The sequence below is a fragment of the Lissotriton helveticus genome, chromosome 11 (assembly GCF_964261635.1).
Source record: "Lissotriton helveticus chromosome 11, aLisHel1.1, whole genome shotgun sequence".
Taxonomy (NCBI): Eukaryota; Metazoa; Chordata; class Amphibia; order Caudata; family Salamandridae; genus Lissotriton; species Lissotriton helveticus.
Window position 1 is genome coordinate 1,139,165,146 of NC_136072.1, and position 72,089 is coordinate 1,139,237,234.

Here is a 72,089-nt window from a genome sequence, read left to right on the forward strand (position 1 = left end):
ATACCATTTGCAGGGGAAAAAAACCAGACACTTTCATTTGCAGCAGTTTTTTTCCCATTTTTCCCAAACAAAATGTAGCTGTAGTGTGTTCAATTTCTAGGTCCCCTCCAGGGGAATCCACAAACTCTGGATACCTTTACAATCCTCGTGATGTTGGAAGAAAAGGACACAAATTTGGCGGGGATACCTTATGTGGCCAAAACGTTACAGGGGCCTAAGCGCTAACTCCCCCAAATAGCCAAAAAAAAATGCTTTGCCCGGGGGCGGGGGGGGGGGGGGGGAGGGATGGCGGGGGGAAGGCCTAGCAATGCTAGCAATGAAGAGGTTAAAGTGAGTTTACTTTTGACAACATAATCTGCAAACTATGCTTGTTTCTTCGCTTGTCAAACTGCCACCCCTCATCAACGTTGAAAAGCCAGATTCATATAAACATTCCAATTGGAGGAATGAACAATACATTATGGGTAAGGAAGCAGGGGGTTCTAGGGTTGATAGAGACAAGGTTAGAACATACCATTTTGTCTTAAATTTCAACAGTAGTCTCTGAGGCACTATGATGCAAGATTTGAGTGGCGACAGAAAGCTATACCAGAACAGTCACTACCATTAGAAGACAGATGAATGCTCCACTGGGCTGACTCAATGCATAATTGAAAAAAGGCACAAGCTAAAGGCTGAGAGGCACAAGCTAAAGGCTGAGAGAGATGATCAAAGTAACCCAATTTTTTAAAGTAGTGGACCTCTATGTAATGCAAGCAAGATGTCTATTTTATAGCTGTGCTGTCAAAACCCAGACATTAGAATGTGACTTAGGTAAAACATCTTTTCTTCACTTCAATGACAGTCTCCTGCTTCCATGGGACCACATCAGGTGTTAGTGAAATACTTATTCTCAATGTAGAAGCTGTTGCCTTATACAGTCTCTGATTTGGTAGTATATTTGGTGTGTATAGGTTCTCCTGTCTCCAACAGGAGAAGACTAGGTGTGGGCTCAACTATGTAGAGTACTGATTGGTGGGGGAACACACACATCATGTAGCTAAAATTTGTACCTTAAAATAGTTACCATTCTGCCCTAGGACAATGAAAGACTGGAGAGGAAAGTAAATGACTCACCAAAACTGGGCTGTGACATATTAAAAAAACGTGATGTCTGCAAAAGTAGTGCTAAATTTTGCCGTTCACTTCCTGGAAGGGATGACAACTGAAAAAATGGAAGCGGAACATCATTACAAATAGGTAGCATAGTGCATTACCTGATTTTCTTACGCCATCATGTACAGAGGAATTGCTGCTTTAATTGCGATTAACACTTTAAGTTCGAGGTGATCCTATTACTTCCCAGTAATGCAGAGTGTATGGTGGCTCACTCTGTAATGACTACATGGGGGATGCAGCTGATACATGGGGTATCTGAGCTGCATTCCCAGGTCAGGGCAGATGTTAGAGTCTAAATCAAATTAAGAAGTTGGGTGTTGGGGGAGGAGCTACGCTAGGAATCAAGATGGCCACGTAAGCTCCCGGCTCCGCCGACCTCCGCCAGCAGCTCGAATATCCTGCTTCTAATCCTGAACTCACGCCAGATTTCCGTGTTCATGAAGTTTTTCTGCTTCTGATGGTACAATCCCGAGTCTTCTACCTCATCAATTGACGATGATACGCCGTGTTTCTACTCTCGGCCTAACAACGTGTGGAAGCCGGGGCCTCGATTTCTAGCCTATCCGGGTCGGAAGTGATCAACATCGGCCGTGAGACCTGGACTGAGCCCGGTCTCCCGAAGTGTGCCGTGCAATTGTTGATTTTTAGTACGATCCTGTGAGTGGTCTACACCGAGGACACACCAACGTGCCGCACCGGCTGCCGTGGTCGGGGTCTGGAGCCCGGAGACCTTGCTAACCTCCGGGGTCGACGGGCCGGGCCCTCGCTGACGGCGAAGGTGTGTTCTGCTAGACGAGGGGCGCCCACTGTTTGACATCGGATTTGCGTAGCCTCTTACCCCGGAGTTGCCGGCCTCCGGGGTTCAAGTCCTGCTCTGTCGCCTATTGAGAGGGGATGGTGCGGACGGAAGGCACACCATCGCTGCAGGCCGTCATGGCCGCCATCGGGGCGCTCCATTCGCATACCATCGCTGTGTTCCGGACACTGATCGTGAAAGTGGACGGTATCCTGGGACCGGAGGACTATTCCTTTTTGAGTTTCCAGCTAGCTGTGGTACCGGCGGTGCACTGCACGTCTGAGATCGAGGTCCCTGTGTTGATCCCGGATTTAATGAGCCTCGGTGATTCCCAATTAACATCAAGCCAGCCCGTGAATATCGCCATCTTCTCCTGTTCGATTCTGCTGCCGCCTATTGCAGCTATAGTCGGCTTTCTTTGTGTTAACAAGTTCCTTTGTGACTGTTGGAGATACTTGCTGCTCTCGGACATCTTTCCTGGTATCGATTGGTGGGCATTGTGAACTTTTATCCTGTTTTCGATCCTGTTGCTCTGACGTGAACTTTTATGAACGCTTTGCCTTTTCCTTCAAGATGGCGGCTCGAGTGAAAAAGACTCTTCTGAAAGACCGTACTGGCCAGGGCTGAATTTGATCGCTGGGGTTTGTTTCAATGACTTTCTGCAATGCCGGGGTTGTGCCTACAAGGTGACGGGAGTTGGGTGGTAATTGATTATACTCCCCCCGACTGGTTTTTATATTTTGCTGCATACTAGTTTTACTACGTTTTGGGGTGGTCGCTACTGGCGGGGGGCACGGGAGACCGGGAGTGTGTTTGCTTTCTCCTCCTCCACTTTCTCTCTTTTTCCCTTCTTTTAGGGTAGTTCTTGGGCGACAGGCACGCTGCTAGTGGGGTTAGGCCGTAGCCATTGCAGGGGTGCAGGGTGGGGGGTTAGGGGAGTTTTTTTTATTTTGCCTTTGTTTTGTTCTATGGCCCCTTTTTTCTTTCCTTTTTCCTTTCCACGAGAGATGGGCTGTTTGTTCTCCAATGATCCTTTATTGTCCGGGTATCTACACTGTCGTTAATTATCCTGTGTTATTGATGGCGGGGGCCTGGCGGGTGGGATTGTTTTTGGATTGTCTACTAGATTGTTTATTCTTCTTTCCCTGATATGCGTACTAGCGATTTACCGTATGTTTCTCACGATGGTTCTTTGTATGTGTATCCCTCCGCCTGTCCCTGCTCTGCATTTTATTGTTTGACACCCGATATTTGTACTGCCTACTCTTGTCTTACTGTTAAAATAAAAAATATATATAAAAAAAAAGAAGTTGGGTGTTTAAGTGTTCCTCATTAGCAGGCTACAGTAGGCACCGAAAGACTCATTCTGTGATGTGCTTTAAGACTTTATACGAGAATGGGGGAGCAAAATGAAGATTGGGTGGATATGAGCAAGGGAAAAAGCATACATGAGAGAGCAAGAAAAACACATGCACTCCGCTGGAGTGCTGGAACAAAATATAAAAAGAAGTTCCCTAAAAGAGGGAAGTGGAAGGATACAAGATAGTCGCTCAATAGTTCTTTGGCAACCAGACAACTTGAGATGTCTGGTTTGCTACACCTAAACATGACATGGGTACTCACCCAAAGCATGAATAAGTGCTCATAAAACCAATAAAGGACTCTAAAATCCACTAGCTACTGTGCCATAAAGCTAGTGTGACTGTAAAAGGCTCCACATCCTCTGGCCTAGTAAATATCCGTCTGCCAACGTTCCTTGGGTACATGGCCAACAGTACTCCTGGCAACATGGATGGACCACTGTCAGGGAATGTTAAATACTTCTGTTTCACAGAGGCAAAAACTCAAAGTAGGGGTCTGGTTCAGTGCAACAGAATAGCAACGGCCTTGACTGACTCCATGGGATATATCTGCAAGGGCATTTAGGCTACAGGGTGATTGTTTCCTGCCCATAACTGCCATGTCTCACATTGTAGACATGAGCAGTAAAAATCAGCATAGGAAGGTCACTGTTGGAGGAACATGCCACCTAGTATACTCCAGGCAGCAGCCCTTGGACTGATTGAACACTCAAAAGGTGTGTGGAGGATACTTGCTATACATCTAAACACTGGTAATCACTGGGTAGCATTCCAACCTATCATTCTTTTGCCCACCATGTCATCTCAGTTCAGACCCAGCCATATGCAAATCATTCTTGACCATGCTCCAGTAGGAACAGTCCAGTCCAAGCTGCCAGGCCAAGTCTTACCTGAACGGGAACACCAGCAACCCAACCCAGCACTTTTTTATATACTAAAATGTGTCTCCATAAGTGGAATGGGTATGCCAAAATGTGACTCCCATGCGCACTGTGCCATTGGAACTGTGATATGATTGGCTTATGTGCCCCAATGAGAGCAAAACTAGTCCTGGGTTACTTGTGATCCAGTTAATTGAGGGCCTGTCAAGACAGTACGGGCTGTAGTGTTCCTATTGGAGCTGGGTCAAGACTGATTTGCATATGGCTGCATCTAAACCAAAGTGGGATGGATATGCCCAGACATGGGTCCTGTGCACACTGTGCCAATGGAAGCAAACTATACCTGGCTGATGAACCCCAACAAGAGCAAAACTAGTCCTGGTTTGCTTGTGTTCCAAGTCAGTAAAGACCTGGTATGGCAGTTTGGGTTGGACTTTTCCCATGGGAGCAGGGTCAAGACTGATTTGCATATGGCTGGGCCCAAACTGAGCTGGCATGGTGGGCTAAAAATGATGGATTGGGATGCGGTCCGAGTAAATACCAGTTACTAATATAAATTCAAGCATTCTATCCATCACTTTTTTGTATACATTTTTGTATACTTCACTGTGACTGATGGGACATCAGTGGGCAATGTCCTGCTGAGGCACTGATAGAAACAAAACAGCTCCCCCACATCCACACTAGTTTCAAAAACTGTTCATACGTGAGAAGTGGACATCCACCGCTTGACAGTAGTTGTCCCAAATTCACCACAATCCTTGTGAAGCCTAAGTGGCACAAATATGGTTTTGCATTTTTTTAAATAAAAAAATACTTGTGTATGGTATAGTATCTGTGTAGGTTCTACATTCATCAGAAGGGGAGTTCACACCAAAACCATTGAGAACAACAATAATCTGTTAAATACCATTAACAATATTCATGTTTACAGTAGGGTGACCATCTCCTTCCAGGTCATTACGGACACTTTAACATATGCTTTTCACAAAAAAATAAATCAGATCTTCTGCCCTTGGCAACATTTTATAATAATTAGATCAGACCCTTGGCATCTGACATAGCCTTTCCCGGTGAACGAATCATGCCTAATGTCGTCATCATTAGCATTTTATTGGTGAAGTCAGGTCTACTGTATTGAGCATAAGCTTTCCCGAAAGGCAAACACTATGCACAAAGTCATGAAATCAGAAATATATATACAAAGTTCACGGGAAACATCCTTTACAACGCAACCATTACATTGCACTACACTTACAACACAGTCATTACATCGCAACATCCTTTCCAACGCATGTCACTACAAGGTAGGCATTACAACGCATGACACTACATTGCATGACACTACATCGCATGTCACTACAATGCAGGCATTAAAACGCATATCATTACAGTGGAGAAGTGTGGCTCAGGGGTTAGAGGCGGCAGACCCGGAAGCTGAGATCGGTCCTGGACCAGGGTTCAATTCCCCACTTCGGCGGGTCTTGGGCTAAAAATTCCACGGACTCGATAATTCTCGCTCCGGTGCCTCCTCGACTCACGGGTTCACACTCTGCGACTCTGGGCAATAGCTTGCTTAATCTCCACAACGGCCCCTCGCGGTGGGATGCCTGACTTTCACCTTGTGGACACCCTGCCGGGGTTTCTCACAGGGGAATACCAGGACGGGTTCCCTAAGCAAGCGCCAGGATGCCCTTTGGGTGACAGGTTTGCGCTATATAAGTACACCTACATTTACATTTACATTTACTATCCAAAACTTACCTTACTGTTGCACCTCCTGGAGTTAGATTAGTAATTTTTACCCCTACACTATCCAACACTTACCCTACTGTTGCACTTCCTGGAGTTAGAATAGTCATTTTTACCCCTATACTATCCAATACTCACCTTAAATGAATTGTAATGGTACGCATTGTAAAGGTATAATGCGATGTAATGGAATGCGTTCTGAAGGTAGTTTCTAAAAATGCAATGTAGTGTCATGCGATGTAATGGAGTGCATTGTAAAGGATGTTGCGATGTAAGAACTGTGTTGTAAAGGCATGCGTTGTAAATGTATGCGTTGTAACATCATACATTCAAAGTTCACTTGGCAATACAATAAATAACTCCTCTCAAACAGCCCAACATGGATTATCACACTGCAAATTTTCTAACCAAAGGTTTAGTCACAGGGGTTTGCTATCACCAAAACCCTTGGCTATTGTGGTAATCTGCAGCTATCACCATAGTGTAATAAAGCAGAATTTGTAAAGAGCGAATTCGTCACTCGTAGGGATCTCAAGGCACTGGGGGCCATCAGGGAGATTAAGTGAGTTATTGCACAGAGTCACATGATGCTGAGCTGATCTCCCTCTGGCGCTGGAGAGCATCAGCTATACTGGCCACTGCGCCACACCTCACCCATAAAACAACCAACCTTTAAAGGTCTATTGGTTTTAATAAAAGATTTTCACAATAAACATTAACAATAACTTTAAAAAATAAATAACTCAGGCTGGTAGCTTGGATCATTAGCTCCTCACTATAACCAATTCTGTTCTGCTACATTGAACAGAAGCTTTACCACGAGACAAAATGTGCAATGTAAGCACTCTTTTGCAGTGGGAACATAGTTCTGCCCAGTCAACTGCTGTACTCGCGGGAACTAACCTGAGAGAGATTAATCTACTGTTTTTTTTCTCATTAATGCTTCTTAAAGCTCTTTTGTTGTCCATCCCATAAGGTTAGCAGACAGCCGTGCTGCCAAGCCAGACTTAACAAGCATTTGCAATGCATAAGGTCTCGCATTAGGAAAGTTGGAGCTATTGGTATTGTAAATGACACATTTTTTATATATGTGTTGGTTTTGAAATTAGCAAAAATAATAGCTTTGTCATTTACAATGCCAATAGTTATAACTTGTGACACCTATAGCATTTGTAATGCAATATGTGTTAGATTCACGTGACTTAGATGTATTGATATTACAAATAACAATGGCTTTGAATTTTTTTAATAATTAATACTTAAATAAAAGTTATTGTAATTTATAATAGCAATAGCTTAAACTTTTGTAAATAACTTTTGTGAAGAATATGTTCAGTGTATTTTATTGTGACGAAAATCCAAGAACAGAAGTGAAATACTAACCTCTTTTTGTAACATTTGTAATAAAGCTTGAAACATTGAGAGATCATATTTGACCCAGTTGTTGTTAAATGGTTGCACAGATTGATGCTGTGGTGGCGCTGAGTGATGTTGTGGTGGCGACTAGTGATGCTGTGGCATTCAATGATCCTGTGGTAGCGCATAGTGATGTTGTTGTGCGCCTTAGTGATGCTGTGGTGGTGCTGAGTGATGCTGTGGTGATGCGATAGATAGAGTGAGTGGGATAGATAGATAGAGTGAGGGCGATAGATAGATAGAGGGAGGGCGATAGATAGGAGTGAGGGCGATAGATAGCTAGACAGATAGATAGAGTGATGGCGATCAGTATCTAAATAAATAGATAGAATGAGGGCGATAGATAGATAGAGTGAGGGCGATAGGTAGATAGATAGATAGAGTAAGGGCGATAGATAGATAGCGTGAGGGCGATAGATAGAGTGAGGGTGTTAGATAGAGTGAGGGTGTTAGATAGATAGATAGATAGATAGATAGATAGATAGAGGGAGATGGATAGAGTGAGGGAGACAGATAGAGTAAGGGCGATAGATAGAGTGAGGGCAATAGCAAGATAGAGTGAGGGCGATAGATAGAGTGAGGGCAATAGCAAGATAGAGTGAGGGTGATAGATAGAGTGAGGGCGATAGATAGAGTGAGGGCGATAGATAGAGTGAGGGCGATAGATAGAGTGAGGGCGATAGATAGAGTGAGGGCGATAGATAGAGTGAGGGCGATAGATAGAGTGAGGGCGATAGATAGAGTGAGGGCGATAGATAGAGTGAGGGTGATAGATAGAGTGAGGGCGATTATATAGATAGAGTGAGGGCGATTATATAGATAGAGTGAGGGCGATTATATAGATAGAGTGAGGGCGATAGATAGATAGAGTTAGGGCGATAGATAGATAGAGTTGGGCGATAGATAGATAGAGTTAGGGCGATAGATAGAGTTAGGGCGATACATAGATAGAGTTAGGGCGATAGATAGATAGAGTTACGGCGATAGATAGATAGAGTGAGGGCGATAGATAGATAGAGTGAGGGCGATAGATAGATAGAGTGAGGGCGATAGATAGAGTGAGGGCGATAGATAGAGTGAGGGCGATAGATAGAGTGAGGGCGATAGATAGAGTGAGGGCGATAGATAGAGTGAGGGTGTTAGATAGAGTGAGGGTGTTAGATAGAGTGAGGGTGTTAGATAGAGTGAGGGTGTTGGATAGATCGATAGATAGATAGGGAGATGGATAGAGTGAGGGCGATAGATAGAGTGAGGGCGATAGATAGAGTGAGGGTGTTAGATAGCGTGAGGGTGTTAGATAGAGTGAGGGTGTTAGATAGAGTGAGGGTGTTAGATAGATCGATAGATAGATAGGGAGATGGATAGAGTGAGGGCGATAGATAGAGTGAGGGCGATAGATAGAGTGAGGGCGATAGATAGAGTGAGGGCGATAGATAGAGTGAGGGCGATAGATAGAGTGAGGGCGATAGATAGAGTGAGGGCGATAGATAGAGTGAGGGCGATAGATAGAGTGAGGGCGATAGAGTGAAGGCGATTAGATAGATAGAGTGAGGCCGATAGATAGAGTGAGGGCGATAGATAGATAGACAGATAGAGTGAGGGCGATAGATAGATAGATAGTTGTGTGTGGTTGTGTGTGCGTGGTTGTGTGTGTGTGGTGTGTGTTATGCTTTGTTTTGCTATGTTTTGTTATGCTATGCTATGCTATGCTATGCTATGTTTTGTTGTGTTTGGTATGCTATGCTATGTTTTGCTAGGCTATGATATGTTTTGTTTTGTTATGCTATGTTTTGTTTTGTTATGCTATGTTTTGTTGTGTTTTGTTAAGCTATGCTATGCTTGGTTAGGCTATGCTATGCTTGGTTAGGCTATGATATGCTTGGTTAGGCTATGCTATGCTTGGTTAGGCTATGCTATGCTTGGTTAGGCTATGCTCTATGCTTGGTTAGGCTATGCTCTATGCTTGGTTAGGCTATGCTCTATGCTTGGTTAGGCTATGCTCTATGCTTGGTTAGGCTATGCTCTATGCTTGGTTAGGCTATGCTCTATGCTTGGTTAGGCTATGCTCTATGCTTGGTTAGGCTATGCTCTATGCTTGGTTAGGCTATGCTCTATGCTTGGTTAGGCTATGCTCTATGCTTGGTTAGGTTATGCTCTATGCTTGGTTAGGTTATGCCCCATGCTTGGTTAGGTTATGCTCCATGCTTGGTTAGGTTAGGTTATGCTCCATGCTTGGTTAGGTTATGCGCTATGCTTGGTTAGGTGCTATGCTTGGTTAGGTTAGGTTATGCGCTATGCTTGGTTAGGTTAGGTTATGCGCTATGTTATGCGCTATGCGCTATGTTATGCGCTATGTTATGCGCTATGTTATGCGCTATGCGCTATGTTATGCGATATGTTATGCGCTATGCGCTATGTTATGCGCTATGCGCTATGTTGTGCGCGATGTTATGCGCGATGTTATGCGCTATGCGCTATGTTGTGCGCTATGTTATGCGCTATGCACTATGTTATGCGCTATGCGCTATGTTATGCGCTATGCGCTATGTTATGCGCTATGCGCTATGTTATGCGCTATGCGCTATGTTATGCGCTATGCGTTGTTATGCGCTATGTTATGCGCTATGCGTTATGTTATGTGCTATGTTATGCGCTATGTTATGCGCTATGTTATGCGCTATGCGGTATGTTGTGCGCTATGTTATGCGATATGCGCTATGTTATGCGCTATGTTGTGCGCTATGTTATGCAATATGCGCTATGTTATGCGCTATGCGCTATGTTGTGCGCTATGTTATGCGATATGCGCTATGTTATGTGCTATGTTGTGCGCTATGTTATGCGCTATGTTGTGCGCTATGTTATGCGATATGCGCTATGTTATGCGCTATGCGCTATGTTGTGCGCTATGTTATGCGATATGCGCTATGTTATGTGCTATGTTGTGCGCTATGTTATGCGCTATGCTATGCGCTATGTTATGAGCTATGTTATGCGCTATGTTATGCGCTATGTTATGCGCTATGTTATGCGCTATGTTATGCGCTATGTTATGCGCTGTGCGCTATGTTATGCGCTATGCGTTATGTTATGCGCTATGCGTTATGTTATGCGCTATGCGTTATGTTATGCGCTATGCGTTATGTTATGCGCTATGTTATGCGCTATGCGCTATGTTGTGCGCTATGTTGTGCGCTATGCGCTATGTTATGCGCTATGCGCTATGTTATGCGCTATGCTATGCGCTATGTTATGCGCTATGTGTTGCGCTATGTTATGCGCTATGCGCTATGTGTTGCGCTATGTTACGCGCTATGTTGCGCTATGTTATGCGCTATGTTATGCGCTATGCGCTATGTTATGCGCTATGTTATGCGCTATGTTATGCGCTATGTTATGCGCTATGCAGTTATGCGCTATGTGCTGCGCTATGTTATGCGCTATGTTATGCGCTATGTTATGCGCTATGTTATGCGCTATGTTATGCGCTATGCTATGCGCTATGCTATGCGCTATGGGCTATGTTATGCGCTATGTTATGTGCTATGTTATGCGCTATGCTATGCTATGCGCTATGTTATGCGCTATGTTATGTGCTATGTTATGCGCTATGCTATGCGCTATGTTATGCGCTATGCTATGCGCTATGCTATGCGCTATGCGCTATGTTATGCGCTATGCGCTATGTAATGCGCTATGTAATGCGCTATGTTATGCGCTATGTTATGCGCTATGTAATACGCTATGTTATGCGCTATGCGCTGTGTTATGCGCTATGTTATGCGCTATGCGCTGTGTTATGCGCTATGTTATGCGCTATGCGCTATGTTATGCGCTATGCGCTATGTTATGCGCTATGCGCTATGTTATGCGCTATGCTATGCGCTATGTTATGCGCTATGCTATGCGCTATGTTATGCGCTATGCTATGCGCTATGTTATGCGCTATGTTATGCGCTATGCGCTATGTTCTGCGCTATGTTCTGCGCTATGTTCTGCGCTATGTTCTGCGCTATGTTCTGCGCTATGCGCTAGGTTATGCGGTATGTTCTGCGCTATGCGCTATGTTCTGCGCTATGCGCTATGTTCTGCGCTATGTTCTGCGCTATGCGCTATGTTCTGCGCTATGCGCTATGTGTTGCGCTATGTTATGCGCTATGTGTTGCGCTATGTTATGCGCTATGCGCTATGTTATGCGCTATGTTATGCGCTATGTTGCGCTATGTTATGCGCTATGTTGCGCTATGTTATGCTGTGTTTTGCTATCCTATGCTTTGCTGTGTTTTGCTATCCTATGCTTTGCTGTGTTTTGCTATCCTATGCTTTGCTGTGTTTTGCTATCCTATGCTTTGCTGTGTTTTGTTATGCTATGTTTTGTTGTTTTACTATGATATGCTATGTTTTGCTATGCTATGTTTTGTTTTGCTATCCTATGCTTTGTTTTGCTATGTTTTGTTTTGTTCTGCTGTTTTGTTCTGCTGTTTTGTTGTGTTATGTTATGCTATGCTATGTTTTGTTTTGTTATGCTATTCTATGTTTTGCTATGCTATACTATTCTATGTTTTGCTATTCTATGTTTTGTTTTAAGTTATGTTATGCTATGTTTTGCTATGCTATCCTATGCTTTGTTTTGCTATGTTTTGTTATGTTCTGCTGTTTTGTTCTGCTGTTTTATTGTGTTATGTTATGCTATGCTATGGTTTGTTTTGTTTTGCTATGCTATGTTTTGTTTTGCTATTCTTTGTTATGTTATGCTATGTTTTGTTTTGTTATGCTATTCTATGTTTTGCTGTGTTATGCTATGTTTTGTTATGTTCTGCTGTTTTGTTATGCTATGTTTTGTTATGCTATGTTTTGTTATGCTATGTTTTGTTATGCTATGCTATGTTTTGTTGTGTTATGTTATGCTATGTTTTGTTGTTTTACTATGATATGCTTTGTTTTGCTATGCTTTGTTTTGTTATGCTATGGTGTTTTGTTGTGTTTTGTTATGCTACGCTTTGTTTTGTTATGCTGTGCTTTTGCTATCCTATGCTTTTGTTTGTTATGCTATGCTATGCTGTGTTTTGTTATGCTATGCTATGTTTTGTTATGCTATGCTGGTAAGGGTATGTGAGGGTGTGTGTGTGAGTGAGGGGGGTGAGGGTGTGTGAGGGTGAGGGGGTGTGAGGGTGAGAGGGTGAGGGGGGTGAGGGTGAGGGGGTGAGGGGGGTGAGGGTGAGGGGGTGTGAGGGTGAGGGGGGGTGAGGGTGTGAGTGTGTGAGGGTGTGTGAGGGTGGGCGAGGGTATGAGGGGTGTGAGGGTGAGTATGTGAGGGTGAGTGTGTGAGGGTGAGTGTGTGAGGGTGAGAGTGTGAGGGTGAGAGTGTGTGAGGGTGAGAGTGTGTGAGGGTGAGGGGGTGTGAGGGGTGTGAGGGTGAGGGGTGTGAGGGTGAGGGGTGTGAGGGTGAGGGGTGTGAGGGTGAGGGGTGTGAGGGTGAGGGGTGTGAGGGTGAGGGGGTGTGAGGGTGAGGGGGTGAGTGAGGGTGAGGAGGTGTGAGGGTGTGAGGGGGTGTGAGGGTGAGAGGGTGTGTGAGGGTGAGAGGGTGAGTGAGGGTGAGAGGGTGAGTGAGGGTGAGGGTGAGGGTGTGTGAGTGAGGGGGTGTGAGGGTGAGGAGGTGTGTGAGGGGTCAGGGGGTGTGAGGGGGTGAGGGCGAGTGAGGGGGGTGAGGACATGAGTGTCTCCAATGAATGTCGCTGCTTCGCCTTCTTTGAAAATGTTCAGTGCTGCAAATAGAGCATGCCGCCCTAATTATCACAGCATGAGGCCCCAAAGTGATAATAATCACAGCATGCAGAGAGGCGCCCCACGCTGCTGGAGCACTCAACTGTGCATTAATTATAGTTGAGTGCTCCAGCAGCCTGAGGCACCTGTTGACATGCTGTGATAAGTGGGTCTCATGCTGTGATAATTGTTGCGGCGCCTGAGGAAGTGGAGACTCCTGCTGGGATAATTGGTCTTGTGGGCCTCGGGAAGTAGAGTTTCATGCTGGGATAATTGGTCTGGCGGTGCTTGCGGTGCCTGGCGTCCAACAAACGTGCACAAGCTGCTCAACCTTGAAGCACGTTCACAGACCTGGGTCGGCTCGTGCCCAGGTCTGTATCGGGCTCGTTCACAGCTGTTACTCCCTTGACAGGGATGAAGGCGGCTATAAGTCTCGTTGGCGGCAGCGCTTCGCGCTGCAACGCCAGCGAGACCTAAAAATGGATATCTCTGCAGCTGCTCCACGTTTCTGGAATTTTCTTCCACTAGATATTCACCCTGTTACTGGGCCTTCTGTTCTTTCATTGGGCTTTGTTGGGCTCTGGCGCCATATTATTGTGAAATATTTCTTAATGAAGTATTCTGGTTTCTTTTAAATGTACTACAAATATGATATTTTATTTTTGTCCTTACTTTTTTATATTTATTAATTTACTCTTGTTTGTTACTTCTTTTTTGTACTATAACCCATCACCCTCGGACAAGTGTGTATTTGATATGTGTCCAAATAAAGTAAGGTAAACGGGAGCTAGTACACCACTCGGTTGTACCCACCAGAAAGGACTTGAAGAGAGCAGTGAAGGGGGCATGGGTTGACTTCTACCCCTTTATTATCCAGTTCACAAAGGATCATAGCATAGGACAGTCATTGAAATTGGCTAATTCATTCTCCGCCCCCGCGCTAAATCCTCGTCAAAATCAAATTTCTTACCTTATCTGGCTATCCAGGGTGGAATTCAAAAAGCTCCATTAATTTGTATTGAAACACTACTTTTCTCATTTCTTCAGGGTTTCTCCATTATGTGACAGAAAAGAAAGGAATATGAGGAACTGTTGATACATGTTTTATTCCTAGCTTCTCAAGTTAAAGGCAGAGATAATCATCACAAGATGATTGTCTATCATAGGCGGCTGGCACAGGTAAGCGCGGTGAGGCGGAGCTGGGTGAGGGCCGATAGGTATAGTTAAATATATAAATAATACCTATTCTGTCATCTGTCGACGCCCCATCCCCGCGCCCCACCCCGCTGCCCACCTTGCTTACCTGTGCCGGCCGCTGCTGCTGTCCATTGGGAGGTCAGGCTCGCTTCAGGGGAGTTTTGTAATGAAGGAAATCAGCCACCGACTCAATTCACAAAGCTAAACTGGCACTTTTGTGTAAGTTTATGTTTGTTTGGAATTCACTGAATGTTACTTGTAAGTTTAGGAGTGCAGAGACTCCACAGTTGAGGCGATGACTTCCGCAGATAAAGAGATAAGCGTGTCATATTTATTTTGTTTGGAGCTCTCCGCCTCCACTGCGGCAATCATAAACTTATGCTTAAAATGCAGTTTTGTGAATTCCAAACAAATGTAACCTTAAACAAAAGTGTGATAAACTCACACAAAAGTGTAAGTATACCTTTGTGAATCAGGCTCTGAGTGTAATGAATACTCAACAGCTCCATCTGAACCAAACAGTAAAGTGGTGGATGGAATGCTTGAATTTTTGCAGCCAGTGTAATGACTGAGTACTACATGCATGCTCACTGTGCCACTACAGACAAGAGACAACCCTATGAAAATCAGTTTTGGCACTCCCTACTCCCAGGCTGTTCTTGTTCACTGGACTTACTGCTGCATTCCTGCCTGAGGGGACTGGCTAAGGCTGTTCCTGTTTACCGGACGTACTCCTACATTCGTGCCTGAGGGGACTGGCTAAGGCTGTTCCTGTTGACTTGACTTACTCCTGCATTCCTGCCTGAGGGGACTGGCTAAAGCTGTTCCTGGTGACAAGACTTACTCCTGCATTCCAGCCCTAATTGCTGTACTTCACACTGACCTTGTTCCAGTTCCTGGTTTATTTTCCTTTGATTCTTGGTCCTCCCAGCTTTAGAACCCTCTCCTGTCTCTGATTCTCTTTTTCCTAATTTCCACTCTTGATTGAATGTAGCTGTCCTTGAGGCTTTCCTCTGATGAATGACACTGACTTGCACTTGTGTCCGCTTACAACCATTCTTCACAGGGATCTATCTCAATTTCTGTAAAGTTGTTACTGGGGAAACAGATTACCACTAGTAGTGGATTTTATATGAGGCAGCTCTTTCCAGAAGTCTGGCATTTGGGGAGAGGATGTGAATTACCAATAGCATAGGCACAGATTGTGCTATGAGGACATTTTACTGACTCGCCTTATCTTGTTCAGCTCTCAGGGCATCAAAGTGACATACAGCTAGATTCATCAAGCTCAATTGCGCTCGCAAAGGGCCAGATTCTGAGAATCTGGCCCTTCGCGAGTGCAATATTTGCATTTGGGATTCATCATCCCAAATGCAAAATTCGCTAATGAAGAATTCGCACATTTGCGAGGAATTGCATTTAAGGAATCTCTATTTGAGATTCCTTAAATGCAATTCAATAACCATTTTTTCATTGCGAATTCGCAATTTTTGGTCGCTATTTACCACGAAGTCTGACTTCGTGGTAAATAGTGAAAAAATAGAAAAAAGCACGTTAGTGCATTTTTCTCACTTGCATGTTACACACACACATGTCCTTTGGACATGTGTGTGCGCAACACCTGTGTAAATTTGCATATCAGGGGTGCTACAGGGTGTCCTTTGGACACCCCTGGCACCCTTGAATTCGCATCCTTATTTGCGATTAGCTAATTACTAATCGCAAATAAGGAATAACTCCCCATTCATTCCTATGGGCCTGTAGGCCCATAGGAATGAATGGGAAGTTATTCCTTATTTGCGATTAGCGATTAGCTAATCGCAAATAAAGAAGCTGTAGGAAACACAATAAATATTGCGATTCCTATATGAATCCCGTTTTGCGAGTCTGTAATAGCGATTCCTTATGAATCGCTATTATAGACTCGCAAAACGGGTCTTTGATGAATCTAGCAGAATGTTTATCTATTTCTTACCAGTAGAGGGGTAGTTCTTTCTGCTCAGTCACATATTCTGCTAACTGGTGGTCCTTTGAGGGACTATCAAGCTTTGGATAAAAAAAAAGCTATATCTGCAGAATCAAAGGACACACAGTAGCCTGCACTGACCACCTTTAAGTGTCCTAAACACAAACTTCTCCCAGAATGGATCTGCCCACTCGGCGTTTCTGAAAAGTACTCCACCATTTTACTGAGAATGCCTCTAACATTCTTAGTATTTTTTTTAATGTTCTGTCTTTATTTAGCAGAGTTCTAAAACTCTTCATATGAAGTGTATTCTCTCTGCTTTAAGATTATACTTCATATAATGAAAACCTGATCATGACACAGCCTCTTACTTTAAAAATATAATAACCTTTGTGACGTTCCTTTCTTTATATTAAAAAATATTAATTGATATCTGTAGCAAGGTTGCACAAGTCATCTCTTTCATGATCCCTTGCAGAGCACCGTCCAATATTTACAGGATAAGGAACCACTTGTCATACATGATAACACAGTGGCTTAACAATAGCCCCCACCCCAGCCCCAAAGGGTGAAAGGGTGCAGGGGTGAGCATGAGCTCCAGGCTCCCCTGCCTCCGGCACTATGCACGGTGGGGGCCCCTGGCCTGAGAGCTTCTGACTGGTTCTGGAGCACGGGGGACCATGGGGGCCCCTCCATTTACTTTGCAATTTTAAACCTCGCTGATGAGTTCTTTGACCATGTAGATCTAAGGATGAGTGCTTTGACCATGTAGATCTAAGGATGAGTGCTTTGACCATGTAGATCTAAGGATGAGTGCTTTGTAATGTTACAGAACTGTGGAAAAGTAAATTTTGCCATGTTCTGTGTCCCTACGCGTCCTCCATCATATGTTATATGTGCATGATTAATATGCATATGTTATTCCCCATGTTCGATTAAAGACGCAATTATAGTTGTGTCCACCTTTAGTATGTCAGTTTCCAGTTCTCGTGAATACTACGAATATCAGGCCTATGTAAAGCTACGTTGCCACGTTTCTCAGTGTGCACGTTATTCCATTGTAAAGTCTCCGTTTCTAGGCCTCAAAAGGGCCCGGACACCAGATTCAGCTCCTGTCTCCTGAAGCCTCGCTGAGGAGCGATACAGCCCCCACCTGTATCCTCGACCCTTCACTTACTTCCTGCCTCGCAGTGCCCGGTTCAGCCTGGCTCTGCCTCTGAGTCTGCCAAGAGTATGTTATGATTCCAGTTATCAGTTCAGCCCTCCTCCTCTGCATTCCTAAAGCTACTGAATCGCATCAATAGTTTCCGTCATTGTCTAGCCTTTACGTCTCCATGTAAGAGAAATACTGCATTTAATGGTCATTTAATATTCTTCATCACGCACTACATGTAGAATAATGCATGCTCCAGTCTTAGAGTCTGTTCGCCTTTACCCCGATAACTTTTGGATTCCATCAACATGTTCTCTAAACATCAGATACTAGATACTGCTTAGGTACATGTCGCCCTGACTCTCCAGACTTCAGTCTCTGCTCCTAGCACAGAGTTCATAGCCCCCAGCTTCTCCTAGTAACACGTCATCGCTAGTTTGCGCGCACCATCAGGTTAGAGGTCCCGGCTCCTTAGGTAGCCCCCTCCATGGTTTCCACCCCATTCATGACATATTCTGTTACGTTTGCATCACATGTCTATGTATATGCCCTGTTACACCTCTTTTCACCCTTATCTTTCGCGACTGCTACGCGTCACGCCTATTGCTCCACCCACTGCTACGCCTATTGCAATGTAATGCTATGTGTTTGCGTTATGTATATATGCTCATGTATCTGTTATTAAATACCACGCTAGCCATTCCAGATCCTGACCCCGGCAGCGCTGCCAGGGCTTGCCATCCTATTCCTGTGCAGGTTGTCCTGTCCCTGTCCTTATACTGTATTAAACCTGCAAAACTCCTACTACCTCGAATCTTGACTCTTATTTATTGAGCTATCTGTTATTCATTTATGCATTCAAAAAGAGAGGTATTATTTATTTATTTACCACATAATGGCGCCCGAATAGGGACTTGCCCTTTCCCCACGCGCCGGTGAAGCCACGCCGGCCCCCTGACCCTCTGCAGCCGTGACGGAACCATACCGTGCACGTGCAGATATTTCTGCTTCAAGTATCCCTCAGGCCCACGGAGGAGACGGAGGAGGCGGTCCAGCATCCAGACGAGGCGGTGGAGGAACGCGGCGAGTCCCGACCAGAGCCCAAGCCGAGAGTCCAAGGTCCGAGGTATCCGGAGGTCCACCCGTAACTGAAGTCCGAAGTTCGTCGTCCGTCGTCGTAGCAGTCCAGTCCAGTCCGAGGCCTTCCGTTCTTGCTGCCCGGTGAGTACCGTTACTGGGGTAGTATCTAGACAGGGTCAATTTAATTGACTCTGGTCCGTGGGTTGGTGGTACACAGACCCACAAACGAAGTGTCCACTTCGGTGGATGCGGGTCCTGACGTGTCTCTTTATGAGACCGGTAAGTTTCGTACTGTTTCGGCAGTGCATCTAGTTTCTGTTCTAGTCAGTTCTGTTCTCGAGAAAATTCATGTATTCTGTGTTCCGTATTCCAGGTTGTATTCTGTTCGAACTGTTATTCTAAATGTTCTTCATGTATTTTGATGTTGTGGTATGAGTGTGAAGTAATTATCGTGTTTATTGTGTAATTACGTATTGTGTCTCAGTTACAGTTCAGTCATGCCCTTGTTTTCTAAGTTACGTCAGTTAAAAACTAGAAAGGGTCTGCTGGAAGCAGCAGTTCCTGTCCCGCCTAGGGACAGTCCAGGTCATTTTATGTATCAGAAGCATGGCATAAGTGCCATATTATATCTAGATTTATGGGTAGAGTATACCAAAGAGTTAGAGGAAAAGTATAGATGGCCTGTGTCAGGCACATGGGATGCCGAGTGCATCATGAGAGTAGAAGAAGCATTATGGAAAAAGAAAGCCAGACAGTCACAGAAAGATGCCATCGAGTTATGGCGCAAAGAATCTCATAAAAGAACCGAAAAAGAAATCAGAAAGTCAGAATTAAGTAGAGAATCCTTGGAACGAGCCCAAGAAAGGGAATTAATTGAGATTGGTGAACGAGTTAAAACCGAACAGTCAGACAGACAGAGGCATGCTCTTATTAAGGGGATGTATCCTCTTCTTGCCGAGGGCCTGCCAAAAGCGACCCCGGAGGCATCCAGTAACTTTCCGCCACCATTAGTTCCGACCAAGCTACGTCACAAACCGACCGCAGCTGATATTTTCATTTCGTCCTATTTGGACGACACAGTCCCAGAATATGCAAATCCTGTTCGCGCTCCGCCAGTCCCTGTAAATCAGGCACTCCCCGTTTCTCCAGACACCGGGGTACCCCTTGCAGTACCTGCTACGGTCCCCCAGGTCCAGCCCGCCACACAAGTTCAGTCCGCATTTCAATTTCCCGCCACCCTAGTACGAAGAGTATCAGTTGACGATTCTAGTTTAGGGGCCGCAGGAGGAGGTCCTCCTCAGACCCCGCCGCCACACAAGCGTTTAACGTTAGTCGAATTACATGCTCAGGCGTCACAGCGTACGCCCAGATATCAGTCTGTAGCAGAAATAAGAAAAGCCCTCAATGAATGCGGCTATGATCCAGTCCCAGGCGAGGATAATATGGTTTTATATTCATTACGCGTAAGAAAGGTGGCCGAGTATCTAGTCACCCTACCGAATATGAAAGAAGATCTAGACAGAATATATCGTTTCATCCGTACAGGGGATGATCCAGAAAGCATTGGCGAAGTCATGTCTCAAAGGAAAGCCGAGATCCAGCTCATGATACTAAAGTTTTTGATTAATTGTTTAATAAGAGAACAAGATTACCCGTCCAAAGATCAAGCCGAAATGAGAACCCTGACAAAGTGGAGTGATAATATAGCCGAGGGTAAGCACAAGACCATCAGTGCTATGGAAAGTATGTACAAGAAAATCCGTAAAGAAATAATAAAGTTACACGAACAGCGTAAAGCAGCACAAGTAAGCGAGAAAGAAAGTAACTCTGATACTGAAGAGGTAGACGACGAGAATCCCGCCAGAATAGCGTATGTAGGAAAATCTAGATTTCCAGATCGCCATTTACGCCTAGAACACAAGTCAACTTTCCATCATCCAGCACCAGAACAAGGTTCTCTAGAACGAGTGTTTCAAGCTACCGATCACATTCTGAAATCACGAATCGGTTACAGTGAGTTAAGTACTATGCATGAACAAGAACTAGCCCGATCAGCAGTCCGATGGACTACTGATTCTACCACTTTTCCAGACGAAATAGTGGCACAAATGTTTCTGAAAATGCCCCCAGCCGAGCAACGACTGGCGGGTATGTATATGATCCAGCACCTCATTACATTGTATGAGGGTCAGCACTCTGATCCAGGCCCGTTACATGATATCCTGAACGAGTTACTCCAGTATAGATGGAAAGGTCTAGGTACCGATTTAATTAGTGTCATTCTAGAACAGCGTCACAAATATAGAACGTTTTTGAACCCGCATTTTGTTCATGTCTCACCCCCAGAAAGTAAACCATTTTACATGGAGAGACAGAATCCGTTACGAGAAGTCCACCCAGTTAGAGGAACGGGTGGCGAACTAGAACGAGTGTTTGTTTACACCCCGATCACAAAGATGGAACTCTTAGAGATGAAAAAATTAATTCCCTGTCACGATAAAGATCCAGCAGGGTTCCATCGAGAATTAAAAGACATGCTCCGTATGGGAGAATACACGTATCCAGATATAATTAAAATGTTAAAGGTTCTGCTGCCCGCAGGGGTGTATGAAAAGCTCAAGGAAAAAGAATGGGAGGTGGGAGAGAAAAAGATAGATTGGGCAGTTCTAGAAGCTGAAGACAAGGCACGAGTACCAGGTACCGGTCTTGGAGCGAAATGTAAAGAATTACCTGAATTATTGATTCAAGTTTTACCCAGATTGTTAACAACGAAAAAGGAAGACTGGGATGCAATCTCAGCCTGTAAACAGAAACAAGACGAAGACATTAGTGATTTTTATTCTAGATTTGAGAAATGTTTTAGCATCAACAGTGGCCTCAAGACAAGTAGTGAGTCATACCCTCACCTTTTTGTTACTAAATTAGTCGAGAATTCAAGTCCACCAATTAAAAATCGAGTTTTGAAAGTCGAAAGTACCTGGCAAGCTAATACCCCGTCCCAGATGTTACAGATGCTCCAATACCACCAGAATAGAATCAGGGAAGAACAAGAACACGAGAGAAAGCGTATGAAAGACACGAAAATGAAAGTACTAGTTGCACAATCTATTCCACAAGACAGTCAGAAGAGGGGTCCGAATCAAGCCAGTCATCCTGCAGCTCCCGTTAAAGGGAACTGCAATTATTGTAAACAGCCAGGTCATTTTATAAACGAGTGTGCAGTTCTGAAACACAACATAGCTACTGGTAAGACTAAAGAAAGACCACGTCCGCCTAGACAAGAACAAGTTTCACAGACTCCTCAGCCACAGAATGCACCACAGACAGTTACAGCACCGCAGCCCATCGCTGCAACACAGCATGTTACACAGCAGATGTACCAGTATGCACAGTCTGAGTATCCAGAGTATCAGCCATATTCATGAAACAGCCTAGAGAGGGAGGTAGGCTTGCCTCTCATCGAGATACCTGTAGATCAAGAAGGTCCCTATGTTCACAGTCAAGTATTAGGGAAAGACAGAAAGTTTTTGATTGATACAGGGGCAAGTAGGACCACTATAAGTCACGCCGAAGTTCCAGGGGCTCCGCTCTCAGGCTCAAGAAATGTTTCCCTTGGATTTTCAGGAAAACCCATTGTAAATGAAATATCAAAGCCAGTTACTCTAGAAGTAGGTCCATTGTCCCGCACTACTGATCTGTTACTTACTAAGTCATGTCCAGAAAATCTATTAGGCATTAAAACACTGAAAGAATTAGGTGCAGTTATATGCTGTTCCCCAGAGGGAATACGTCTGTTCCTACGTGACTTCAAGGGTCACTATGTATTACGAGATTTTGATCCCAGATTGTCCAATGTCCCGCAGCATCTATGGGCGCAAGGTCCAACTGATGTAGGTTACATGCAAATCACACCCCATCGTGTGACTCTCAAGCCAGGTGTAGTGTTACCACGAATCAGGCAGTACAGATTGCCACCTGAGGCTGTAGCAGCCTTATCCAAAATTATTGACGAGCTCATCGCTCAAGGAGTGGTTGTAGAAACTGACTCCAATGTATGCAACTCTCCGATCATTCCAGTCATGAAACGTACTGATCCAAATGCACCTCCAGTATATCGATTAGTGATTGACCTACGAGAACTTAATAAATGTATTATTCCTCAGTACCCAGTGGTCCCAGATATCTCTTCCCTATTAACAGCCATTGATTCCGAAGCCATGTTCTTTACTGTAATCGACCTCAAGAACGCGTTTTTCAGTGTTCCCATTCATCCAGACAGCCAGTTTCTTTTCGGATTCTGTTTAAATGGAAGGAGCTACATGTTCACACGAGCTCCTCAAGGTTTCACAGAAAGCCCTAGTATTTACAGTCAAGCACTTAAGAGACAACTTGATAATGTTCACATGCCAACTGACACTGCCCTGCTCCAGTATGTCGATGATCTATTGATCACAGCCCGTTCTGAACGTGCTTGCGAGCGAGCATCCCTCACAGTTCTGTATTTCCTAGCCGAGATGGGGCACAAGGTGTCCCCTTCGAAGCTTCAATTCTGTGTCCAGCAAGTGGTCTACTTAGGACACTTACTGTCCAAGAGGGGTAGGCAGTTGACACCTGACCGTATCCAGTTAATAGCGAGTCTTCCTCAGCCCAAGACCCAGAAGGAGGTACGTGCTTTTATGGGCCTTACTTCTTACTGCCGACAATGGATTCCGCAGTATGCATTTCTAGCCAAGCCACTGATACAGTTAACGACACAGGAGGCAGCCGTGTCGACTGTCCTCCCTTGGACATCTGAACATACACTTGGCTTCAATGAGTTAAAGAAAGCTTTATGCCAAGCTCCAGTTCTAGCTACACCAAACTACAGTAAGCCTTTTACACTTTTCGTCACAGAACGCGAAGGTACAGCATTATCTGTCCTCACACAAGATCAAGTAGGACAGTACAAGCCCTGTGCTTATTTTTCGAGCACATTAGATCCTGTAGCCCAAGCTCTGCCTGCGTGCCTCAAGTCAGTTGCAGCCACAGCACTTGCTATCAGACAAAGTGATTCCATAGTATTAGGACACTCCCTGACAGTACAAGTCCCACACTCCGTGGAAGTTCTTTTAAATCGAACACAGACCCAGCACTTGACAATTGCACGTTTAACAGGTTATGAATTGACACTGTTCCAGCCACACATAGAAATCAGACGCTGCAACGTTTTAAATCCTGCTACACTGTTACCGTCAGTTACTTCGAATTCTGCCACACACGATTGTGTGGAAGTAGTTAACATCATGACAAAGCCAAGACAAGATCTGACGGATATTCCATTACCAGATCCCGACCTGACACTTTATGTGGATGGTTCATGCATGAGAACTAGTACAGGAGAACTAGTAGCCGCGTATGCAGTGACTACTGACACTGAAGTTATTGAAACACACCGTATTGACACCCTGTCTGCTCAAGCAGCAGAGCTAGTTGCTCTGACTCAAGCCTGCATACACGCCAAGAACCTGAAAGTTAATGTTTACACCGATTCACGTTACGCATTTGGAGTCGTACACGACTTTGGAGTGCTCTGGCAGGAGAGAGGTTTCATGACTTCTCATGGAACCAAGATTCAGCATGGTCTCCTTATTCAAGCTCTGTTAGATGCAATACATTTACCGACATCCATTGCTATCATGAAATGCAAAGCACATACGAAAGTTACTGACATTATTTCCCAGGGTAATGATCTAGCAGATCGCACAGCCAAGCTTACAGCTCAGACTCCAGACATTCCAGCTAACATGACACACACTCCAGATCCGACTACATGTATGACAGTTAAGGACCCTACTCAAGATGTCATAGATATCCAGTTACATGCTACTCCCGAAGAAATCAAGAAATGGTCCGAACAAGGAGGGGTCCAGACAGATCAAGGATGGGTGACGAAAGGAAAAGCCACATGGTTTCTCCCCGACTCTATGGTTCAAGTCATTATCAATACCGCACATAGTCCAGCACATTTAGGAGAAAAAGCTATGTTAGACAGTATCCAGAACCTTTGGTTCAACAAACATTTACGAGCTGCAGCCAAGCAGAAAGTCCGTACCTGTATGATATGTTGTCAGTTTAATCCAGGTAAAAGTGTCCCGGTGGAACAAGGTGGATTCCAACCTCCTGACCACCCTTTTGAAGTCCTCCAGATGGATTATATTCAGATGGAGCGATGTCGAGGTTTCAAGTATGTCCTTGTAGTTGTATGCGCTTTGTCCAGGTGGACAGAAGCATATCCAGTCCCAGATTACCCAGCCGCGACCACTGCCAAGCAGTTGGTTCGTGAGTTCTTCCCCCGTTATGGACTCCCTAGGGTCGTATATTCTGATAACGGCCAGCCATTCTCCTCAGAGTTAATGAAGCATGTTTCCCTTTTGTTAGGGTACCAGTGGAAGTTCCATTGTGTACGCCACCCTGAAGCAGCAGGTCTCGTAGAGAGACATAATCAGACCCTGAAAATCCGAATTGCAAAGGTTTGTCAAGAGAAAGGTGTGGACTGGCTAGTAGCTCTGCCAGTCGCTTTGTTCTATATGCGCATGGTCGCACATTCCAGATCAGGTCTGTCCCCGTATGAGGTCGTTTTCGGCCGCCCCCCTAACATGTGGGGTACACCCAGACCCCGAAGTATTACCGATGTTTCAAGTAATATGCTGACAGATTACCTAGCTTCCTTGATGTCTGCCCTCAACTCTTGTCGTTCACAGGTTGCCGCCGCATTTCCAGACAATACCGAGGTGGCACCGCATGAAATCGTTCCAGGATCCATGGTCCTGGTGCGAAATTTTGACCGCTCAAGTCCGCTAGAGCCTCGCTGGAAGGAGCCCCGACAGGTCCTCCTCGCCACCCGTACAGCCGTGAAGTTGGAGGGACGCAAAGGCTGGGTGCATCTTTCACATATAAAGAAGTTTTATGGACTGAAACCAGTCTCAAAGAACATTTCCCAGGATTCTAAAGACTGCCAAAGTACTATTCTTAAGGACTGTCCCGCAAAGAACAATGATACTGCACCCTCCCTGTTAGAGAAAACTCCGCAGCAGGAGTATAAGTTGAAACTCCGGTCTAGTAAAATAAGTCAGCCAGTTTGATTGTCTAAGTCCTCCCCTAGGTGAAACGGTTAGACTGTTTCTGACATGTATAAAATAGACCCCCATAGTGAGAGAGTTAGTCAAAACTCAATCCGATGTATCGTTTTTCTATGTTTCATATTATTTCTCAGCATTATGATTTCCTGCACCAGTTATGCATTTTACCTGTATTTTCTAGTTTCTCATGTAAATAAGTCTGCTAAGGTTACAGTGGAGCACACGTTTAGTGATCTGCCTCCTCATGAACTCTCTTACCGCCTCGCTATGCGAAATAATTCTTTTATCCGCATGTTACATTATTCACACCAGACCAGCAATGCCACTAACTGTTGGGTGTGTGGTCGACTCCCCCCTTTTCAGACACCGAAGAGAGTTCTGCCACTCTTTCCTTATCCTTTTTCACATAATGGTTCGTGTGGAGCATGGTCCACGTTAACGTCATCCTCAACAGATATGTCTCTTCTTAACAGTACATGTTTTCCAGACAAGCAAGGTCTCCCCCACAGAACCGGGTTAGATCTAGAAAATGAAGTGTATAATTTAGGTAATTATTCTTCGAATTTCATGGTCCTGAATGTTCAGTCTGATACTACTCCAGACTTACCTGCAATTTCAGTACTACCAGTCAAAGGCGAATTATGTGTCCGAAATAATGGTTCCGTACATGTAGGACATAGTGATTGTACTACTATTGTCAAGTATAGTGACAGTGGGAAATCTATTTTCAAAGCTTCACGTCATTCTTATTTTATTTGTGGTCAGACCGCATATGTTCGTCTGCCCCTCGATTGGGAGGGAACCTGTTACATTGCCTTCCTACTGCCACCAGTTTTTCTAGCCCCACCCGACTACCATAGGAGTTCCCACCTAGTACATACTAGACACAAGAGAAACCTCCCGATTGTCGATTATACTGAAACTACTCTAGAACAATATATAGATATCAATAAAGGTGTCTTTCCTTATTTAGGTACAGTTGTGAATAGTAAACTGATACGTAGGTTAACCAGAACCCTTGAAGCAGTAGTAATTGAGACTACTTCTGCTCTAAGTAATTTAACCGAAGAACAATCCTTTATGAGAATTGTCGTGCTCCAGAATCGTCTCGTCCTTGACGTCATATTGGCCGATAGGGGCGGGGCCTGTAGAGTCATCGGATCTAGTTGCTGCATTTTCATTCCAAATAACGCGCCGTCTGTTTATTCAGCTATAACCAGACTCCATAAAATTGCCCATCTGTTACACCAAGATCCAGGCACCTGGACATGGTCCGGTTGGTTCTGGAATATAATTTCCGCTTGGGGATGGAAAGTCTTGTCCTTTCAAGGTATTGCAGTAGCGATCATATTCAGCTGCTGCCTCTGTATACAATGTGGCCCTGCGATTTGCGGCATCTGTGCTACCTCTTGTATTCCTAGTCCCAAGCCCCGTTCTAAATCCCGTTCAAAAGGAATTCGAGACGAGCAAATGATACTGTATGAAATAATAGATGGTATCATGAATATTGATGTTTCCTGAAGGAAACGTAGTGACAAGGAGGGAATGTGGAAAAGTAAATTTTGCCATGTTCTGTGTCCCTACGCGTCCTCCATCATATGTTATATGTGCATGATTAATATGCATATGTTATTCCCCATGTTCGATTAAAGACGCAATTATAGTTGTGTCCACCTTTAGTATGTCAGTTTCCAGTTCTCGTGAATACTACGAATATCAGGCCTATGTAAAGCTACGTTGCCACGTTTCTCAGTGTGCACGTTATTCCATTGTAAAGTCTCCGTTTCTAGGCCTCAAAAGGGCCCGGACACCAGATTCAGCTCCTGTCTCCTGAAGCCTCGCTGAGGAGCGATACAGCCCCCACCTGTATCCTCGACCCTTCACTTACTTCCTGCCTCGCAGTGCCCGGTTCAGCCTGGCTCTGCCTCTGAGTCTGCCAAGAGTATGTTATGATTCCAGTTATCAGTTCAGCCCTCCTCCTCTGCATTCCTAAAGCTACTGAATCGCATCAATAGTTTCCGTCATTGTCTAGCCTTTACGTCTCCATGTAAGAGAAATACTGCATTTAATGGTCATTTAATATTCTTCATCACGCACTACATGTAGAATAATGCATGCTCCAGTCTTAGAGTCTGTTCGCCTTTACCCCGATAACTTTTGGATTCCATCAACATGTTCTCTAAACATCAGATACTAGATACTGCTTAGGTACATGTCGCCCTGACTCTCCAGACTTCAGTCTCTGCTCCTAGCACAGAGTTCATAGCCCCCAGCTTCTCCTAGTAACACGTCATCGCTAGTTTGCGCGCACCATCAGGTTAGAGGTCCCGGCTCCTTAGGTAGCCCCCTCCATGGTTTCCACCCCATTCATGACATATTCTGTTACGTTTGCATCACATGTCTATGTATACGCCCTGTTACACCTCTTTTCACCCTTATCTTTCGCGACTGCTACGCGTCACGCCTATTGCTCCACCCACTGCTACGCCTATTGCAATGTAATGCTATGTGTTTGCGTTATGTATATATGCTCATGTATCTGTTATTAAATACCACGCTAGCCATTCCAGATCCTGACCCCGGCAGCGCTGCCAGGGCTTGCCATCCTATTCCTGTGCAGGTTGTCCTGTCCCTGTCCTTATACTGTATTAAACCTGCAAAACTCCTACTACCTCGAATCTTGACTCTTATTTATTGAGCTATCTGTTATTCATTTATGCATTCAAAAAGAGAGGTATTATTTATTTATTTACCACAGAACTCGAAATCTTAAGCTGGCAGTCATTTCTAAAGGTTTGGCAGAAACCACCATCATGTGTACATTTTGTTCACCTCACACTGCATCCGTGAATTGCTTCTGGGTGTTAGTAAGAGTGTGAGATGTGAAAGGATCATTGGGCAACAGCGATTAGAATAGGTAGGCTTTAATTTGTTTTCTGGAAGCCAGGAGGTTGCTGGAGTGACATCAAGTGTTGAGTCGAGATTAAATGTTGAGTCGCGATGCTCCATAGGTGTCGTCCAGCCCATGAGAATCAGATCTCTCCTCAGAACTTCATTTTGGGGATGCAAGGAAGTTGAGCCTATAAGAGTGGAGTGGCTTGGATTGGTGCATTTCTTGAGGTTGTTTTGTAGGCATTTTGTTACTGAAAGCTTTTAAACCACAAGTAAGATATTTTGAAGGCCACCTTGTCCTGTACTGTTGCCCAGTGTAGGTTTCTGGTGTGCTGGATGATGTTTTGATTTTGTATATTTGACTGCCCACTTCTAGCCATCATTAAATGTAAGTACTGCCTGTTTACCCCAAGCTGTGGTGAGCTTGCAAGCTATGCAAAGATTTCAAGCTGTGAGCACTGCTCCCTTACACCCAGCTTCGGGAAGGTTGCAAGATGTGAGTACTGTTCATTTATATTAAGCTATGGAGAGGTTGCAAGCTATGAGTACCCCTCCCATACAACAACCTTTTGGGAGGTTGGAAGCTGCGAGTACTACTCATTTACACCAAGCTATGGAGAGGTTGCATGCTCTGAGCACTGCTCCCTTACACCAAGATATAGGGAGGTTGCAAACTGTGAGTATATCTTTCATACACCAACCTATAGGGAGGTTGCAAGCTGTGAGTACTGCTCCCATACACCAAGCTAAAGGGACGTTGCAAGCTGTAAGTACTGACTCCCATACAACACGCTATGAGGAGGCTGCAAGCAGCAAGTACTGCTCGGTTATACCAAGCTATGGGGAGGCTGAAAGATGCAAGTACTGCTCGGTTACATCAAGCTATGGGGTGGTTTCATGCTGTGAGTACTGCCCGCTTACACCAAGCTATGGAGAGGTTTCAAGCTGTGAGTACTGCTAATTTGCACCAAGCTACAGGGAGGTTTCAAGTTGAGAGTACTGTTCCCTTACACCCAGCTATGGGGAGGTTGCAAGCTGTGAGTACTGCTCAGTTACACCAAGCTTTAGCTAGGTTTCAAGTTGTGAGTACTGCTCCCATGCACCAAGCAAAGGTGATGTTGCAAGCAGCGAGTATTGCTCACTTACACGAGCTAATGATAGGTTTCAAGCTGTGAGTATTACTCCCATACACCAAGCTATGGGGAGGTTTCATGCTGTGAGTACTGCTCCCATACAGCAAGCTAAGGGGATGTTGCATGCTGTGAATACTGCTCATTTACACTAAGCTATGGATAGGTTTCAAGCTGTGAGTACTGCTCATTTACACCAAGCTATGGGAAGGTTTCAAGATGTGAGTACTGCTCATCCCAGTCGGTCCACCTTGGCACCCTGGTTGGTCCCAGGCGGCCCATCACCTGTGGAGTCCCTCAGGGCTCATCACTGTCACCCCACCTGTTCAACATATATATTCTCCCTCTAATCAAAGCTCTAAGAGAAATGCAGGTGTCTGTGTTTAATTACGCGGACGACCTGCAATTGCTCTTCACGGTTGACAATTCCACCCTCTCCATCTCCCACTTCCAGACCACCATGAAGTTCATCCAAACATGGATGAACCAAAACCATCTAAAATTAAATCCTGGAAAAACCGAGTTGGTGCTCACAGGTGACAGTGCAAAATATTGGGGCCCCCATTACTGGCCATCAGATATGGGTCAAGCTCCTACTCCTACTCCCTCTGCAAGGACACTCGGAGTGACCCTGAATAGTGACCTCTCTTTAAAAACTCAAGTGGGCTAAGTGGTCTCCAAGTGTTTTTTCCAGCTGAGAAAAATTCGAAAGGTACGACACTTCTTTACTCCAGAGGCCATTATCCAGGTGGTGATTACCACGGTACTGTCCCACCTGGACTATGCAAACTCTATATATCTAGGCCTACCTTTATATCTATTGAAGCGCCTCCAGATGGTCCAAAACTATGCGGCCAGACTGATCACCGACCAACCCAGATGGCATCCTGCAACTTCTCTGCTTAGGGACCTGCACTGGCTTCCTATTGCCCAACGCTGCTCCTTTAAAACTGGCTGCATGATTTTTAAATCTCTCCATCGCAAAAGTCCGGGATTCATTGACAATCTCATCGTCAGGCACACGCCCTCCCGTAACCTGTGCTCTGCCCACCAATTCCTCCTCCAGACACCCGCCTTCAATCGCAAACGCTCTGGTGGCTGCAGATTTGCTGTCCTTGCCCCCGCCTATGGAACACTTTTCCTCTTGAAATCAGGGCCTGCTCGGACCTCATGTCATTCAGGAAAGCTTTAAAAACATGGCTCTTTAGACAAGCTTTTCACTAACTCCCCTCTATTCACGTCCCAGGTGTCGCTCTCTGTTTTTCTTAGCGCCAGGAGACCAATCGGTGGCAGTGCGCTCAATAAATATTTTTTAACATAACATAACATTTAGACCAAGCTATGGGATGGTTTCAAGATGTGAGTACTGCTCATTTACACCAAGCTATGGATAGGTTGCAAGCTGTGAGTACTGCTCATTTACACCAAGCTATGGATAGGTTTCAAGATGTGAGTACTGCTCATTTACACCAAGCTATGGATAGGTTTCAAGATGTGAGTACTGCTCATTTACACCAAGCTATGGATAGGTTTCAAGATGTGAGCACCCCTTATTTACACCAAACTATGGATAGGTTTCAAGATTAAAGTCCTGCTCATTTACACCAAGCTATTTGGAGGTTTCAAGATATGAGTACTGCTCATTTACACCAAGCTATGGAGAGGCTGCAAACTGTGAGTACTGCTCTTTTAAACCAAGCTATAGGAAGGTTTCAAGATGGAAGTACTGCTCATTTACACCAAGCTATGGGGAGGTTTTAAGATGCGTGTACTGCTCATTTACACCAAGCTATGGATAGGTTGCAAGCTGTGAGTACTGCTCATTTACACCAAGTTATGTATAGGTTGCAGGCTGTGAATACTGCTCATTTACATCAAGCAATGGATAGGTTGCCAGCTGTGAGTTCTGCTCTTTTACACCATGCTATGGGACGGTTTCAAGATGGGAGTACTGCTCATTTACACCAAGCCATGGGGAGGTTATTAAGATGTGTGTACTGCTCATTTACACAAGCTATGGATAGGTTGCAAGCTTTGAGTACTGCTCATTTACACCAAGCTATGGATAGGTTGCAAGCTGTGAGTACTGCTCATTTACACCAAGCTATGGATAGGTTGCAAGCTGTGAGTACTGCTCATTTACACCAAGTTATGTATAGGTTGCAAGCTGTGAGTACTGCTCTTTTACACCACGGTATGGGAAGGTTTCAAGATGGGAGTACTGCTCATTTACACCAAGCTATGGATTAGTTGCAAGCTGTGAGTACTGCTCATTTACACCAAGCTATGGAGAGGCTGCAAGCTGTGAGTACAGCCCGCTTACACCAAGCTATAAATAAGCTTGGTGCAAGGGAGCGGTACTCATAAGCTATAAATAAGTTGCAAGCTGCGAGTACTGCTTGTTTACCCCAAGCTTTGGTGAGGTTGCATGCTTTGAGAGCTGCACTAATCTATGAAGAGGTTAGAAGCTGTGACTACTTATTTACAACAAGCTATGGAGCGGTTGCTGAATGCTAGATGCACCTGCATCAGAGAACATGGCGGCAGACGGCAGAGCTGCCGTGGTGCTCCGTAATCGGGTTGCCGTTTACTCCGCCTAAGCCTGGAAAGTGACAGATTTTGATGGATTCCCTTACGCATAACCTCTGCGCTACACAAAATACAATTTAGGCTGACAATATCTCACTCGGTGGTATAGAAATTGAGAACCTTTGAGTGATGATTTGTTCGGCATACTTTTTACCGAAAAGAAAAGTCTGCTTTCAATCTCCATGACGGGGCTGTTTGTCGGCGTATCTAAGGCTGAAGGAGCGAGCGGAGTAGACGGAGCTCGGAGGCCGCCTACTCTTACAGCTTCTAGCCCCCTGATAACCCCGCCAACCTTGCGGAGGTGGTCTGCAGCAGCCCTGGAGCTGCAGCGCGGGAGAAAGGCTCGCATTTTGTTGCACGCTTCATGCGCTGAGGCTGGCGTTTCGGCGGCTCGACTTACGAGACCATACACACGGCTTGAAGTGGACGCCTTAGAGACCGAGGAGTCAGACGACGCTCTCAATGAGTCTGAAGAGCAAAATATCTCTGGAGGGGTTAAAAATTCCAACGAAGGTTCGTCTTTTTGTTCACAGTACCACCAATAGCGCTATCAGCATCAGCAGTTACAGCCTAAAGGTAAGGGGAGAAAAAGAAATTACAGAAGGGGCAAGCTGTCGGCCAAAATACTACCAGCACTGGCATAAGCATTAACACTGCTGTATCGCCCTCCGTAGGTAAGAAACTCTCTTCATACCTTTCAACTGAAATTAAAGCAAAGGGCAATAGAGGGAAAGTCAGAGGGAAAGCACAAACTAAACGTAATCCCGCTGTTTCATGTGACTTAAGTTCTAAAATCACTCGGTCGCTGCGCTCATACTTCAAAGCAATACCACAAGTATTGAACCTCACTGAGTCCCAGGGTACACCAGTACTTTCAGCATCAGATATGTCATCTACTGAGAATCTTGCATTAGCCCCAAACCCTTCCGACCAGACCCCTCTGGCAGATGGTCAAGCCCCGATTACTCCAATTACTGCAGCTGGTGTAGATGAGCCCCCTGAGCCCCCTGTCCATACAGCCATGCCTCTGTCAGATTACATCTCACCCACCAAACCTCTGATCAATGCAGCTCAGGCTACTATAGACATCACTATTAACGCATTGGGGGCCGATTGGTTAAAAAACGCTGCCGGACCGCATATGGGGGTAGGAGATAGACCAAATGACCCTCTTCCTTCTCTTTTGGAGGAAACTGCAGCCGCAGCAAATGCGGGTATGGAGGCAGCAGGGGGGCCATACCCGCTAATCAGATGTTCTGATTTAGACTTAGATCAACGGCAGCTTTCAGACCTGGGCTCTGATTATGTTTTACCCCTGGAGGGAGGAGGCATCACAGCAGCCTCTTTATTACTAATGTTTTCCACCTTATCTCGTGACATTAAAAGGGGGTTTGAAGAGTCTGCATCTATACAGAGAGAGATTCGGAACTATTGTGAGTCCTTGGACAATAAAATAGATGTGTTAACCTCCAGAACTGGTGTCTTGGAAGAGACTGTTGGGGCGATGTCGTTACATCTGGATAAGGCAATGGAAGATATTGGCAAACTAAAGAAAGAGGATCAGACCCTAATAGACAGAATGGAGGTGTTGGAGAACAATGCTAGAAGGGGTAACATCCGCATTCTTAACATCCCAGAAGGAACAGATGGATCAGATATTAAGAAGTTCGTTGTTCTTCTACTAAAAGATTCTCTTTCCTTGGATCAATCTCTAGAGGTATTGGCTACTGATATCCAGAGGGTCCACAAAGGTCGAAACCTCGTAAAATTTTGGTCAATTTTCACACCTACGCTCTTAAGGAGCAGATTCTAAATCTGGCTTTAAAACAAAGGGCATTACCTGGTAAGGGCTTTACTTTTCTTATAAGGTCAGATTTATGTAGGGTCACGCTGGAAAAGCAATGGGAGTTTGGTAAGCGCTTAGACGCCTTTAAGAAACTAGGTGCAACAGCCCAGCTTATATTCCCAGCCTGATTAAGGGTTATGTACAACAATAAGAGGATGAATATCAGGTCTGTTCAAGCTGCCGATGAGCTCCTTTTGGACCTAGGAAACAAGGGATCAGATAAATAAGACCCAGATCTCCTACTGATATAGACTAATCGTCTGGTAGTAGTATCTGGTGTTTATATCTATTTTGCAATAAGTAAAAGCATGATCTTAAAAGAAAGGTGGAAAGGAAAAGAAAATATCCGAACTAAATACTAAACACTAAATACTAAATACTAAAACACTAAAAACGTACGAGGAAGAGGGAAAAAAAAAAGAAAAGAAAAATAGAAAAATGTATATAATCATATGTATAGATATAAAAATACATAAAGACAAGGAAGGAAAAAAAAGGGAAAAAGGGGGAAAAATAGAAAATAAAAAGACCAAACGGAAAAAAATTTATAATAAAAACTAGGAGTGGGAAATGTGTGGGGTAGAAGCTGGAAACAAGACAATTGGCTGTTAAGTCTTGTACCTTATTCCTCTTAAGTATCTGTTTCTCACGCACTACTCACTTTAAGATAGGGAAAAAAAATATATTTTTTTTCAAACTTTGACTTTACTGTTTTTTTCTTTCCAGGGGGATAGGGGTGACAGCAACCTGAGGTAGGGGTGCCATCCACTGGACTTGATCCGGTTAGATACAGCACGGGTTCTCCATGGGAGGGGTGGAGGGCGGAGAGGGCACAGGGTTGAGGGGGGGTTAAAAATCATTAGAAAATTCCTCATTTGCCAATATAATGATGTATTATGCTTAGTCAGTTATATACCTTTTTGTGATGTGCTGATAACTTTTGAAGGGGGGTTCAGTATAGTGCTGACTCTTATTTTCGATTGAGACGGGGAGGTCTTCGGAACAGTTATGATGACTAAACTAAAGATAATCTCATGGAACGTTAATGGCTTGCGTACTAAACCTAGAGCTAGAACACTTCTGCAGTATCTTCGTGACTCAGACGCTCAGGTTATCATCCTCCAAGAGACGCATCTGGTTCAGGTTGAAATCGACGAATTGGTCAAGGTTAATAAATGGATTGATTTTGCGATCTCTACTTCTCAGTCCTTGACCTCTAGAGGTGTATCAATTATTTTTAAGAAACATCTTAAAATTAAGATCTTAGACTCAAAAGTGGACCCTGATGGTAGATGGATTATTGCTTCTCTATCTATTTTGGGCTTCCAACTAACAATAGTGGGGTATTATGGGCCTAATCAAGATGACCCATCTGTCTTGAGAACCATCTTTTTCCATCTTTTGTCTTACCCAGAGCCAGCAATATTGGCAGGGGACTTTAACATTGTCTTGGACCCTATATTGGATAAAACTCCTAATAACAGGTCTAAAGTCCCGTCGAAGTCAAGATCCTTTTTGATAAATGCTATGAAGCTATGTGGATATCTGGAGATTAAGGGCAGGCCAACAGCAAGGTATTTCATTTAGGAACTATAAGTATCATCACCAATCAAGGATAGATTACATTTTAATTAACCAGACGTTGGTAGACACTGTTAAGATCATTAAATACCTACATCTATCAGATCATTCAGCCGTGCAACTGGAACTCACAACTCCTTTGACAGCGCCGGCAAGGATCTGGTCTTTTGACCATTCACTACTCTCTCATTTTGAGGATATACTATTTATAAAAACTGAGGTAGTGCATTTCTTGAGTACCAACGTTGGCTCTGCCAATACTGGAATTGTCTGGGACTCTCTTAAGGCATTTCTGAGAGGCCTAATTATAGCTAAAGTGGCCTATAGAAGAAGGGAGTATAGAGAGGCCGTTGCCTCGGTGGAGGCGAATATAGCCATGGTCCAGCTGGAGATTGATTCGAAGGCTAGTTCCTCGGAGGATGTATTGAAACCTTTGCGCGAAAGATTACTCTCCTTAAAGGGTCAATTGGCCTCAACTCTCAACCTGAGATTACAAGAAAGATGGGAGGCCAGCAAGCTTGCGCATTTCCAGTATGGGGAGGGTGCTGGAAAATTACTGGCATGGAAGGCCAAAACGGATCAGGCACGTAACAACATTGACCTGATTAAAGTTAATGACCTCCCCTTATCTGTGGATGCTGATATTAGAGCAGCTTTCAAAGAATACTTCCAAGCCATATACCGGGAGGATAAAACATTAGATCCTGTTACCATTAGGGATTGGCTTGGTAAAATTTCCCTCCCATGTTTATCTGTAAGCCAGAGTGAGAAGCTAGAGACCGAAATCTCAGAGGATGAAGTGAGGAGAGCCATCCAGAATGCTAAGAAAGGGAAGGCGTCTGGCCCAAATGGCCTGCCAGCAGAAATTTATTTATCATTGGAGCAGGAGCTTGCCCCCTTTTTGACAATCCTGTTTAATCAGATTCTTATGTACGGGGCGCCTCCTCCGGAGTCATGGGATAGCGCTTCTATCACTGTAATATTAAAATCTGGGAAGCCATCAACGGCAAGTGGTTCTTATAGACCAATCTCTATTTTAAACGGAGATTACAAGATATTCTCATCCATACTTGCAAATAGATTAGCCGTAGTTGCACCCTTCATTTTACATCCGGATCAGAAGGGGTTCGTCAAAGGATGTCAACTCTTCCAACTGACACACGACTTGATAGAAGCTATAGATCTGGCGCTTCTCAAATCTCTTCCACTCGCGGCTCTAACGTTGGATGCCACCAAGGCCTTCAACAGGGTCAACTGGTTGTACCTGTCGGAGGCCTTGGCAAAGTTCAATGTGGGAGGTAGATTCCGTTGTGCTATCAAACTTTTATATCGGAATCCTAAGGCCAGTGTTCTGGTAAATGGTGTATTATCTGACCCTATTGACATCTCGAGGGGAACTCGGCAGGGCTGCACACTTTCTCCACTTCTCTTTGATTTATATGCTGAACCATTTGCCCAGAGTTTGAGGGATAGTGTTGACATCAAAGAGTTCACATGCGGGGGTTGGGAGAGAAAGGTGGCCCTATATGCGGACGATATTCTCATCTTTACGTCCGCACCCCACTCGGCCCTTCCTGCAATATTCAAACTGGCATCGGAGTTTGGGGAGATGTCCGGTTACAAGATCAATACATTAAAAACTGAGATGATGACCTGGAACATTGATCAGAGCTCCTTTACTGAAGCCATTTGGCCTGGTAAGGAGATGAGGTATCTAGGCCTTGATGTTGTTGGCGACATAGATCAGATTGCTACTAAAAATTTCTCGAAAGTAGCTAAAGAATGTCGCAAGTTGCTCCAGAAATGGGCCCATCTCCCGTTGTCTTTGTTTGGTAGAATTAATTTTGTTAAGATGTCTATTCTACCGAAGATTACCTTCTTATTTAACATTATTCCTTTATACTTTGAACCTCTTCTTATTAAAAAATTACAGGCTGACATTAATACTTTCATTTGGAATAATCACCTCGTGAGAATTTCTTGGAAGAAAATCAGGAGACGCAGAGATAAGGGTGGGCTGGTAGCCCCGGACCTGCAGATCTATGCTTGGGCTTTCCAGCTATCTCACGCTAGGATTTTATTAAAGAATCCATCAGATCATGGAGTTGGTTCCATTTTTTCTACTTTATTGGTGGCAGAGGGGGTGAGCCAGTCAGGTTTTCTTTTTAAATTCGGGGATCCTAAGTTTTTAAAAAAAGTCAAACTGAAAGTTTTACGGGGTATGGCAAGAATTTGGGCCCAGTTAACTAAAGATATCAAAATAGGGTACTACGGTCGTAGAACGCCTCTGTGGGGTCTTCCGGAGTCTCTGGCGTGGCTGGGAGATACACTCGCGCAATCTATTAGAGAAGCTGGACTTCTGGTATGGGGAGATCTATTTGATAATGGCACTCTGCTACCCTGGGACTGTTTAAGAAATAAAATTGGCCCAAACTTTTCCAGATTTAAATACATGCAAATATCAAGTTGGTCCAGTGCATATAAATCTTCACCATCTCGAGGAACTAGGTTTCCACTGGGTAGACATAGTAACCTTATCACTCTTCTAGTCGACAAATCTCCCACTAAGAAGGAGATCTCATTTTGGTATAAACTAATCCTGGAAGAACTGGATGGTGAATTTTCGCTTCCAGAACAGCTTTGGACACCGCATTTAATTACCCCCAACTTGCAAGACCTTTGGATTACATCATGCGGTATGATGTGGGACATTGTCAAACCAGCATGTCTATGTAGAAACCATATCTTTACCATCCATCGAGCTTATTATTCGCCCGAACGACTTTCCAAATTTAATCAGGGAAATAGGGTGGCTTGCGCGAGATGTGGCCTGTTAGCCGCAGCTGACACACACATGTTTTTCGAGTGTCCTCTTCTTTTTCTGTTCTGGGAAGCCATAAGTAAGACCCTCTCAATATCACTGGGTACTAACATTGTTCTAGACCTCACCTCTGTAATCTTTGGCATTGTGGACAGTGTTCCAGTGATAGAGCGCGCGAGGCCACCCGACCAATAGTTTTCGCCGTTTTCCGGCTTCAGAGCCCATATACTTTCAAATCACCATACACATTGACCAGGTGACTTCACGAGCTCTACCAATTTGTGTGTGTTCCCTACTATTTGTTTTCAGCGTACCCGACTTACCATCCACTAACACGGGTACCTAATGACCACAATGAATCAGGGAGCTAGCTGAAAAGAAAGGCAGCAAAATACAAACCCAACCAATAATGTTCAAATACTGTTTAAATGACCACGGACAACTGGAAGTTTTAAAATGTTTATCTAAAGTTCGTTCTCTTCATGCATCCAGTATACAAGAATGAGACAATCAATGACCAAGATAATGTAAATTATGTAGCTATATAAAAATAATGATAGGGTAATCATTGAAATACTGATATAAAATGCAAGAGAAAAATACTATGCAATTCAGTAATATCTAAGTATGGGCAGACTATGTATGGGTAACTATAGGAGGGCCTATAATGAGTAACACGCTTCACTTAAAGTAAAAGGGCCTTTGAACAGTCTAGGTAATGAAGTTCTAGACCATATCAGAAAATTACAAACTGCAATGCAAAATATAATCTCTAACAAGTGAGAAGACAAAGGAACAAACTTATGAAAATATGTAATTGACTTTCAATAGTTGCGGAAAGGCATGGAAAATATAACATATGCAATGATGAACTTTATTAAAGCAAAAGTTAGAAATTCAGAAGATGCAAGATTTTAAGAATTTCAGAGCAATATTTACCTAGAATGGTGTGGAAACCAAACCCTGGCCACGGGTCAGTTAAGGACAGGAAACCCTCAAGGAAGGATACCCCTCAAAGGACAGCAGGTGCAGAATGGACACCCAGGACAGGACAGGATACCCTCGGAATAGGAATCAGGACAGGACCCTCAGGACAGGACAGCAAACCCTCAAGACAGGACCGCTCAGGACAGGACCGGAACCCACAGTTCGGAAGCAACGCCTGCGCTCCACCCGCTCTGCAGCTATCGATCAAGACCCCAATTGGGTCAGCGAACTCCCAGTTAAGTGCTTCGCCAGCACTTTAAGGTTCAGTAGAACCTTAGACTATGGTCAAATTCGGACAGAGTGCTCCGCAGCTCTCTGTATCTTCAGTCACCTATTGAGTGCGTTGGGTCAGTGACAGGTCAGCTAAACCAGACAAGTCGGACGGCTCCCTAGGTGAACCCAGGGTAGATATACAGTTTGGGGACAGTGTACCACCCCCCAATGTTGCAAAGTGTCAGAATCCCTCAATTTGGAATGGTCCTAAGGTAGGATTTGGGTAGCACACCAATCACAACATAGTAATTTAAGCCTACATTTGCATAGTAGGGTACCGCCTAACTAGATTGGGGTTCCCATGAGAGATTGTGCAGAAATACAATGGCAATTTTAACAATGTTGCACTGCGAGAACATGTGATTGGTTCAGCCGAGTTTTCAGGTCGTTTCTCAGGAGCATCTTGCTCATCACTGCCAACTGGCTGTGTTCCATCAGTCAAGGTCTGCTGTGCCTCGGCAAGTCGCGCAGGCGCAGAAGGGACCTCCAAGATGGTTCTCGGTACAAACAGAACCCCATTCCCCGCGGTACATGAAAAGTAAGCGAAAACAAATTAATACATAATAATGTCATTATGAAAACACATCACAGGGTTTGTACTTTTAACTCATCATCAAGAAATAAACTTATGCGTTTTAAATGTTAGCTACATTGATACGGGTACAAGAGCAGTGGCACAAGCAGTACCACATGATAAGCACAGCTATGAATTACGCATGCGCATAAATTTCCCTCCACTTCTGCAGACGCGTCAGGACACGTGAGTGTGGCTGACGCATGCGCAGTAACTAAAATACAAGCGGCAGCCATTCTAAGTGACTCGAGTAAATTATTTTAGTAAAACATATAGGCAAGCGTCTTAATCTTTATTTTAAACTAAATATAAACGTTAGTAAGACTTACACTTATTACTTTGTTACACATAAACGAGGTTCTTGACTTCGGCAAGCCGCAAAATATGCGAAGCTTTGCTTCATCAATCCCCTCTTTGATGATATTTACTATCATCACAAAAATGGAACCAGATGCCAACTTTCTTTCATACTTTATATAGCTCTATCTCTTCCAGCAATCGTTCTAACTTTTCTCTCTCAGTTTTAGTAGGGTGAGAAGTCTTCACCTTTTTGTATATCTGATCATTCACTTCCTCCAACTCAATCTCATCCACACTCCGTTTCAACCCTCTTGCATTTACCTCGTGCTTCTTGGTGCGCTTGCGGCATTTACAACAGATAAAAATGAGAAATATAATAAGACCTATAATACCAATTGGCATCAGTATCTTGAACAACAAGCTTTTACCTACACTAGCAAGCCAATGACCTACATTTGAGAGACCATCTACCAGTCTCTTCCAGGCACTATCAACCTCGAGTGGTTTGAGTTCCTTTGTCAAATTAGTAATGTTTTTCACATATCTTTTGATCTGTACACTTTTATCCGGAATATAAGTGCAACAATGTTGCGCCTTCAACATCCGGCAGACTCCGCCCTCTTTCGCTAATAAGGTGTCAAGAGCAAGTCGATTCTGTAAAACCATTGATCTGATCGCAACCATTTCGGTATTGACCAGCAGAAATCCATGAGCTGTTTCAGTAGACAGCACATCTACTATAGTAGACAATTTGCAAATTCTGTGAGTGTTCAGAACCACTCCCACTCCAGGTATCAGTGCACTGAAAATACTACCCATAATTTCACCTATACTTTCTCTTTTACTACGCACTAAGCCATTAGTATCTTCATTGCTTCCAGCTTTTCCATTCACATGGTATATTTTCGGGAAAACAATGCCAAAATAGCAGCTTCCATACCAGTGATCCGGCAATTTGAAATAAGCCTTGTCCCCACAAATATAATAAATTCCAGGAAACACAGGCTCTGACCCATTTTTGAAACCCCAACCTCCAATTACCTTGTAATTATGTTCGCATTCACTGGAACCAATGAAAACATTATTATAATAGCTAGTCTTCTCGCGGTGAAGACATAGCTTGCCTTTCTTTTCAAAATCCAGCAACAGAGCAGGTCCCGCCCCACCATTTGAGGTGCCTTCCATGTTCTCTGCCCACTTTGGCTTTTTCTGACTTTCGTCATTAGCCTTCTTTTGTATTTTAATTCTTCTTTTCTCTGCCATGTTCAGGAACATCTTTTCCTGTTCACGCAAAGAACAAGTCAAGTTATCTCTGTGTGCATCTGCTATGTCAATGTTACCTATGGTCAAGAAGTAGTCTCCCATATATCTTATGGTGTCGCTTTTGGTATGTACAGGATTCAAGTTCCCACGTATAGGAAGTTCAGAAAATATTACGTCATTATTAGAGTAATAGTACTGTAACGGTCCTCTTTTGTAAAATAAACTAGCTAAAATGCTACAGGAGATTCCATATGTTAATGGCAAGTGATGGTATGTCACGCCTTCAGCCACAGAAGTAGGTAGCTTCATGCAGACATAGCAATCTTCAATTTCCATAGTCTCTACATAGTGTATTAACAAGTTTGCAAAAACATTTAAGTGTGTCCTGTTCTTAATTCCATGATAATGTAATCCTCCCTCATCTGATGCTTCTAAGTCTCGTTTTGTTTGTCTCAGTGCTCTCTCATGTCTTGCTACACTCTGTGTTGTCAACTCCTCACTGTTGGTATTTACAATTTCAGTAGGGACAATGTTAGTATCTTTACTTACAGTGAAGGGTATAAAGATTGTTAGTCCTATCCAAATTACTATCAGTACTACTATACTACATATACACACCTTGCAGCACGTCTTGAAACGACTGCAACTAGGTCTACCATTCACAGTTGAATCAGACATTTCGGCTCAGAAGAAGTTTCTTGACCCCTCTTTGTGTCTTTACACAGCTAGCTTACTTTGTGCAAATTCACGGTGGTTCGTCTTCTTCTTCAGCAGAGTACTCAGGGACGGGCTCTCTGTCGCTTACGTCAGTTATATCAAGATCTTCAAGTTCTTCCAAAACGAGTGTCCATTCAGGAGACTTGTATTTCTTGTTTTGTCTTTTTAATCGTTCACTCCTTCTTTTGGAAGAGTTTTCTTCTTGCTCTGCTATCCGTGCACTTCTCCTTGCTTCTGCACGTTTCTCTTCCACCGTCTTTATCCTTAGCCTTAGTCTCTTTATGAACCTAGGCTCAAGGTTGTTTCTTTTCTTTAGTCTCTTAGTTGGTACTTGGACTTCACTTTCTTCTCTTATCCTCTTATTCTCTTTAGCTTGTGGCAATTCTGCTTCACTTTCTTCTTCTTCTTCCCTTATCTCGCTAGTTCCAGGGCTATCATCAATTTCTTCTGCCTGGTTACTAATCTGGCCTAGTTCAGGAATATTTTGTTTTTGGCTTTCGATTGTCTCTGTTTCTGTTTCTGTTTCTGTTTCCTGAACCCGTTCTTCTAACCCTATCTGATCCTGTTCAAGCACTTCGATCTCTTGATTTTCTTCTGCTCGAACTATCACTCTATGTCTAAGCTGTCCCTTATCCTCATCAGGAGTTAGTGGAGGTGTATTGAACACCTGTTCTGTCCCTGTCTGACCTTCTCCTTCCTCAGTTTTGATGTGAATCTCAGGCGGCTGAGGTTCTTCGCCTGTGCCTTGCTTTTCCTGACTAGTCCACTCTCTACCTTCACTAAGTCGCTCTCTTGTTCTGATAGGATCTTCGGTCAGATCAATCATCGGTATCCATTCTTCTGGCCATATGCTTGGCAGCTCGTCATCAGCTACTCCTGGCTCAGCTTCCTGGACCTCTTCAGCAGGCTGGATTCTTGGCAGTTCGTAGTCAACTACTCCTGGGCCAACGTCTGCTGTTCCTGCAGCCTGACTGGTGCTGGGCTGCTCGTTGTCAGCTACTTCTGGTCTGTCTCCTGCAGAGTCCTCTGCTGGTTGCCCTTCTTCTGCAAATCCTTTGTCTGGTAATACCTTCTGGGTGTGGCCAGCGTGGATCCACTGGGGAACACCTGCAACCTTCACTGCAGTGGTTGTTACCAGGATTACTTGGCGTTTCTTTCCCCACCTTGGTGCCAGACAGTTTGATCGAGTGTGCTTCTTTATTTTGACCCAGTCTCCTGGAACCAAGCTGTGGAGAGGAGTCGTTGGATTGAGGATGCCGTCGTCTCCAATCTGGCGAGAGATAGAACGCACTTGGTCACCCAATCTTCTGCAGTATTCAAGCACCAAATCATCAGTAATACTCAACAGTTTGCTTCCTGGCACCCATGCTTGTCTCATCACTCTTCCCATAATGATTTCATGGGGACTTAGGCCTGTCTTGCGGTCAGGAACACTTCTCAGTTCCATCAGGACCAGGGGCAGGGCCTTCACCCAGGTCATGCCAGTAGCATCTGTCAGCTTTGCTAGTCTGTTTTTGATAGTTCCATTTACTTGTTCCACTATTCCAGAAGCCTCTGGGTGGTATGCACAATGAAGTTTTTGCCTTATTCCAAAGGCCTTACAGAGTTCAGCCAGTATTTCATTCTGGAAATGTCCACCCTTATCTGATTCAATAATGAATGGCACCCCGAATCTAGGTATCAGTTCTTTTAGTAAACACTTCGCTACTGTCAGTGCGTCACTTTGGGGAGTAGGGTAAGCTTCTACCCATTTTGAAAATACGCAAACAATGACAAGGACATATCGCTTCCCTTCACAACGGGGCATGGTGATGAAATCAATCTGTATCCTTACAAAGGGACCCCCTGATCTCCCAATTTTGCTCAGTTCAACCATTGTCCTCTTGCCTGGGTTCATCTGTTGACATGACAGGCACCTCTGGCAGAGGGACTCTGCTACTTTCCTGAACTTCTTACTATACCAAGTCTGTTGAAATACCAGAATCATGGCATCCCTACCAATGTGTGATCCTTCATGTATTAATCTTGCCATTGTGCCAAGCAAGTGTCGGGGTAATACAGGCATACCAGTTGGGCCCAAGATGACACCATCCACACGTCTCGGTCTACACCCATCCTCCTTCCACTTCTCTCTTTCTTGCCAAGGAGCCGACTCCTGCCACTCTCTCACTTCATCCCAAGTAGGCACTTCCTCAAACACCTGAAGTTGGCAGCTGGTTCCTGGCCCCCCTCGTTTTGGATTTACGATATACCGATCTCTGGCGCACCATTGGGCCACTCGGTCAGCATAATCGTTTCCCAGTGATACTTTGTCCATGCTCTTCTTATGAGCACCGCATTTTACCACTGCCAGTTCCTTGGGTAACTGGATGGCCTCTAAAAGGTCATGCACCACCTTTGCATTCCGAATGGGAGTACCTGAGGAAGTCAGGAATTCCCTCTGTAGCCACAATTGGCCAAAGTCATGCACAACTCCATAACAGTACTGACTGTCAGTATACACTGTTATGCGTATGTTTTTCCCAATTTTGCAAGCTTTTATCATAGCAATCAATTCGGCCACCTGTGCAGACTTGATGTTATATAGGTAACCTGCTTCTTCGATTTTTGTTAAAGAGACTACTGCATAAGCAGCACTCAGGCCTCCTAGTTCATGTCTTAGACAGGAACCATCTACAAACAGCTCTTTATCATGCTCAGGCAATGGCGTTTCTTTTATGTCTGGGCGTGGTTTTGTGCTGAACTCTGTCAGATCAATGCAATCATGTTCATCATCATCCCCACCTTCCATTTCCAGGGAGTCGGGGAGTAAAGTGGCAGGGTTCAGAATACCGCACCTAACAATGCTTACATTTGCTGCACCCACAAGAATCCTCTCGTATTTAGTCAGCCGACTAGGGGTGAGATACTGCGTTTTAGTTCTGGTCAATAGAATTACTACTCCATGTGAAACATACACAGTCACAGGATGTCCCATGACAATGGACTCACTTTGTTCTAAACTTGCACAGGTAGCAGCTACCGCTTTCAGACAGCCTGGCAACCCAGCAGCTACTGGGTCCAAGGTGGCAGAGAAATAGGCCACAGGCCTTCTGGTCGTGCCATGTTCTTGAGTCAGGACTGACAATGCGCAATTATCGCGAGTGTCACAGAATAGGGCAAACTCTTTGGAATAATCTGGCATTCCCAGCGCAGGGGCTGTACACAGACAGTTTTTCAGTCTTGTGAAGGCCATTAGGCTTTCATCGTCCCATTCTACAATGTCTGGCATTCCTCTCGTGGTCATTTTTATCAAAGGCCTGGCTAAGACTGCAAATCCCAGAATCCACTGCCTGCAGTATCCTAGTACTCCCAGGAACATTCTGACGTCTTTTTGAGTACGGGGCAACTGCATCTTTTGAATTATTCTCACTCTTTCTGATGTGACTTTTCTGACACCCTTTTCTATCTGGTGTCCTAGATATTTCACTGATTTTGCACAGAACTGTAGTTTGTCAGGGGCCACTTTATGCCCTTTCTCACACAGATGATTTAGGAGGGCAATGGTGTCAACTACACAGTCCCTATGACTTTTAGACGCCAGTAGAAGGTCGTCTATGTACTGCACTAAGACAGAGTTCCCAGGTAAGGTCAAAGTCTCTAGACATTTCTTCAAGATCTGATTAAAGATAGAGGGGCTCTCTGTATACCCCTGAGGGACCCTGTTCCAGCAATACACGTGACCTTCGAAGGCAAATGAGAAAAGAAATTTGCTGTCGGGGTGCAGGGGTATCGAAAAGAATGCATGACATAAATCAATCACAGTGAACCACTCAGCATCCCAAGGAATCTGGTACAATATCACTGCTGGGTTCGGGACAATAGGGCAGCAAGGAACTACAATTTTGTTTACCTTTCTTAGGTCTTGCACTACCCTATACTTGCCACTAGGCTTCTTGATGCCCATAATCGGTGAGTTGCATGGGCTGCTCATCACTTCCTGTATGATGTCTCCTTCTAATAATTTTTGTATTTCCAGAGTGACACCTGCTTTCACTTCAGCATTCATTCGGTAGGGCTTAGTGTTAGGATATACTGCATTGTCCTTGATGGCTATCTGTATGGGGTCCACATCTTTCATTAATCCCACATCTTTTCCAGTGAAATCCCACACCTCTGGCTTTACCGCTTCCTGGAGTTCTTGGGGCAAATCCTGCAGGGTCAATCTTTTAATTTCTGAGTCAGGTCTAAGTAACAATAATTTATAAATGCCATCTTCATCCGGGGTCTGTATTTCAACACCTTTTGGTGTGCAAAAGATGGTACAGTTCATTTTGCACAGCAAATCACGACCCAGTAGATTCACTGGACTGGTGTCACAGACCACAAACCACAAACTATGCATTTGTTTAAAATTTCCAATTGAAATCTCCATTGGTTCGGTAACAGGAGTACTAATCAATTGATTAGATACACCCACTACTTGGATATTTTCTCCCGAGAGGGGTAGGTTTGGAACGTCCACTGTTCTTACAGTAGAACGGGTAGCGCCAGTGTCCAACAGAAAGGTGACATCATTTCCGTCAACTTTTCCTTCAATGTATGGTCCAGACTGGTCTACCGGCAAGGAAGCGCCAAGTACGCACTCCTCGTCCTCCCCTCTCAGGCCCCGTCAGTCCTGATTATTACAAAGGAAGGTATCATTTAGCAGATACTGCGAAGTTGCTGTATTTCTGTTCTCACCGCTTTCCCAAACTTCTATCTCCTCACCCTCTGCTTGCCTTCCCCTGTATACCTGCTTGGGTGCTCGAGGCACCTGAACTGTTTTTACCTGGGGTTGAGTCTTTCTTGGTCTTTCTTTCTGCGTCTGTGGAGTTAAATCAGGAGTTTTTGCATTATCATCTATTAATTGAGGACACTCGTTTCGCCAGTGTCCAATTTCGCCGCACTGATGGCAGGGAAATTTCTTCATAGCCTCTTCCCTGCTAAATTTTGGCCGGGGCTTTCCTCCACCCCCTCCCCCAGGACTTTTGTTCTCCGCATTTTTAACCATGTTACTCAATTGTTTTTCCTGCTGTTCTGCGAGCTTCACCTGAGCCCACATCACTTTTTCCTTAAGGGCCTTTTTCTTTTCTGCCATCTCGTCCTCGCAGTACTTAGCGTACCGCAGGACCTCATCCATTTTCTTTGTATGCCAGCAGATTTTATTATCTTTTATCCACTGACAAATTTCAGGTCTTAAACCATTTACAAACCTGTAAATAAAATGCGTCATGTCCTTCAAATCGATGTTATCAATACCACTGTATGTTTTAAATACCTGCAATAACCTCTCATAGAAGGAGTGCACTGTCTCGTCCCTTTCCTGTGTTGTTCTATCTATTTTTGTCCAATCAGTTTCCTTTGCGGGCACCTTTTCTTTCAAATGCTGAATCACCTGCTCATATTTTCGCATGACATCCTTTGATGGCTCCCCTGTTTCCTTATTTCTTGGGTACTCCTCACTGGGCCAGTCTATGGCTATTTTACACTGGGTCCATAAATCCACCGGAACCACAATGTCGAAAAACCCATCCAGGTCTTTCCACAGACATTTCTGTACCTTCACGAACCTTTCCACCTGCCTGTACCAGTCTACTGGTTTCTCTCGTAATTTTGGAAAATCGTTCGTAAAGGACACAATATCCTGTCTAGACCAGGGGACATGCACATATTTCCCTCCAGGTACTTCGCGCATGGGGCATAACTGTTCAGGTTTCTCCACCTCCCTTAAAGCAAATTCAAGAGTCACTTGTCGGGAGCGAGCCTCTTCCCTCTTTTTCGCCCACCTGCTTCTCCATCTTTCCACATCTCCCCATTTCTGTAGTACTCCCAATAATTCTTTAATCTGCAGCTTTTTCCCTGCCACATTCAAGTGCTCTATATCTTTGTCTGAGAAGTCTGCTCTGTACGGTTTCTGTAAGGGCTTGGATTTTGAGATATCTACCCCCATACTAACTGCTGTTTCGGTCAGTTTTTCGTGGAGCACTCTGGTGTTCCTTGTAAAGCTTTTACATATAAACGACAATTCTTCTTCAGAGTAGGTATTCAATCGATCCAACCCCACATTTCCTGCCATTAATTCTTCTATTTCTACCCTCAGCTTGTAGAGGTCTAAAGGTTTCGTTTGCGGAGTCTGTTTCTCTAATTCACGACTCCAACTCTCAATTTCATCTGGAGTTACCAGAGAGACATTCCTAGTGCCTATTGCGGATTCTAATTTAATCTCTTTCGCATTAAAAGGGTTATGCCTCTGCTGCATTCCCTTTCCGGTCGGTTTGTTGGGCAAGTCCAAGAACGCAACTTCAGACTCGCACTCACTGGACTGATCATCTATGATTATCGGTTCCTGTCTCGGGGGTGCCATGACTGGGGTCATAACTGGAGTAATCGGATTTCCCTGACCATTTCCGTATAACGGGACCACTGGTCCAATAGTTACTGGAATAGTCAATGCCTCAGGGCTGGTATTTAACTGGGAGATTTTCTGAATTATTTCTGTCCTTTGTCTAGCTAGAGCCTCTTGCTCCTTTTCCACTAGTATCCTTCTTAAAGTCGTGTCATGTAATATCTGTGGGGTCAAAGGAGGAGTAAAACTCGGGGCAGTAGGATGCGTTTCACTTGGTCCCCCACCATAATTTGGTTTCGGAAATAAAGTTCCAGTGTTAAAGGACCTGCGCTCTTCCCCATATGGAGGTTGAATAAAAGGCAGTCCTGAATTCAATGGTTTCTCTTCGCTTTCATACAAGGGTCTGGGAAACAAAACTTTCGTACGTGAATATTTTTCTTCCTGGCTTGCGGGCACTTTGGGATATATATCCCTTGTTTCCGCAGGTTCGGGTTTCTCAAAATAGGGTAACCCTTGACCACCCCCTCCCAGTCCTAGGGACCTGTCTTCTTCCTTGAGGAAGTGGCGTCGGGGAGCATCTCCTACACTGGAAGGTCGGGTTCCCTCGTTATAAGGTGGCGGACTTCTGGTACAGATGTCATCTATCAATTCATCATCTGACTCCCCAAGGGCCCCCCAGTGTTTACACTTTTCGGTACTTTTCTCACCCGCTGCAGGATTATGACATGCCGGCATCATGGGAAACAAACCCTCAACAATCATGCTCTGCCTCCACTGTTTCATCCTTTTATCCCTAGACTCCTGTTTCAGCCTGGGGTACCACTTGGTCAAACCCTTGTCCATTCGGGGTCTTTCTCTTTCAAAAGCCTCAATTTCCCATTCCTCTAATGCCTCATACTGCGTTAGTCTCGGTCTGGGATGCAATGCGTTCATCCGAGTCCTTAAATTAAATAGGATCCTACCATTGAAAGTCCCATCTAATGGAAATGCCAATACTCCATCATCTTTTGTGTACTTCACCCAATTCTCCAACCACACACAGGTATTGTACCCTCGGTCAAACATCATAAATGAGGCAGGAGTATTAGGTGGTGGGACAAGAACACCTTCCCTAGATTTAATTGGTTTGTCCGTTTTAAAATAATTTTTCACCTTACTTACAAGGGACAATTTTCTCTTTGTTCCGTACATAATATCGTATCTATTAGTTTTCCACTGATCCCTTTCAAACCCTAGGTGCCTTGGATCAGGTCGAGTTCCTGTAGTCTGCGAGTGCCACATACGACTTCTACGCTAACTTTGTTTACAAACTACCTTCAATCAGAACGCGCCTTGCAAATCGGTGCGACCAATGAGGTGCACGCGTTCAAATAGTTTCGACCAATGGGTGCGCGGCCCCTTCGTGAGACAGTTCCCACTCCTCGGCGCTTCACCCCTCCTTTACAATTTCAGCCCCGCTACCCGCCCGCTGCTTCTACCAATCCCAGCGCGGCACGGAGTGACGTCAGAGGCGCTTCGCGACTGACTCCCTCCCTTCACAAGGTAACGGAAACTTTCTTTCCTTTTAAAGTGCTCAGTGCTTGGTTATTTTACAACAAATACACATTCGCCACAGTGCTCAAGTGTCTAGATAGGATAGCTTTGATTTACTGCAAGTAAACTACTTCCATTTACTTTTCACGCACTGCGGGTAGATCTCTTCCGCCTACCCTTCACTCTAGCATCGGTGAACCTGTTATTCCCCTAAACTCATCCACTTCTTTCCGGGATATGTTCCGAGTCTAAAGTTTCTCAGCGGACCCCTCTGCTTTCACCCTAGCTCCGAGGAACCTGCTACTTTTCCGATGTGACCCTTACTAGGTTACGCCACTATGGGAATTTTGCCAATGAACCCCGTTACTGTCATTTATTCACACATGTATTCAGAAAAACCCTAGTTAGTGCTTCCCGGTTATCTTAACCTGCACCTAACTTTCCTCGAGCCTGTGACCTCAGGACAATGGATTCTATTCACCACTTGCCCTTTCAATTCCCCGGGGAGTTCGGACAACAAGAAACAATACGGTTTACAAATGCATGGATTAGTACATATAACAATATAAGAACAAGAATAATAACAATACAAAAATTCATGAGTTTCAGCAGCGTATTCACAAGAGAATGATCAGGTCTCTTAGAACAGCCGCTCTTCTAGCAGCATCAATATACTAGCAGCTTCCGACTCAACTAGTTCAACTAATCCCTGCCTTACTCTCAACTAGTCCCTAACCATCCTCTAGCTACCAGAAAAACTGATAGAGCGCGCGAGGCCACCCGACCAATAGTTTTCGCCGTTTTCCGGCTTCAGAGCCCATATACTTTCAAATCACCATACACATTGACCAGGTGACTTCACGAGCTCTACCAATTTGTGTGTGTTCCCTACTATTTGTTTTCAGCGTACCCGACTTACCATCCACTAACACGGGTACCTAATGACCACAATGAATCAGGGAGCTAGCTGAAAAGAAAGGCAGCAAAATACAAACCCAACCAATAATGTTCAAATACTGTTTAAATGACCACGGACAACTGAAAGTTTTAAAATGTTTATCTAAAGTTCGTTCTCTTCATGCATCCAGTATACAAGAATGAGACAATCGATGACCAAGATAATGTAAATTATGTAGCTATATAAAAATAATGATAGGGTAATCATTGAAATACTGATATAAAATGCAAGAGAAAAATACTATGCAATTCAGTAATATCTAAGTATGGGCAGACTATGTATGGGTAACTATAGGAGGGCCTATAATGAGTAACACGCTTCACTTAAAGTAAAAGGGCCTTTGAACAGTCTAGGTAATGAAGTTCTAGACCATATCAGAAAATTACAAACTGCAATGCAAAATATAATCTCTAACAAGTGAGAAGACATAGGAACAAACTTATGAAAATATGTAATTGACTTTCAATAGTTGCGGAAAGGCATGGAAAATATAACATATGCAATGATGAACTTTATTAAAGCAAAAGTTAGAAATTCAGAAGGTGCAAGATTTTAAGAATTTCAGAGCAATATTTACCTAGAATGGTGTGGAAACCAAACCCTGGCCACGGGTCAGTTAAGGACAGGAAACCCTCAAGGAAGGATACCCCTCAAAGGACAGCAGGTGCAGAATGGACACCCAGGACAGGACAGGATACCCTCGGAATAGGAATCAGGACAGGACCCTCAGGACAGGACAGCAAACCCTCAAGACAGGACCGCTCAGGACAGGACCGGAACCCACAGTTCGGAAGCAACGCCTGCGCTCCACCCGCTCTGCAGCTATCGATCAAGACCCCAATTGGGTCAGCGAACTCCCAGTTAAGTGCTTCGCCAGCACTTTAAGGTTCAGTAGAACCTTAGACTATGGTCAAATTCGGACAGAGTGCTCCGCAGCTCTCTGTATCTTCAGTCACCTATTGAGTGCGTTGGGTCAGTGACAGGTCAGCTAAACCAGACAAGTCGGACGGCTCCCTAGGTGAACCCAGGGTAGATATACAGTTTGGGGACAGTGTACCACCCCCCAATGTTGCAAAGTGTCAGAATCCCTCAATTTGGATTGGTCCTAAGGTAGGATTTGGGTAGCACACCAATCACAACATAGTAATTTAAGCCTACATTTGCATAGTAGGGTACCGCCTAACTAGATTGGGGTTCCCATGAGAGATTGTGCAGAAATACAATGGCAATTTTAACAATGTTGCACTGCGAGAACATGTGATTGGTTCAGCCGAGTTTTCAGGTCGTTTCTCAGGAGCATCTTGCTCATCACTGCCAACTGGCTGTGTTCCATCAGTCAAGGTCTGCTGTGCCTCGGCAAGTTGCGCAGGCGCAGAAGGGACCTCCAAGATGGTTCTCGGTACAAACAGAACCCCATTCCCCGCGTTACATGAAAAGTAAGCGAAAACAAATTAATACATAATAATGTCATTATGAAAACACATCACAGGGTTTGTACTTTTAACTCATCATCAAGAAATAAACTTATGCGTTTTAAATGTTAGCTACATTGATACGGGTACAAGAGCAGTGGCACAAGCAGTACCACATGATAAGCACAGCTATGAATTACGCATGCGCATAAATTTCCCTCCACTTCTGCAGACGCGTCAGGACACGTGAGTGTGGCTGACGCATGCGCAGTAACTAAAATACAAGCGGCAGCCATTCTAAGTGACTCGAGTAAATTATTTTAGTAAAACATATAGGCAAGCGTCTTAATCTTTATTTTAAACTAAATATAAACGTTAGTAAGACTTACACTTATTACTTTGTTACACATAAACGAGGTTCTTGACTTCGGCAAGCCGCAAAATATGCGAAGCTTTGCTTCATCACCAGCACCAGCAAGGAAGTTGATTTTCTACACTATCCTGCTTGCTAGGAGAGAGATTTGTAAGAAGTAGAAAGACTCTCTTCCTCCCTCGATTAATGATTGGTACACTTCTGTATTACAGGTCTCCAGGCTAGACTTGGCTAGAGCTGGGAACAGCGACAAAAGATCATTCTGGTATCTTCTGAGGTGGGACCATTGACAACCTGGTTTTTTTTTCCCAGGTCTAATGATTAAGCCATCAACCCCATCACTGGGCATAGCTGGACACTGATGCTATTCTAGCATCTTTTTGGCTGCACTTCTGGGATCTCCATATGGTTTTCTGTCTTTGCAAAGCCGGTTTATACACTACTGCTGTGGGATGAAGGCCCCGTTCCATTTCTATACTCCCCACCAGTTGAAATAACTGAGACAGCATGGTGTTTGTATATCGACAGGTTGCACAATCAGAACCTAGGTGGCATATGAGGACAAAAAAAAAAGCTATGGAGCGGTTGCAAGCTATGAGTTCTGCTCTCTTTCATCAAGCGATGGGGAGGTTGCAAGCTGGCTCTTCTGCTGATTAACACCAAGTTATGGAGAGGTTGCAAGCTATGAGTACCGCTCCCTTGCACCAAGCTATGTTGTACCGCTTATTTACACCACACTATAGAGAGATTGCAAGGTAGGAGTACTGCCCTCATAGAAAATGTTTGGAGAGGTTGCAAGCCGCGGGTACTACCTGCGTACACCAAGCTATGGAGAAGTTATAGGCTGTAGTTACTGGTCACTTACACTAAGCTATGGAGAGGTTGCAAGCTGCAGGTATTGCCCACTTACACCAATCTATGGAGCAGTTTAAAGCTGAATTTAATGCCTGCTTACGCTAAGCTATAGAGAGGTTGTAAGCTGTAGTTACTGCCCACTTACATCGGAGCAGTTGTAAGCTGTAGTTACTGCCCGCTTACACTAATCTATGGAGAGGTAGCAAGCTGCAGGTACTGTCCACTTACACCAAGTTATGGAGAAGTATTAAGCTGTGGTTATTGCCCGCTTCTGCTCAGATATGGAGAGGTTGTAAGCTGCAGTTACTGCCCGCTTACATTAACCTACGGAGACGTAGCAAGCTGCAGGTACTGCCCGCTTACACCAAGCTATGGAGAAGTATTAAGCTGTACTTTGGAGAGGTTGTAAGCTGTAGTTACTGCTCGCTTACACTGAGCCATGGAGAGGACGTAAGCTTTAGTTACAGCCCACTTACACTAAGCTATAGAGATGTTGCAAGATGCAGGTACTGCCCGCTTACCCCAAGCTGTGGAGAAGTTGTAAGCCGTAGTTATTGCCTGCTTACACTCAGCTATGGAGAGGTTGTAAACTGATATTACTGCCCGCTTGTGGTCAACTATGAAGAGGTTATAAGCTGTCTATAGTTCTTGGGCACATTTACGTCTGTGCCCATGGAAAGGAGTAATCCCACTGGTTCTCATCTGGACAATGTAAGCAGCACCCCAGAGCAAATGTCATCCTCGGGGTCTGAGTTAGAGTTGGGGGTGCTTTGAAAATCATCTGATAGCGCAGCGATCTGAAACTTCCAGACTAGAAGGGTAGAACAAACCAATCCCCTCAATGCAGCTTAGAAAGGCTGCCAAACTGTACAGAAAGAGTTCAAACCTCGGAAATCTGCAATCAGGAAAAGTTGTTACATAGTCATCTTAGGAACCTGAAGCTGGGTGAATACATATTGCTACTGCAAACCTCCATTTCCCTTACTTTCTCCCTTTTCATCCCATTTTTGAAGAACTGTATTGCATGGGGATATGGGCAACAAAAAAATGAAAAGCTTTCTAATGCAACATCTACACAATTTGGAATGTTGTAGTAATTTTCACTGTAAGAAATGTGTCATCTACAGTTTTTTTACCCTAGTTATCATATCTCCCCCTTTCCATCTAAAAAAGTCTTATGTGTTACTCTAAGCGATTTTCTGTGATTTTGATGAATTTATTTTTAGATAAATCCCTTACAGACAACAACTAACTAATGAACAGTGCTTCATTTGTAAAATATTAAGTGCCGGGCCTAAAGTTTTACTCAGAAGTCCATGACCTGGCTACTGAATGCCAATGTGCTGAATACCAAGGCTGCTAGCCTTGGATCCACCTCATGCCTCTTTAATCCACCACCAGACACTATGGCCCCTTTATCTCTCTCTTCCAGGCTCCTGCTGTCTCCCTTTGTTACTGTTTTTCCATCTTTCTCTTCCTTTTCTCTTTTGTGCTTTTCTATTCTCTTGCTCTGGATCAAAGTTGTTTGAGATAAAATAAGTTCTGCTCCACCAAAAAACTTGGCAAGTAGACATAATATTGAGGTTTAAATATTGCTGTGCTATAATATCAAGTTTTAAATGTTGAAGGCCAAAAATAACGGTGTTTATACTATCGATGTCAAGAATATCAATTTAGTGTGTTGTACAAAATATCATTGTTAAAAATATTTATTTTGAAAATATCGTTATTAAAAAATATTGATTTTTAAATGTTGTGAAAGTTTTATTATAGTAGATATTTGTAGATGTATTCATAATTTTTAATAAATTGGATATGTGTTATAGAAAAATTGTTTTAGTAGTGGGACAGTGGGTTTATAGGGGATAGAGGTGAGGAGTGTTTTAAAAAAAAGTAGCATTTTCAAAGTTTAAAAGTAATTTAAAGAAATTAAAAAATGTTTTTTAGAAGCTACATGTTGGGGTTATAGGGGATAAGGGTGGAGAGTGTTTTAAAGCAAAACCTAAATATAATTTTAAACTTTTGTAATTAATATTAAAGAAATTAAAATTGTGTTTTAGGAGTTATACGGGATAAGGGTAAGGAGTGTTTTAAAATGAAAAATGTGCAAATTTCAGGGGCCCATTAGGATGACGGGCGGTTCACCACCGCCGGCCCGGCGGGGCGAACCGCCCGCCATCCACACCAGAAAGACCCCCTGCCATATTATGATGGCTGGTGAGTCCGCAGCGGACGGAAAGACCATCTGCCACTTTTCCGCCCGTCGACTCGTCGACCGGGCGGAAAACACCTTCAATATGGTGGCGGTGTCTGCAAGACACCGCCATCCATATTAGGATGTAGGCGGAGAGCAGCCTTTCCATGGCGGCGTTGCCTGTTGTGGACCCCCAGGGGGTTGGGGGAGTGGGGGGGCACACGGGTGGTACTTGTGGTGCCCCCTGCATTTGCATGCACAAGGTGGCAGGCACCGCGTAGTGCCTGTTCAAGTTCAAGTTCAAGTTCAGAAATTTGTATAGCGCACTACTCACCCATAGGGTCTCAAGGGGCTTGTGGGAGGGGGTGCATTATTTATCGAATAGCCAGGTTTTAAGTTCCTTTCTGAAGGAAATGTGGTTCTGTGTGAGGCGGAGGTGAGTGTGGAGAGAGTTCCAGGTCTTGGCCGCCAGGTAGGAGAAGGATCTTCCTCCCATGGTGGATCTGTGGATGCGTGGAACTGCGGCAAGCGCTTGGTTGGAGGATCTTAGTTGGCGGGTGGGTGTGTAGAAGGACAGTCGTGTGTTGAGGCATTCGGGTCCTAGTTTGTAGAGGGCCTTGTGAGCGTGGGTGAGGAGACGGAACGTTATTCTCTTGTTGACGGGAAGCCAGTGGAGGTCTTTCAGGTGGCCGGTAATGTGAGCTTGGCGAGGGATGTCCAATATGAGTCTGGCCGATGCATTTTGGATGCGTTGGAGTTTTTTCTGTAATTTGGCTGTGGTTCCGGCGTAGAGGGTGTTTCCATAGTCCAGTCGGCTAGTGACCAGTGCGTGGGTGACTGTCTTTCTTGTTTCGGTGGGGATCCAACGGAAGATTTTTTTGAGCATACGGAGAACGTTGAAGCAAGAGGATGAAACTGCGTTAACTTGTCTGGTCATCGAGAGGGAGGAGTCTAGGATGAAGCCCAGGTTGCGTGCGTGGTCTGTGGGTATGGGTGCTGTGCCCAGGGCCGATGGCCACCAAGAGTCGTCCCAAGCAGAGGGTGAAGATCCTAGGATGAGAACTTCCGTCACCTTGTGCATGTAAATGCACAATGTGCATTTCCAGCATTGCGGCGGGCGGTGCTGTGAGCTCCGCCCACCACAATGCTGGGAATGGGGGATGTCACCGCCACCGTGGCGGTGGCATCCTAATTGCAGGTGCGGGAACGCCGCACCCCTAGCAGACGGTCCCGCATTCCGTTACGGTGGCGGGCGGACTTTGTCTGCCCGCCATCGTAATGACCCCCTTAATGTTTTTTATTTTATAATAAATACATTTCAATTTTGATTTTAGGAATGAGGTGTTGGGGCTATAGGGGATAAGGGTTGGGGAGTGTTTTAAAAAAATATTTTAATTTCAAATAAAAAATGTAAGTAAAAACAGGGCATATATAAAGGGGATGTTGGTATTGTGATACAGTCCATGGATTGTGTATAATTGTAAAATGGTTTGGGACATTTTTTAAATGTTCCATCCATCATCCATGTCTCGCAATTCTGTAGTATAAGTAAGTTTGTGGGAGTTGCATATATCATAATCCTTTTGTTGTTAGATTTATTGTCATAAAGAAGAAATTACTCCTCATTATGAGTTACAGTGAGTTCAGGTGGTATTTGAATTTGACTGAAAGTTTTTGGGGTAGGTAGGGTGGTAGCAGTTGAGTTTTTTGTTCTTGCTATTAGTCTTTTTTAATGTTGAGACAGAGGGTAATTGTCCAGTTAAATGTTCTGGAACTCGGGGGAGTATGTCTTTTACTATTTCAGTAGTAGGTTTTTGTGAGCTAGTGGTAGCTTCTTTCAATGAGTAAAGCGGCTCTCAATTCTATTTCAGCTATGTTAGGGGATGGTTATGTTCCTTAACATTTAATACAGTAGTTTATTTTGTTGTAGCCTTCCCCTAACATGCATTTGTATGATATTTGCTGCATTTCCAATTCATTTTATGGTCTGTCTGTTTTTCTTGGGTGTAGACATATCCCATATAGCATAATAAAAATGTTCCTTTTTGGGAAGTTATGCATTTTGCACCTTCAGTCATTCTGATGTTTCAATGCTAAGAGGAATGTATATATAAAATATTAAATATATTGTCGTTTTTTTATTGTAATACAGATTTCTATATACAAAAGTATACTTACATGCTTGAATATGCTGAACTTTTTTTGACACAGGTATTTCTGTTGGTGCTTGGCAATAGTGTTTCTTTTTATTTTGTGTAGAAAAATTTAATACATGTGTTTAACAGCAATTTCTGTAAGTTTGGGGTTTGTGTGGTTAGTGGGCACTTGGGTTGGGATTTTTAGTTGTTTTATTATTTTAATGTGGATTTATACTGACTTTTTTGGCAACGTGTTTTTATATGATGTTTGTAGTTAGTTGAGTGTCTTTTGGAGTTTCCATAGAGGAGATATAATTTAAAACAAAATTACATTAAATATTTAATTATTGTAAAAAGTGGTTTACTATCATTGTATGCAATTGTAACATTAAACTTATATTTTACTTACTTTGTGGAAGTCCAATTTTGTAGAAGCAATCCGGCAGAGCTTCCCTTTATTCTTGGTTTTGTTGTTGGAGTATAAACTAATGTTAATTTTTTTTTGTTCAATTGTGCTTGTGCTTATTCTTGGTTTTGTTGTTGGAGTATAAACTAATGTTAATTTCTTTTTGTTTAATTGTGCTTTCAATCTTATTGGGTTATTTAAGTTGTAGGTGTTTTTCATTGGCTGTTACTAATGTATTCAATTAATTTGGCATATGTTTCCTTATATCGGACATGCTAATTAATGTTTAGTAGCTTTTTTATAGTCTTACTTTATTTAAATAGAATTCTAGTATATAATTTGTAATTTATACTGCATTGAATGTGTAATAAAATGTATTTATTTTATATATTCTGTTTGTGAGGAGTAATTAATTTGTAAGCATGGGCGGATTTTGCGGATCCACGATTCGCGGATTTTGCGGATTTGCGGATCGTGGATCCGTAAAATCCGCGGATTTTGCGGATTTGCGGATTATGAATGAGTCACTGAATTTGCGCTTCAACTAGTTCCAGCGACCATGTATGTGTTACTATGCAATAGTCCCGAAGGGCGCAGCGGTTCCTTGGGTGAGCTGTCCATCATAGTGGGTCAATGACGGGAAGACAGTGCACACCGCAAGTGTGTGGGCGGGGCTTCCATGCGAGTGCACATGCCAGAGCAGTAGATGAAGAGACAGACCCTCCTGGTAACAGGAACAGCAAAGGGATTGCGCTCATGAAAGTCAAGGATTCTAAGGCCTCTATCCAGCATCACAGCTGATTTTCGACGGAAGATTTGGGAAGAAGGTTACGGTGTTCTGTGCTCCTCGTCACCTGTGCTTCCATCATTCCCTGGTTAGAAGTGTACAATACCCTGAGTGAGAGTTGTGACATCACTCGATTTTGTTGCTCCCGTGGTTTTGTGTCACAAGCGGTGGTTTCACCGGATTCTGAGCCTGGCCTACTTTTGAAGTAATTAAACTGCCCATAACGATTTTACATATTCAGTATCTCCGGTAGCACATATGCTATAAACAGCACAGCTCGTGAACACCAAGCGTGATTAACTCAGAGAGACACTGAACTTTTGCGTGCACTGCAGACGGTGAATGTTCTTCCTATTTGGCCATCTGGTCCCTTACTGCTGCACCTAATAAATCCCCCCATAATGCGGTCACATATTTTGTTCAGCATGGATCGATCCACATTTATTTATGAACTTCCCCCTGACAGGCCACCCTTCGTGGTTGCGAGATGAGGTTAGGTGCATGTGCACTGTAGCTGTACACCCCACTCACTTACCCATCTGCAGAAAGAAATGACTCGGGTAACCACAGGGTAGCATTGACTGAGTGAGGCCCAGCGAGGGCGGGGCCCATTACATGCCAAACTGGCCTGCCGTGCTGAGGAACGCGATATGACTTTAAGTTCGTTGCACAGATGTTTAAGGCACTTAACATATATGTCAGCAAAGGCAGCTCGTTATTGTTTAAAGGTTTAAACAGTAGGCGTCCCTTTGACAGCTATTTTTCAAAGCTTTAAGTGGTTCATTCGAAATGGATACACAATGATTTCATTGGTACAGTGGCTCAGGGAGATGCACACACTTTCTTTCCTCAATAAAAAAGGTAATGCGCCCCTCAATGTGAAAAGTCCACTCCGCCTCTGGGGAGAAAATGCTCTGGGCTCTGTGTTCATGTTGCAGGACCACAGGAAGTGACCTCACTCACCCCGAAGGGTGCAGGGGTCCCTTCAGCTCCTGGCCACAGGAACAACACGAGGATTGCGCTCGTGAAAGTCAAGGATGCAAAGGCCTCTATCCGGCTTCCATGCGAGTCTTTCTGTCTATCCATTCTTGTGTGTATAAAATGTCAGAGACCGATCAGGAAGCACTAATAGATAAAATAAAGCAGATCCTCGAGCACCTGCTTTATTTTATCTATTAGTGCTTCCTGTTGAAGCTAACTTAGCTGACTTTGTAACAATTTTAGGATGGCGCTGGCAGCTTGCCGGCGCCATCCTAAAATAGTTACAACTTCAAGCTTGAAGGCTTGAACTTTTGCCCCCAAATCCGCCGCTCGCGGATTCGCGGATTTTCGGTAAATTCGCGGGAGTTCGCGGATTGCGGATTTACCGAAAATCCGCGAAATCCGCGAGCGGAGCGGATTTTACGCCCATGCTTATTAATTTGGTGAATTTAATTATGTTAAAGTTTTTTTATTATAATGTATTTAACTTTAATTGTATTTATTTATTAATTAACATGCGTGGGTTTGTGATATTGTTTATTTTTTTGTTATATATTGTGTTATTAAAAAATATTTTTAAGGTGTCGATATTTTAGTTTTGGGAATAATTGTGTGGTCTATATTTTTGTTATTGATATATGTGTCATTTTGTATGTTTATTTAATGTTTACGATATTAGTTATAACGATAGTTTTTGCTCAATATTAGTGATATCGATGGTAATAACAATAATTTTGTGTCGATATGTGTGTATTTTTTTAAATAAGTATAGAATATTGATATTTATGTTATCGAAATTTGTGTGTCGATAATTCTGTAGGTCCATATTATGAGTGTTGATGTTATGTCAGTGATCCAAAAACCTTTTCATTTTTCTTTTTGAAATGCATTCCATTTTCATTAAAGTAAAATTGGGCTGAATTGACAAAACAATTGCTTTATTGAAAAGCAATCACATACATGGTGGTCTGCTGACCCCAGCAAGCCACCATCTCTGTGATTTTTGCAATTCCCAATGGGTCGCAAACCGAAAGCTACCTCATGAATACTAATGAGTTAGATCAATATGCAACCCACTGGGAATCATAAACGCACATTTGTACATAGCTGTCTGAGATTACCAAATAGTGAATTGCAAAGGTTTGATATTTAGTAAGCTTGCTTTTGTACATCTAGCCCATTATTCCTACTACAAAGTACATAAGTGTGAGAGGTGTGGTGCAGCAGCCAGAGAGGCTGAGTCCGAAGCGCAGGGCTCACAGTTTGATCACCGGCTGCAGCTCTGCTCAGCATCATGTGTCTCTGGGCAATAGCTCACTTAGGGGCTCATTACGATGGCGTAACGATCATGGCGGTGGCGATCGTTACGCCATCATCATGAGATTTCGCCCCCGCCACAATATGATGGGGTGAGTATCACGGTGGACAGAAAGTCCGCCTGCCGTTTTTCCACCAGTGCGAATCATCATGATTGCCTGCCGGGCGGAGCAGGGGCACTACTATGTTGGCGGTTCCCTACAGGCATCGTCCACCATATTAGCATGTATAGTTTGAAAGGGCTTTCCATGGCTGCAATGCTTACATGGAAAGGCTGGCGGAGATTGGGTCCAGGGGTCCATTGCGGGCCCCCCTTGTGTCTGGGGGAAGTGGGGTGCAATTGGGGGGTAGCTATGGTACCCCCCTACATTTCACTGTACCAAGTGGCAGGTACCGTGTGGTGCCTGCCATGTGGTGCAGTGAAATGCCTGGAATGCGATTTTAACATCGCGGTGGGTGCTGCTGTCAGCAGCACCCACCGCAATGTTAAATTGCAGAATACGACTGCCATGGTGGCGGTTGCATCCTAATTCATGGTGCGGGACCGCCGCATGTCTGGCGGCAGGTCCCAACACAGCGGGGGTGGCAGGCAGACTGAGGTCCACCCGCCATCCTAATGAGCCCCTTAACCTCCTCAACCGCCCCCCAACGCCTTGAAACCTTTGAGGGTGTTATGTTTGCGCTTTACAAATATGGATTTTTATTATTATTTGACACTGACACCGAATGCTCATCTGTCAGACCAGCTACATATCATTGCCCTATCTGGCCCCAATTTTCTACTTCACCAAGATGTCTAAGGGCATCACCAAGTCTGCAACAACAGTGTCATCTTAAGGATTTTGGGGGCCCGAGGTAAGGTATATTTTGAGGACACCTGTACGGAACAAATTTGAATGTTATTACCCATTTACTGCTAATTTAAGCCTGGGTGATGCCAAACAATTCAAAATGATATCAGGTGTTACAGATTTCACTATAAACATACACTCTTCCCACCTATCAACAACAGTGAGGCAGTCTCTTCTTAACTGCCTGCTCAGGGCAGCACATTGAAGCCAATACAGCGGTATGAAGTGCTATGCAAATTCTACCATGATATTTTTGAAAAAAGGGAGAATAGAAGCCTCTGGCGTGAGATTTTGCATCCCGTGCGCTGTGTGCCTGGTGCCATGGTCCACGCAGGCATCACTTAGAGAACAATAATATCCCAAGATGGTGGCAGGGGACTGGATAGGTTTCCGGGCTGCAGAAGGTTCCGCCAGAGGGAGTCGAGGTGCACGCGGACACAGTTAATTGCCTCATAACCGAGAGCGTATTGAAATATGAAAACAATCGTCCCTTCTCAGAACTGCCCCATGTCCACGTACTCAGATTTGATTACTTTTTTTATCACTAAATTAAATTCCCACAATTGCCTGTCACCTTGCATTACATCTCTTTAAATCTTCGCCCATGCAGCTTGGGCCGCATGTGTGGGAAAGAGCAGATAAACTCCCTTTGGGCAGGCCATTTACTGCTGGGGGAAGTGGGGGCAGCTGGCAGAAAGAGGCAGCTGCAGATTGGGTCTGGCTATCGGAGGCTGCAGTAGCTTGGCAGACAGGGCGGCTTAGGGATGGGAATTGGATGAGTTATGTTATAAAAATCAATAGCCCTGTGTGAAGGATAGCTATTTAAAGGATGGCTCAGTTGTGTTAGGAGCGGCTTTTTGGAGAATAAGTGCCCCAAAAATATAATAGGCTTTGAGTATTTAACAGGCCTTGCTTGAGGGCCCTGCTTTGCAATATTCTGGTTGATTCTATTAAGACTCTTCACTGATCACATTGGTATGCCACTGCATTGTTGGGGAAAGATCACAAAGGGATCCTGTAAGGTAGCTGAGTGGGTTAATGCAACTGCTACAGAGATCAGCAAACAGTCTGCAGGATAAAATCCAACTGAGTTGACTCCAAGAGCCTGATTATGACTGCCAGATTATGATGCATGCCTCCTGACTCCGACTGACCGCTGACATACCGCCGACTCCAACAGCCTTTCTCCGACAGCCTTTCTCCGACTGCTGAGATGGTGGTTGGAGAAAAACGGCATACATAGGGCAGTACAGGGATTTCCGACCAATGTCCAAAGGCAAGCCCGTCTGCGCCTGTCCGCAACCTGACCGGGGCCAGCGCCAGGAACCCTGGATCTTTGACCATCTATCTCTACACCACCACCCTCCTCACACTCAACTCCAGAAGACTTTAGGAATGCCAACAGGCCTCACCGAACACCACCCATGGCCAGTTCTCCTGCCTCCACTGCCACCAGACCCTCACCGCCACCCTTGCCTCCAACACAACTGACGCCAGCACTGGTGACACCCTAAAATGCATCCTCCTCAATGTATGCTCCATACACAAACACACCATGGAAATCTGGAACCTTCTCGACTCCCTCTCACCCCACATCGCCTTCTTCACAGAGACCTGGACCAACGCATCCTCCACCCCCGACATCAACACCGCCATCCCAGATGGATACAAGATCCAGAGGAAAGACCGCCCCAATCACCCAGGAGGGGGTCTCACCATCGCCCACAAAAACACCCTCAGCCCCAACTACTCCAGCAAAACCTTCGCCTCCGCTAAACACCTGCACTTGAAGATCCAGATCACCCCCAAAGCCACACTCTGAGGATCCCTCGTCTACAGAGCCCCTGTCCCCTGGACACCCTTCACCACCATTATCACAGACTTCATTGCACCCCACGCCATAACCTCAACGAACTACATACTCATTGGAGACCTGGACATCCACATCGACAACACCAGTGACCCCAACTCCACTGTCCTTCTTGACAACCTCGCCAGCATCGGACTTAAACAACTCGTCAAACCACCGACCCACTGAGCAGGACATACCTTCAACCCCATCTTCGCGGCAGGAAACAGCGTCCTTTCCAGCCACACAATGCAGCCACCATGGACCGACCACTACTGTGTACATTTAGCCATCAACAAACCCAAAGCTCCCAAACCAGCCCTACACCCACCACGAAGGAACTGGAGCAAAGTTACCAATGAAATACTTAACTCCACCCTCACACAAGACAAACACACCTGGGCATCTGACACAAATCACGCAGCCAGAAAACTCCCCACCTGGACCTCCAACTGCGCAGACGAACTCGCCCTGCTACGCAACCCCGACACACAACGCCGCAGGAAAGCCGTCTGGTTCACCACCACGTTCCAAGAAGCCAGGCGCACCTGCAGACACCTGGAGAAGAACTGGAGAAACACCAAGACAACCGAAAACCATGACAGACTACCACAACCATATCAGAGCCACCAAGAGGAACTTCATCCACAACAAAATCATGGCCAACTCCACCAACTCCACCAACTCCACGGAACTTCTCAGTGTCATTCAAGAATTCACCAACCCACGCAGCGAAGCCACAGACATCACCCCATCCCAAGACCTCTGCGACAAGCTTGGAACCGATTTCTACCTCAAGATCAAAAAACTCTACGACAACTTAATCGACCATCCACCAGGTGACACAGGTGACCCCCCGGCCCCCGGAGATGCCAGCCAGCCCATCATCTCCAGTTAGACACCGATCATGGATGAAGACACCGCCTCGACCATGAAAGGCATCCCCTCGGGGGCCCCCACCGACCATTGCCCCCCTGTCATCTACCACTGAGCCGTGGCCACCATCGCAGCTGAGCTACAACACACCATCAACACCGCCTTCAAAACAGGCACCTTCCCAGATGACTGGAAGCATGCAGAAGTCGGACCCCTGCTCAAGAAGCCCACAGCTGACCCCACTGACCTCAAGAACCCATGTCGCTCCTCCCCTAGCAGCCACAGTTGCAGAGAAATCAGTCAACAGGGAACTGACTTGATTCATCGAAGAGAACGCTGTCCTCGACTTGTCCCAATCTGGTTTCCGAAGCAACCACAGCACAGAGACTGCCCTACTTACCACCACAGCCGAAATCCGCACCCTCCTGGACCACGGCCACTCCGCAGCCCTCATCCTACTCGACCTATCAGCAGCCTTCAACACCGTCTCCCACCGCACACCAGTCACCAGACCATACGATGCAGGCATTCAAGGAACAGCCCTGGACTGGATCCGATCATTCCTCACGGAAAGAAGCCAAAGGATCAGACTGCCACCCTTCCTCTCTGACCCCACGAAAATCACTTGAGGAGTCCCACAGGGTTCATCATTGAGCCCCACCCTCTTCAACATCTACATGCCCCCCATCACAGCCATCGTCTGACAACACAGCCTCAACATCGTATCCTACGCTGACAACACCCAGCTCATCCTCCCCGTCACCAAAGACCCCACCACCGCCAAACCCAACTTCCAGAAAGGAATGCAAGACTTCACAGTCTGAATGACCAACAGCTGCCTGAAGCTCGACGCCGAGAAGACAGAAGTCCTCAGTACCACCCCTTCAGCATGGGATAGCACCTGGTGGCTGACCGCCTCGGAAAACCACCTACCCTCCTCAGACCATGCCAAGAACCTCGGCATCGTACTCGACTTATCACTCACCATGAACCGACAGGTAAACGCCAAAACATCCAGCTGCTTCAACACCCTCCACATACACCGCAAGACCTGCAAGTGGATCGCCCCTGAGTCAAGGAAGACCGTCACCTACGCACTCATCTCCAGCAGACTGGACTATGGAAACGCACTCTACGCCATCATCAACAAGTCCCTACTCTGCAAACTCCAGACAATGCAGAACACCGCCGCCAGCAGTAGCGGCTCGTGGAGGGAGTGCTGCGGGGCGGTGGGGCGTGGGAGGGGCAGGGTGGGGGGTAGTAAACTCCGGTTCATGGCCGACCAGAGTAATGTAAATAAATAAATAAATAAAACAAATGTCATTGTGCACACTAAAACACGGTTGGCGTTTCAGTGCGCGCAATGAAATTCATTTTATTTATTTATTTCATTATATTACTCCGTTTGGCTGTGAGCTGGAGTTTACTACCCCCCCATGCTGCCCCTCCCTTGCACCACCCACCGCCCCACGGCATTCCCTCTACTAGACGCTCCTGGCCGCCAGACTCATCCTTGGCAACCCCCAACACAAATACATCAGCCAACACCTACGAAGACTCCACTGGCTCCCCGTGGAGAAAAGAGTCATCTTTAAAATCCTCAATCGCGCCTACAAATGCCAACACAACAACGGACCCAAATACCTCAACAACAGAATCAACTTCCACGTGCCCAAAAGAAACCTCTGATCTTCCAACCTCGCACTGGCTGAAACCCGCGCGCCCACAGAGCCAGAGCAGGCTGAAGATCCTTCTGTCACATTGCAGCCAAGGCCTGGAACGAGCTACCGGCAGACATCAGACGTGCCCTCTTCCTGAACAACTTCAGGAAGACCCTCAAGACCTGGCTCTTTGGCTAAACAGATCTGCAGACCTCCTCAGCGCCTTGAGACCCTCACGGGTGAGTAGCGCGCTTACAATGATTGATTGATTACTATGTGTGTTATCAATGACCCAGCCATGGCAGACCAACTGCCTGTCTCGAGGCATTGCAACTGATGGATTTGGGATGCATACTCACCCAAATCAGCTATTCCCCGACAGTCACAGGCATGAATTCCTTTTCCAGGTCCCCCTTAAACCACAGCAGCTGAACCCCGAAGAATTTGACCCTGTGGGCACCGGAATTCAGGTAAGTCCATAGGTGGCATGCATCCCCCTTGACTGGACTGCGCGCAGATCGCCACACTCCAGCAATGGGGTACATGTTGCACAAGTCATATCCCCACATATGTCATGCATGTTTGCATAAATCACATGTTTCCTGTGATTTTGCATGCACTTGCAGTGACATATTCGGGGGTATGTGCACCACCGTAGATGAGACTGCCGTGGAAGCATCGGTTGCATTGTAAGGCAGTGGGGGGAACTTTCCCGGCCTCAGTGGTTGAAACTGGACTGCGGCTGCGCAAGTTGAACGGTCGGACTGGCTCTAAGTTTCATATTTTCAAGGTGGATAAGAGTTTTTAAAGGCAGGTGAATTTTAGTGATTTTGTTACAAACTTACATAATATTTACAGTATGGTAGAGTAATATTGAGTTTTAAATATTGTGCTATAAAAATACTGTAACAAAAAATAAAGGCAACTAAATTAGTAGTGCGATACCTATATATGTGAATGTGTAGGTTTACTGTACTCAACTCCACATACATGTACCTTGACATGTCTGACTTCAAAATACTTAGATGTGATGTTCAGAAGAGTCTATCTCTATTAACCACTAGATAGTTACCTCCATTTTATTTTGGTTGTCCCTATGTTTGCAACAATATTCTTGTAGTGTGCTATTTTTGTAGGCAATAATCATCCATCCATCCATGATAAAGCCATTATATGCAGCTATTACCATTGTACTAGGGTATTGTACACACTGTGATTTTGCTCATATTGCAATGGGTACTTGATTTAAATGTTGTGCCACTGGTACCCATAGAAGTTCCAGTCAGGGATTAGTAATGGTCAATGATAATCACCAAGTGTACAAGTGTGGTGCTCTGTAAACATCAATTGAGTTCCCTAGCTAGGTTTACACTAGTTTGTGTGTCTACCCGTCAGTTGTATATCTAGCTGTCTGTCTAACTCCATCTTAAGGAACCACTGAACAGACAGCCTAAAGGACATGGATCCTTGATGGTTAGAGACCACGGGAACTGGGAGCCTTGTGGGAAGGAAACATCAGAGACAGCAATACAGTGGAATAAGGAAAACAAGAGGGGTGGTAGATGCAAATACAGAAGACAAGAGGACAAATAAAGTTATCAGGCTGTTAAATACCAGACATAAGTGTGTAGGAACAGTAGAATTGAGAACCACAGAAACAGACCCAAGTAGGAGCAGATTTGCCCCAACATGGGGTACTCAGGGCAACACTGCATTCATTAAACCCAAATCAGTAACAACATACCCCAGACAGGAAAAATAAGAGTCACAAACACAGCCCCACAACAGCTCTGACACACAGCTACTCAGATTCATGAGATGGGCATAATGCCCATCACCAATGCAGGACAACAGTACCACAGAAGAGAAGGAAGACACAAGACCCAGGCTAGCCCACACAGTGTTAGGGCATATGAGGTTTAGTTAGCAAGACTAGACCTCGGCCAACTTATATTGACATCCAATCATATTTTCAAAAACAAATGTGCACTTTTATGTGCACAAGATTTTGCATGCATCTCTGCTCTCTGCTTTTCCGTTTCAGAAAATAAGTGGAATAGAAGATTAGCCCATGGTCTCTGCATTATTAATTGCATTAATTTGTGTTCCTCTCAAGTAAGCCATGTTTAGGATGTTCTTGGCTTTGTTACTTTCAAGGTCCTTTGCTCTAGCCTTTCATAAGGACCATTAATTAGTTGAACTACCTATTGCCTTTCTGTATTACATAAACATCATGCCATTGCCTTCATTTCCTATTGATCCCTTGTTTATTAATATGCAGTAAAGTAGGTGTTTCTAGATGGAGGGGCGTGGCCTGCCTGACTCCAAAATGGCTTCATTGTATGCGAGCTCCGATCTCCGTCTTACTGGAGGAGTGGGTTAACGCCAGATATCTGGGGAGACCTCCATCTGGTGATTTCATGAGCGCTGCATTGAAAGTGAGCAAAGCGAAAATTCTGGCCTAGCAGCATGGCCGCGAGGGAAGTGGTGTAGCGGAGGTGCCGCAGCTCCATATCCTACCTACCCACCTACACCGGTGCAAACCAGTCTACCTCAACTCCTCTCATGGTGAGGCGCTGAGAACGTTGTCTGTGGCAACTATGAAGCTGGGAGCTGCGTGCCACCTGAGTCTCCAGACTGGTGAGGCCCACTAAGTAGCGAAGTGCAGTGACGGCGGCCTGCTGAGTGCCCCGGCCAGAGTTGCTGCGGTGCAGAGCATGCTGTAACCAAGGGCCATGAGGCTTGGAGTCGGCCTGAGACCGGTCTGGGGCATGCGTGTCACTGGTGCAAGGCCTGTGCGGTGACCTTGTGTGAGGTAGGAGCTGCCAGGGATAACTCGCCATTTGGGAGTACAGCCCCAGTGCCATTCCCCCATAATTTGACTGTGGTACTATACGCCAACAAGAGGGACCAGAATAACTTGTACTTCCCTAAGCAGCACCATAGGCAAGATGGGAAAGGCTAACAAGACAAAGACCAAAATACAAAATACAGTTTGAGCACTGCAAATCGTCAAAGAACAGGGGGGAAGCAGATGCCACTGCACAAACAGAGAAGGGGGCTTCAGGTTCCAATAAAGAAGACGACATTTGCCACATCCTCTCCGTCATGCAGAAAAGCCTTGCTACAATTGATGGTAAGCTCGACTCACTTTCCTACAGGATGGATTGCATGTCTGAGACAGCGGCCTCGTAGGAACAGTTGGGGAAGTATATGACCCTATTTCGCGACAGAGATGAGGACTTAGAGGCGTGCTCCAGGTGCAACAATGTACGTATTTTGGGCCTACCAAAGATGACGGTGACCGACAACATGGGACTGTTCTCTGAACAATTGCTAGCATCTTTACTTGGGCATGACACATTCTCCCAAATATTCATCTGGGAGCGCGCCCACCACTCTCTGGCTCCAAAACCTCCTCCAGGCCCTTCCCCCTGGCCTATAATAGTGCGTCTACTCAACTACAGGGTCAGGGACCCAGCTTTACGTAAATCCAGAGAGTTGTGTGCGCTCCAGTACAAGGGCTCAGAGATTGCGCTCTTGCCTGACTTCACTCCACAAGAAGCTCTTAAGCAATTTGCACCCATGAAGCACAAACTGAGAGAGTTCAAAATAGACTATGCTATGCTCTACCCAGCTAGATTAAAGGTCACGTGCAATGGCAAAACCAAAATCTACAATGAGCCCAAGATTCTGCAACAGGACCTCAAAAAATTTAGTAAAGCCAGGTCTGACAGGGTTGCCTAGGAGCAGTCAGAGAGCGGCGAAAGGGAGCACAATGAACAAGAGGACTAACTAGATCATTGTGAAGGGGAAAAAGTGGCAGCGTCCCCTACAGCTCGTAGCTGTGTTAGCGGCTTCACAGAGAACAATGGTGTGGTGCCTCATCACTGACTGGCGCTTGTTGCTGGGTATGGGCTGTACTTTGGGCCGAACAGGCCCACCAGTGAAATTAGTCCTCTCTATCCTGTTTAATGGACAGCGACTCCATAATAAGGAAGGGGAACTTGCCACTGTAAATGGCTATGACTTACATAGCTTGGATGGTGTATCCTTTAATATAGGTGTAGGCAATGGCAGGGATTGTTTAGTAGGCAGTCACCCACAGCCCCGCGTCATTTCCACAAAAGGAGTTAATATAATAATTCCCATTATTTGTTTACTTTGTTTAGTACATGTTTTTTCATGTTTAGAGTCGGGGTACAGGTAAACAATGTTCCAAGTAAGCCATGTTAAATGTTTTGGGACATGGCTTGTGTGGGAAGGTATGGGCAGTTTAGTTTTGGAGTCAGCAAGCAGGGTGGACATGGTGGTATGGGAGGTTCACATCCAACTTCATGCTAAGGGGCGACTATGACCATTGAAAATCATATGAATGCTAGCACACAGCTAAATTTCATGTCCTTTGTGTTATAGCATAAGCAGACACCCTTCCAGATGCATGGAGACACCTGTCGCCCCTGGGCAGGGGATACACCCACTAGTCCACAGTGCACAACACACACACCAGGATAGATTACTGGTTTGTCTCATGCTCACTATTACCTTCCATCGTCGATTTCATACACCTACCACGCACCTACTCAGACCATTCGCCAGTCCTACTAACGTTATCACTCAGTAACATGCCTCGAGGGGAAAACGCTTGGCGTTTCCCGCAATCCCCTTTATTAGATCCAGTCTTCAAGACGAACTTGAGAGGTGATAGACAAGCTTTTTGCCACTAATATTGGGATTGTCCCCAAGATGAGCACAATTTGGGAAATGTTCAAAGTCTATATTCGCGACATATCATTTCCAAACACTCTGGGGTTCTCAGATCAATTCTCACACAACTGGACAAGGCAGGATAGGACTAACCCAGAAAGGCAATTTCAGGAAAGGGGAGATCTGAAAATGTTAAAACAAATTAGGGCA